Consider the following 72089-nt stretch of genomic DNA (forward strand, 5'->3'; position numbering starts at 1 on the left):
GTGCGCCAGTCGCCGATGAATTGAAGGGTTTTCTCTACTTCATCCTAAATCAGAACACGACAACGATATACGACGATGTGCCAGGTTATTTGGAACCCTCGGTGGCATCGCGATGCGGGTGTTACAGTGTTCAGTTGGGCGGTGACTGCGTTTCGTAATTGTGGCCCGTGTATTTTTCCTTCTCTGAGCCCCTGTCTGTTGTTGACGGCGCCGGAGTCGTCGTTTGCAACCATCTGTGAAGGTTGTCTGGTGGTTAAGTGCTCAGGTGGCCGCGATCCATAGGTAAGCCATCTTCTATCGGTTATGATTTGGAAGCCTTGGTGACAATTACCTTTTGTGTGTTGCCATCAGTTTGGTTGATAATATGTTTATGATGATATTAAATTTCATCACCAAACATGATTCGATTTGGTTATTAGGGTATATGATAACCCAGTTTTTGGTAATAGATTTGATACTGTGTATTGTAGGTGATTTGTACAGTTTATGCTATTGTGGGTTTCAGTTTCAAATTTCGTATATGCATATAGGACTTTAGTTTGGGGTTTTCTAGAACATGTACAACATTTGATTTGATGAATGTGATTTATTATATGTGTTTTTACAGCTGGATTTGAGGTAATTCATGTTTTGAAAATATGAATTGAAGGCTATGATGACTTAACATGAATTGAGTGAAGCTCCAAGATTCTCTGCAACTTGGCATGGCAATATTGAAGGATGGCAAATACAATATATGTCTTTACTTCTCCACTTGCAACCTATGTTGCAGCCATTGTGGTGTAATCCTCTTGCTCTAATAATAAACTGGTATGAGCCTAATTTAGTAAAAGTTTGTTTATTATTTATATTGGATTTTGACTGTTATGTTGCTTTGGGTTGCCTGACAGTTGAATGTTCCACCTCACCTAATAAATCAAAAGCGATAGGTACGTAATTCCAAATTATAAACGGTTAAAATAGGATGTTACACTCTTATGTTTACTTTGACAAACTTTTCTTTTACAGGTTTACCCATTAGAGATAAAAGATAACCCGAATCAGAAAAACTGTGCTATATTCATCTCTAACCGATCAAGATCGGCTATCGTTTGCATTCGGTTAATTTGCGGATTTGGTAATTTTATATGAAACTCCGAATAACTTTGCAGGGTCAGTGTACAAAGAACAAATCGGCATGTTAAAGATCATGGAGACCAACAGGTTTGTTGTTCAACAGTTATGTCATTATGTGTATTTGTGTTTTTTCATTTTTGGGTTGTCAAATCCTTTGTTGTAAGGGTACAAAACTTAGGAGTTTACACGTCCTTCAAATCTCATGTTGATATTTGAGTGACCAATAAGCTATGTTAACTTAAAGCGAAAATGGAGGAAAACATAACTCAACGTGTCTGCGATCACAAACCATTTATATAAATGCATCAAACGGATTGACGGGTAATAACCAAGTTGTTGAATTATAAAAAGAATTGAGTTAAAGGGTCATATACAGGTTAATGGGTCCACCTGTTTAACTTAACATGTAAATAAAACCATAACACAACGCGTTTAATTATAGTTATAACCATATTCATTATTTTAAATGTTTCAAAAGTTAACTTACACCAAGTATAGCTATAGTTCTATGATTTGTTGTTTCAACTTATGTGATCTTTTTTTGTTTACTGAAAGTATTTTTTTCTGATTTATGTTCTTTTTTTTATCTTTAATTGAAGTTTGTGACAATCTGTTTGAAATCCCACATCTAAACAATACCTAAATAAACAGCGCTTTTAGATTGGACTCATTAGAGTATGCATACTCGGCAGTGCAGTTCACACGCAAATCAGTTACCTCACAAGTAAGAACCAATTTTTATCTTTTTCGTATTATCCAACATTCCATTTTCTTAAAATTGCAAAAAATGTGTCTTTTAGTTAGCTAACATGTAATTTTAGCTTTGAAGTAGAAGACTGAGAGGATATGGACCATGATATTCTTCAAGCTTTGAAGGCCGTGGTTCAACTCTATGTGCAAATTTGTCGTTTTGTGGTCACATGTTATTTATTATTCTTGAACGTTGTATATTTTTGGTCGTGATTTATAAACACACCCGTTTGCTGCAACGCGCGGGTAAAATACCTTGTTTATTAAAATGAAGAATAGAAAGCAATACGCAGACAACACATAAAACATCGAGTTTTTCACACACCTCACATTCATTCCATCTTGATTGAGGATTTTCATTTGATCTGATATCGTTTATTTTTGAACATTTGTTCGGATTTGAAATCTTTTTTCCTATATATGTGTTGGTGCATAAATGTCAGTAGTTCATAGTCTAGTGTCTGTAATCGAGTCTGTAATGTTATTTATGTTTTTGTACAAGCGAAGTTGTCAATAAGTTCGCCTAGGCGAACTTGTTGAACAAGCGAAGTTATGGACAACTTCGCCTGAACATATCAGGCGAAGTTGTCGTGTATTTATATTGATAGGTTACGGCTTGAGTTGGTTAATCGTGAATCAGTTAGTTAGCAGTTTTGGTTATCGAGTTTGTTCGGTAACGTGTGCTTTGTAACAGTGATATTTACATCACGTGAGTTCGGTTATAACATATAACGTGTTTCGTGTATTCGTGTGTTTGTGTTCTATACTCGTAACGATCTACGCAGGGATTCCGCACCTGAGTAGACCGCGATATCTCGTGCGATCCGTTCAGGGAACCTACAATTGGTATCAGAGCCTTAGGCTCTTATGCTATGGTTCGAGATCGGCGTTTTGGTGTTTCTGGCACGAATCTGATGCGTTCTTGGCTGAACAGCGCCGCAGGCGAAGTTATGGGATTCAGGCGAAGTTGCCGTCACTGTTCGTAGGGTTTCGGCGATGTTATTGGCCAGGCGAAGTTAGCAGCCAAGCGAAGTTTTAGCCAGGCGAAGTTATAGCCAGGCGAAGTTATGGACAGGCGAAGTTGACTTTAGGCGAAGTTGACTTTTAGGCGAAGTTAACTTTAGGCGAAGTTAACGAGAAAAAAAAAAAAAAGTATTTTGGTGTTTTCGTCTGTATGGCCCGGTGTACACGATTATTGTGAGACCGAAGATGTTGTACCGTCAACGAGTGAACTTGTTATCTCTGGGTCTTACGTGTGAACAAATACGTGTCAACTCTGGATATGGAGTTAAGTTTGTGAATGGGATATTGATTGAAACTGGATATTGACACATATTTGGGTGTTTGTGGGCAATGAAATTGTTGTTGTTCGAGGTTGACCAACTGAAGAAAGTCAAATTGAACTGAAGGTTTTTGTCATTACTGGATTGCGGTCAGAGCATATTATTTATGTTATTTTCAAGGCGTTCGAGAATTGGATCCTGAAACGTGATGCTTATTTATTAGAGTGAAAATTCTGGAACAAGTTGGATTTAATCGGGAACTAAAGTGTTTATGTTCTTGATTGTTATCCCTGGTGATTGAAGATGCTTTGGATTAATTAATGGTCATGTGTTAGATTCTGTCAAGGTGGTTTTGTGATGAAATTGATCACTTGATGTTGAGTAGTTGAAGATTAAACCTTATCGTATGCCGACGAGTTGGTGAAGTTGTGGAGGAAGCCCAACTTCGCGTGTTGGTGAAGTCAGATGGACTCACGTGATTGGTTGAGATGATCTATTGGCACGAGAATGCATGCATTTCAAAGACCTCAATCGTTATAGTCGGAGAAGCTTACACTGAAGGGGAGATCTGATATGGAAGACGCTGGGTGATTGGTAGATTTGTGAAGCTACATGACAGTTTCAGACACGGCTGGTTGAAGAGCAAACAGAAGATCATCAGTTAAGAGGGAGTCTGTTGGTGCATGTTTTGTAACAGATGATCTTTCGTGTTTGTTAGAATTGAGAGCAACGGTCAAAGGGGAGACTGTTGGTGCATTTTGTGACCGTCGCTATGCAATTCAGACCAGCGGAGACGCCATAGGTGAAATTAGAACAACTTCGCCTTAGGCGAAGTTAGAACAACTTCGCCAACGGCGAAGTTAGGACAACTTCACCTTAGGCGAAGTTATCACAACTTCGCCATAGGCGAAGTTATGAACAACTTCGCCTACAGGCCCAAGCCCGTGAAGTTTATATATATATATGTGTGTCGTGTTTAGGGTTAAGTATCCAGTAATTCAGAGAGTTGTGTGTTACAGTTTGAGTGTCGAGAGAGAACAAACAGAGAGAGAGTGTCGTTAGGGACGACCCGAGGTAGAGCTCACCTCGGGTCGGACGTGTTTCTGTTTATGTTACGGTATGTAACGTGTTTGTTTAATTATTATTATAAAGAATCTGCAGATTTGATTATCCCGTTCTTGTATTTGTTCGTGTTTTTTTTCGTGTACGTGTTTGTGTTCTTCATCTTTACACCAATAAACGAGTCTAGGAGGATTCCGCACTCCTAGACCTCGTGCGGATCTCGTATCGATCGGCGACGCCCCCGGGGGAACTAACAAGTTATCCGTAACTTCGCCTGATGCTCAACTTCGCCTGAAACTTAAATTCGCCTGAGGCGATGTTGTGGTGAGGCGAATTTAAAGATGAAGCGAAGTTGTTCCCAACTTCGCCCCAACTTTAACTTCGCCTGGAACCTTTTTAACTTAATAATTTTTAGTCGAACTTAAAGCTGAAGCGAAGTTATTCCCAACTTCGCCCAAACTTTAACTTCGCCTATACAGTCTTTATCACAACTTCGCTCATGGTAATAAGCGAACTTGTGTTATGCTTTAATGTTTATCTAACTTGGTTCGTTTGTTGCAGAGATGGCTGCTGTTGCCGGTGCTGGAGGTGCTGGAGGAGATGACGGTGATAACCAGAGGCAATTCTTTCCGGGTCACAACATGTTCATCACCTTAGACCCGGAAATGAGCTGTGTTGAAGACTACCGTGAGATCATTTCTTTCCTCATACGCTCGAGGATATTTCACGCAATCACGACGACTCTGCCGATATCCTTACCCAATATCGAGGATTTCTGGCAGACGGTGGAGTATGATTGTCGTGTTGAGCCCCCGGTCATGAGAGCAACAGTCAACAACCAAGAAGTTCAGTTCTCATCTGAACAGATACGGGTGGCGTTACGATTTGGAGAGGAGACTCGGAACGACCCTACGGAGTTTGTGGCTCCGTTTCGTGATGGAGCATTTCTAAGAATGGGCTATTCTGGTCCATTGGGCGATACCCAGAGACGGAAGGGGTTCCTACTAGATCAGTGGCGCTTCCTCATGCACGTTATAATAGTATGCATGTCTGGGAGGAAGGCGGGCACTGACGGTATGGGTGCGACCATGCAGTCCGCAATGACTGCACTGACCTATAACAAACGTTATAGCTTCAGTCAAATGGTCTTTTACGAGATTGATAGACAGAGGAGGGCGATGGCTCGTGAGCGGTTCATAATGTATCCAAGATTCATCCAGATGATCTTGAACCATGTGGCTCTAGCTTTGCCTTAACGACGCCCGATAAGATACGTGGAGAATGTGAGCAAACGTATCTTTGCTCAATGCCGTACTTCGAGTGCGAGGAGCAAGCCTGAACGTCGTCCAAGGCATACTCCACTCTTTGGGTTCTTAATAAACCCGGGGTATGTTCCTGCTGCTGGGGACGAGTTCAGAGATCCTCAATCACGACAGGCGGGAGCACCTCAAGCTGTACCTGCTGCGCCTGTTGTGCCGGCTGAAGAGGATGTTGACCTTGATGCTGCATTTGGCGGCCAAGGTTTCTTCGACATGGATCGTTTTGATCCACAAGAAGATGTGCAGGTCTCTGCTGCACAGGTTAGGGAAGTGAGTGTAACTAGAGCAGCTACGACTGTGGCTGACTCAGATCTTGACGATGTGATGGATGAAGCGAGGAGGATGTTGGTGACACGTGAGAGGACGTTGGGGAAGAGGAAGAGGACGGTGGATGATAGTGAGTCAGAGGAAGAAGAGGAGGACATACACAAGTTGATCAGACGTTCGAGACGTGAAAGGACAGGTGCTGGTATGGGAGCTGGAGAGACTTCACGTGTTATACGTTTTGCTCCATCCGCACTGTCAGGTATGTCAATTGTTCCTACTTCTGTACAGGTTACAAGCGCTGCAGATGTTCCTGTGGTGGCTACATCAGCTGTTGGCATCCCATCCACTACACTACAGACGACGACTCCGGAGATTGTGTCGTTACCACCTCCAACGCTTACTCCTTCAGAGGTGGTGGCACAATTTGTAGAGTCGACGGTCGTCGCAACTGCAGGGTTGTCGGTCACGATACCACCTGCGGTTACGTCCACAACTGCTTCTGAAGTCCCGGTTGCGTTCGAAATCCCTGCTGAGTATACTCCAGATACGTCTAATTTGAGATTTGATTTCGATGCAACCATCTCAGACTCGGAGAGAATAGCTGCACTTGAGCGGGTCGTGGCAGAGCAATCAAGAATCAACTTTATCCAGACCCAGGCTATTCAACGCCTTGTAGCAGAAAATCAACTACAGTCGTCCCTCCTGGTTGAGCATGGGAGGATTATAGATGCTATGAAGGCGTTCTTGGCATCTCAGGGGGAGACAGGCTGTAGAGGCGACGAGTTAAGGACTAAGAAGAGAAACGACAGAGACGATGATCCCAATGCACCGAAAGGTGCAGGTGGTGAGTTGCCAAGAACTACTCAAACTCTTGGGACTTCCACAGCACAGGGGGAGTCTGCAGGTGCAGTTGGTGGTGATGAGGTGGTGATGGTTGATGATGAAGATGATGTGATTGATGCGTTGAGAGAGTTAGATGATGATATGCTAGATGATGATGTGTTTGATGATGATGTGCTGCCGTGTGAGGAGATTGAGAAGATTGGCGCACAGATTGTGATTGAAGATGGGATAGAAGAGGGGGAGATAGTAGAAGAAGACGTTGAACACGAGATCCCTGATGTTGAGAAAGCCGACATGGGTACTGAGATGGATGAGACTGAGTGGGAGGAGCAGCCTAGGTGGAAGGAAGGCTGTGCTCATTGGTTTATTAAGACCAAGAAGCCTGCTGTTCCAGCCATGTTCAAGAAGAGTTATAACATCAAAGGCTATGCTGAGTCGAAGAAGGGAATTATCTGTTGGATATATGATGAACAGATAAAGTTGTTTGTGGTGAAGCGTTATGATGGTATTCAATACTTCAAAAGAACCCTGAGATCTCTCAATACGTTGCCGGAATGTGAGGTGAAGGATTTGGCCAGGTTGGGCCTGATAAATAGAAGTGACGACAACATGGCAAGAGTGATTGGGAAGATCGTGTGGAAAGAAAGCATAAAAGAGAAGAAGTTTGAATTATTAAAGCCACAGAAGGGAAAGCTCGTGGAGGATACAGAAAGGGGAATGAGAGCAGATGGCAAGCCATGGATGGTGGTGATAAAGTACAAACCGATCCGATGCATCAAGGAGGTTCCTATGAAGACTATGCCTCAAGATGTGTTGAAGAATCTTAAATGGTGGTATGTTGATTGCCAGACTGCTGAAGCCGTGATGGAAGACGAAGACGAACAAGAAGTGCTGAGGGTGTATGATCCGATGCATCTTGTTAACTTATCGAAAGTTGATCTGCAAGTGTTGAATGAAATGAAGATATTCTATATTCCTGCTTGGAATGACGAAGCAAGGAAATATCAGCGAGTAGTCACGGTATGTGTTAGAGAAGGAGTGCATGCGTGAAGATACAGGATTACAAGACAAGAGCTTAAAGATCAAGATATGAAGCTACTGCCAAGGGGGAGTCTGTTGGTGCATAAATGTCAGTAGTTCATAGTATAGTGTCTGTAATCGAGTCTGTAATGTTATTTATGTTTTTGTACAAGCGAAGTTGTCAATAAGTTCGCCTAGGCGAACTTGTTGAACAAGCGAAGTTATGGACAACTTCGCCTGAACATATCAGGCGAAGTTGTCGTGTATTTATATTGATAGGTTACGGCTTGAGTTGGTTAATCGTGAATCAGTTAGTTAGCAGTTTTGGTTATTGAGTTTGTTCGGTAACGTGTGTTTTGTAACAGTGATATTTACATCACGTGAGTTCGGTTATAACGTATAACGTGTTTCGTGTATTCGTGTGTTTGTGTTCTATACTCGTAACGATCTACGCAGGGATTCCGCACCTGAGTAGACCGCGATATCTCGTGCGATCCGTCCAGGGAACCTACAATATGAAGACTGAACTGATCAGAATTCAAAATCCGGAAAAAAGTTTATCAAGCCGGCGCTTTCACAACGAGACGACCATGTTTACAATATAAATAGATCAATTGACTTGTAGAAAACACAATGATTATATTTAGGGATGCACATTTGGTACTTAGTACTGGTATTGTACCAATAGAGATTTGGTACAGTATTCGGTACCCACCTTCCAGAATTTCGGTATCGGTATTTCTGGTACAATACCAATACAATATAGGGATGACATATTGTAATGGACACGTACCGTGCTGATTGATTCGCTACGGCATTCAGTACCCACGTTTTAAGAAATTTGGTTTAGGCATTTTTCGTTCTTGGGCCGGTTGGGTACCAAATTATATTCCATAACAATGATGCAACCAAATTATTTATTTGAATTTCAGTTTATCTTAGAAGATTTCACAGCAAAATTATTGTATACTAAATGATACCGATTAAAAATAGGAGATAAGGAGATAAGCTAGAAGAATAAGTTTTGAATGCCAATATATCTAACTATCTATATAATTGTTTATTATAAAATCTTACGTGTCACTCTCATGTTGTTCCCCTATTCTCTAGAGCCACCAGATTGCTTGATTTCTAAATGGAGGTTTCTCATGCATTAGACCCGAATTGCGGGTATAGGTCTCACAAAACCCGGATAGTCTTTAAATGAGTTATAACATCTCATTTATTTGTGAAACTCTTTCATAATCAATCAATAATTTTCGCGGGTCATGAGTCTCACCAAACCCGGATAACCTTTAAACGGATGATAACATCTCATTTATTAGTGAAATAACCCCGTTAATCATCAAAAAATAATTTCCACAGGTTATGGGTCTTATCAAACCCTAATAGCTCTCAAATGGGTTATAAGATCTCATTTATTGGGGAACACTTTCATTATTTAAACTCTAATTAAATTTCTCTCTTTTACATGTTCTTCGTTGTTGATCTATCATCTCTATCGCCCGATACTACCCACCATCGTCAACTACATCAACGTCTCCTTTTTCATTAGACAAATATTTGTGTTCATGTTTGTTCATTTAAAAAAAATCAATATGCTCGTGTTCGTTTATGTTTGTTTATTAAAAATCTAAAAAACCTACACATCTCAATTGAAAAAACTCAAACGCTAAAAAATATAATAACAAACTAATATATATGTATTAAATTAAAACAAAACTACGTTAAACAAAAAAATAAAACACCATAAAATAAAAAACGATTAAAACAAAAACTTAAATAAACTTCCGTAACACGGGAGGATCAAACTAGTTGCATATAAAACCATACACAAATACAAAGTTCTATCGTCCATTCTCTGCCTGAATTCGACTATCGTATTCCCATGCATCAACATCATCTATTTGGAGGTATGTTTCTAACCAAAAATTAACTCAAGTGATGAAACAAGATCCACCCCTTCTCTTTTTTTTTCTACGTTCCCTCTTCACATAAAATATTTAGGTGTTTTTTGATGGTATAAGGATCGTTATATCGAAGACATGACATGTTATAGCGACGACATGTCGTTGTCATATGTTTGTCGGCAACACTTCGATGCTAAAGGTCAAAAGTTGTGTTGCCACAAGTTAATCACTATAAATTTTCCTGTTAGTCTCCCATAAGGCTCACTTGGTTTATGTAGTTAAGCTAGGGAAGATGGGTTTGATTCTCCCATTCAGTAATTTATTGTTTTGTATATTTGTATACACAAAATTAATTAAACTTTCTCTCGATTACCTTTTACTATTTTGATGGTATTTCCAGTCTAAGATATATTTTTTTACGTTTTTGCTATCATATGGTTTATCTTCTATACTCAAGAAAATGGGATCATATGTCTCTACGATGGTTTGTACGGTAGGCAAATGGGAGCGAGTTGATGGAGTTATTGAGTACATACCGTTAGGATTTATGAGACGTACCCTCGAGTTTCCAACTTTGACAAGTTATAATCAATTTAAATCTAACTTTGTGGGCAAATTAAATCTAAGAAGCGATTTTGAGATTACTTACCAGTTTCCTTTTCATTCTCAAAATCAAATTGAAACTGTGGTTGTTGAAATATCTGACGACCAAGACCTTATGGTATTTGTTAGAGAGGCACTTAAAGTCTAAAAATCGCATGGACTGGTTACATTGTATGTTGTCGTGTCACGCCCCAACCAAATGCAGCGGAACATGCCGATGTGTAACGATTGCCCATAAGCGCATGACACTATTTAAAGCGATAATATTTAAAACACTCGTTTAAATTTCATAACATCGAAATGTCACATAACATACTTGTTCATAAGATAACATAACAAAATATAGCGAATAAATATTGTTCATTTTTGCTAATATCCTAAAGGTCTTGATGACGTTTTCTCCAACTCCATTGTAGGTTCCCAGCCGGATCTACACAGGAGTATTTCGTAACACAAGGGTGCGGAATCCCCTACGTATATGATACGAGTGTTAATACGATGAACACGTAAATGACAAGCAAACACACGAGTATATAAGAGAATACTTGTTATATTGCCAAGGTAATAACCAATCAACCAAACACGTAACACAAGAGTGTCACTAAACAAGCCGTCCAAGTTACCCATCAAATGAGCCGAAGTTAGATATATATATTAGTGACAACTTCGCCTAACATACTAGGCGAAGTTGACCTAACTTCGCTCAACCCAAGTTCGCCAAAACATAAAAGCAAAATAAACAAGTTTAACACAAAAACGAACAATGTAAACGATTACAGACACAAATAAACACGAGATAATGAACTACTGGCATCATGCACCAACAGACTCCCCTTAGCAGTAGCTTCATATCTCTATCATGTTTCACGTGTCTTGTAACCCAAAAAGCATGCACCATCCGTCTTCAAGCATGAACTCCCTGTCTTACACAGACAGAGACCACCCTCTGGTACTTCTTTGCTTCGTCTTTCCACGCAGGAATATAGAAAATATTCTTATCATTAAGTACCTGCAAATCAGCTTGAGACAAGTTAACCAAGTGCATTGGATCATACAATCTCAGAATCTCCTGTTCATCTTCATCTTCCATAACGGCTTCAGCAGTCTGACAATCAACATACCACCACTTGAGATCCTTCAATGCATCCTTGGGCATCAGCTTCATAGGAACTTCTTTCAAACAACGAATCGGCTTGTACCTCATCACCATCCAGGGTTTACCATCAGCCCGCATACCACGTTCCTTATCTTCAACCAGCTTCCCCTTCTGAGGATTTTGTAACTCAAACTTTTTCTCTTTAATACTCTCATTCCACACAATCTTTCCAACCCATCTTGCAAAATCATCATCACTTCTATTTATTAATCTCAAAAAAGCCAAATCTTTTACCTCGCACTCAGGCAAGGTGTTGAGCGATCTCAATGCCTTTTTAAAATACTGAACCCCATTATATCGCTTTATCACAAACAACTTCAACTGTTCATCATATAACCAGCAAATGATACCTTTCTTCGATTCAGCATAACCTTTGATATTGTAGCTTTTCTTGAACATTGTGGGTACCACTGGCTTCTTTGTCTTGAAGAACCACTGAGCACAACCTTCTTTCCATCTTGGCTGTTCTTCCCATTCAGAATCACCTGACACATTTTCATCTTGAAATACCTTTTCTTGATCAACACCTAGAATATCATGCTCAACACTATCATCAACTATCTCTCCTTCCTCTAACCCACTATCAATCTCATACTATTCCCTGATTTTCTCAATCTCCCTAACCGTCAACTCATCATCACCCAACTCATCGTCTTCATCTACGACCACTGTCTCATCACCTGCACTGCCCGACGGACCAGCAGACTCCCCCTGAGATGTGGAAGTCCCAAGATTTTGTTCAGTTCTTGGCAACTCACTACCTGCATCTTTTGATGCATTGGGATCATCGTCTCTGTCTTGTCTTTTCTTTGTTCTCAGCTCATCACCTTTGCAACTAGTCTCCCCCCTGAGATGCTAAGAACTGCTTCAACTGATCAAACAGCTTACCATGCTCAACAAGCAGTGCAGTCTGAAGTTGATTCTCCGCCACCAGTCGATTAATAGCTTGTGTCTGAATAACGTTTACCCTCGACTGTTCAGTAACCACCCTTTCAAGAGCTGCAATCCTTTCAGAATCAGACAAAGTTGTATCAAAATCAAAGTTCATGTGAGAGGTATCCTGAGCATACGGTGGTGGAATTTCCAGGCTTACAGGAATAGCATATGTAGATTGAGTAGCAACTGGGGATGGCATAGAGACAGATAACCTAGCAGTCGCTCCCAGTGTGGACTCAACAAATCTAGCAACCACCTCTGATGGAGTAAGAGTAGGAGGTGGCAAAGAAACAATCTCCGGTGTTGATAACTGGACAATAGACGGAGCAATACCAGATGATGAAGATACAGGCACCAAAGGTACACTCGAGGTCACCGGCAATGGAACTGCCGAAGAAGCGGGTAACATAGACATACCAGATAACGATGGTGGAGAAAAATGAACAACCCTTGAACTTTCACCGACTTTTGCCTTCTTTGATCTTCGTACCAAACGATACAAGTCTTCCTCAAAATCTGATTCACTATCATCTGAGTCTTTCTTACGTTTGCCATGGATACGTTCTTGTCTAGCAAGAACTCGCTGTGCTTCAACAACATCATCAATGGAGGAATCAGACAAAGTCTCCTCGGAATCCCCCATAGAGGCAACAGACGGAACCACATTCACACCAGAAACTGCAACAATAGAAGCTTGAAGTTCAGCAGCAGGATCAACCCTTTCCATATCAAAGAAACCTTGTCCTCCAAAGGCATCCTCAAGATCAACCTGTTCTTCGGGAGCTGCCACAGGGTCAACAATAGGTGCTGGTTGTACCACGGGTGGTGGTTGAACCACAGGAGGTGGTTGAGGGATATCAGCCTGTTGCGGTACTGGATACATGATTGAGAATCATCTGTAAGAATCGAGGGTACATCAAAAACCATTCCCGTGCCACTGCGCGTCGCTAACGATCGATCTCATAAAATACCATCTGGCTGAAACTGTAAGGCTTGTTGTAAGTTAACGCAATCATAGCAGATTGCATCGTCGCACCCATACCGTCTGTACCAGCCTTGCGACCAGACAAGCACACAATCATCACGTGCATTAAGAACCGCCACTGATCCAATAAAAACCCCTTTCGTCTATGAGAATCCTAACGGACCCGAATACCACATACGAAGAAACACACCATTTCTGAACGTAGCCGGAAAGTCAGTAGGATTCTGAGTCGTCTCAGCCCCAAACTGTAATGCTTCCCTGATTTGATCTGCCGAGAACTGTACCTCTTGGTTGACAGTGGCACGCATAACTGGAGGTTCAACCCTACAGTCATATTCAACGGTTCTCCAAAAGTCTTCAATATTCGGTAGTGAAATTGGAAGAGTAGTAGTAACGGCATGAAAGATAAGTGAGCGAATGAGAAACGAAATGATCTCACGATAGTCATCAATTCCACGAGCATCCGGATCCAAGGTGATATATATGTTGTGACCCGGAAAAAATTATCTTTTATCATCTCCGCCTTCATCACCACCAGTGCCACCAGCACCTGCCACAACAGCCATATCTGCAAAACAAACAGTCTAAGTTAGATCTCTGAAGAAACAGTTCTTAACTTCGCGTTATACCGTTAGCGAAGTTAAGATGTAGCGAAGTTTGTAAGTTCGCTGGAAATAAAACTTCGCTTGATTAGAAGAGTTCAAACACAGAGTTACAAAACTTAAGCAAAGTTGCAAAACCAGGCGAAGTTTATACAATGGCGAAGTTAAAGATAACTTCGCCAAAACCCTAACTTCGCCGTCATAATCGGTGTATCACAATACCCAGTTTAGACGAAGAATGACTGATCAAAGAGTGATAAAATGAATATGGTAGTCCAATTAAGATTCCGAAAACATATTTTCATCAAAACAATCTTAAGACGGATTGACAAAAGAGGGTTAAGGGTTTATTAAAATCGAATTCAAACGGACATTGTGTAACACGTTGATACCCGAGTGACACCAATTATGTATCAAGAGAACATTAGAAACCTTATTAGCCGATGAAAAATGGATTTGGAAGATGATGATTCAAAGGTAAGTTCTCCGAGGGTTTGTTGATTGAAAAGTTTGACCAAGTTTGACCACCCCTTCACTTTATATAGTTTTTGAAAAATCCCAGGGGCGAAGTTAAAATAACTTCGCCATTTAGGCAACTTTGCCCCTTCAGTCAACTTCGCTTAAAGTCAACTTCGCCCATAGTCAAGTTAAATAAAATTTATAATAAACGATCAAAAACAAGTAACCAAGTGTTTATGAAGTCAAACCATAAGACAAAATACATAACAAAAGTTAAAAGGATGGGATCAAATTTCAGTCTTGTAGGAACCCAGCATGTTTTTAGAAAAGATCCGAATAGGAATCATACTGATTAAGAGGTTGTCACACAGATCCATGTTCAGCGGTATTATGACATAAAGAAATAGGTTGTAGGGAGGTATGAAACTTAGTATGGTTTTCATTGCTTCTGTGATACGGATTAGGTTCAATTAAGCTCAAAATTTAGATGGACATCACAAGAGAGATTGTGATGCCTTCTAACTATTCTCAAGGCGTATTTGGCTTTCCCCAGATCATCCCGAGTTGACTTCGACCCGTAGTGTCTGATTAATCAATATTCACATGTCGACTTTCCGATTCGTCTTCCCGAAGTCTCTTATAATTTGAATTATGCTTTCCTGCCTTTTTCTTGTTATTTGAAAGCAGAGAATCGTCATAAGGCTTTAACGAGTATAATCAATGATGATGTTTTTTTAATGAATAAAACTGCAAGTCCCGAATCTGGATCACTACAGACACATAACACTATCTTCGCGGGAATCAGGACACTCACGGGCTCGTGTATGACTGGGTAATCACTTTTCTGCCTATCATTCGGAGAGATATATGTGGAGACATGCACAGCTCAAAATGACTCTCCACAGTAAATCGAGTAGATTTAGTTTGTATCACTGTCACTTTTACGCACCATAGAAAGCTACCATAACATACAATGACTGTTCTAGTGTCTTTTAGGCCTAATTACTTCACCGGTTAGGCACACAAAATCAGTTTATCTATCACTTTCCAAGGTTGGATCAATTTTCATTTTTAACACCAATATTGAAACTTCTTGTGAAGTTATAGATTGAAATGTTATATCATTTCCCAAAAAAAATTTTAAATTCAGATGCCCCGATCAAGTCAAAGTCTTTAGGTAAACGGCTATCCTGAAGATCCAGTGGATCAGCCGGACCGACCATATACGAATATGTGTCCCTCCGACTAAGTATGAACGACTAATTTTAAGCGAAAGAATAAAAACCTATCATAAACCGCCCCGGTCGCTTTCAGTCATCTGGTTAATGACTATCCTTATAGTCTACATGTAGATGTAAGGACCAAACATATTCATGGAATATGTCCATCAAACTTAAGCAACCGACATAATTTTAAGTAATAGTGATGTGTTTTTTTTTTTTTTTTTGTTTAAGAAAAACATGGTTACTCAGGATTGATCATCCCGTTAAGCTCAACAAGTTTTTGAAAACAGGATCGGTCAAACGCTTTTGTAAAAAGATTGGCAAAATTATCCAGTGAATCAACCTTTTCAAGAATAATAAATTTCTTCTCAGCACAATCCCGTATGAAATGATGAAGAATGTCAATATGTTTAGTTTTACTGTGTTTAACGGGATTGTTAGTTACTGAGATTGCAGCAGTGTTATCAATGCAAATAGGAGTTTGAGTGAAATTCAGACCATAATCGCGCATTTGTTGTTGTATCCATAAAACCAGGGAGCAACAGTTAGATGCTGCCATGTATTCTGCTTCGTAGGTGGATATGGCTACAGAGGTCTGTTTCTTGCACTGCCACGACACCAATCTTCCTCTGAGAAATTGACATCCACCGGTTGTTGACTTCCTGTTCTGATTGCAACCTCCATAGTCAGAGTCGGTGTATGCTACCAAATTCAGTTCTCCTCCTTTCGAGTACCAGAGTCCCAACTTAGGCTTTCCTTTAAGATATTGCAAGATCCTCTTCACTCCCTTCATGTGCGATTCCTTCGGGTTGGCCTGAAAACAAGCACAAAGGCAAACTACAAATATAATGCCAGGTCTATATGCAGTTAGGTACATTAAAGAACCTATGATTGCCCGATACTGAGTGGGATCCACATCTTTATCACTGTCGGAATCAGCACCCAGTTTGTGGTTGACGCAGATTGGAGTGTCAAACGGGGTACTATCGTCCATCTTAAAGCGCTTAAGCACATCGTGAACATACTTAGTTTGATGAATGAACATGCCATCCTTCTTTTGATCTACCTGTAAACCCAAAAAGAAAGTTAATTCGCCCATAGCGCTCATCTCAAACCTTTTCTTCATGACTGCTTCAAACTCCTGACACATAGAGACTCGTGAAGCAGCAAAGATAATGTCGTCCACATAGACCTGGACGAGAAAAAAATCACCCCCTTTTCTTTTTACAAACAAAGTACTGTCGATCTTCGCTTTCTCAAACCCATTCTCTAGCAAGTAATCTGACAAAGTTGCATACCAGGCTCAAGGTGTCTGATGTAGGCCATATAATGCTTTGCTCAGTTTGTACACATGATCAGGAAAATCTGGGTCAGGGAAACCCGGAGGTTGTTCTACATATACCACCTCATCGACTTTTCCATTAAGAAACACACTTTTAACATCCAGCTGGAACACTTTCATCTCTTTATGTGCCGCAAATGCCAGGAACAGTCGAATTGCCTCCAATCTGGCCACAGGAGCAAACACTTCGTTGTAATCAATTCCTTCATGTTGATTAAACCCTTTGACTACCAACCTTGCCTTGTTGCGAATGATTACTCCCTTCTCATCTCTCTTACACTTAAATACACACTTTGTACCGATGGCATTTACATCTTGTGGTTTTTCAACTAATAACCATACTTTCATTTTTTCAAACTGTGCCAGTTCTTCCTGCATGGCTTCAACCCACGAGCTATCTTTCAGTGTCATTTGATAATTCTTTGGTTCTATATGACTGATGAAACATGCGTACAAGCATTCATTTATAATACCAATGTCTTTGATGCTTGCATACACGCATGTATTTTCATCCAAAATTCTTCTAGTACGCACACCGTCAGAAGGATTACTAATAACATTTTCCAAAGGATGATTCTTGTGAATTCTGGTAGTTTGTACAGGACCAACTTCCAAATCATTCTCAAGATTTGAAGAGAGTTCATCTGAGTGGTGCTGAGTGTGGAATGGATTGTAGAATTCATCTTCATTCGAGACGGCTGGAGTTTCAACCGCACTTGACGTGATAGGTTTATTTTCATTATATTGGGGACGTTGCACAATGGCCTCCTCTTCATCAAACAGCATCTGAGTTGCCATATTCTCATCTATTTCTGCAAAATCCAAGTAAGGCACATTAAAATATTTGAATAACTTATCATAGTCGAAAGCCTCTGCTGGTCCCATGCTAGGCCTTGGTGATTTGTAACTAGTAATGTCAGTGTTACAGACCATCTCAACCTTGTTGTTTGATAAATTAAAGACTCTTCTGTTGGGTGTCCCAACTACATAGCCAACTAAAATACCTTCGTCAGCTTTCTTACCAAATTTAGAGTTAGTCTTTAATATCGAACATGGGGACCCGAAAGGTTCAAGACCTTTCAGATTTGGCTTCCTACCATGCATAAGTTCAAAACAGGTTTTATTTAATATTTTAACAGTTAAAACATGATTAAGGATATAACAGGCCGTAGCAACAGCCTCAGCCCAGAACACCACGGGAAGTTTAGCATCTGCCAGCATGGTCCTGGCTCCTTCTATTAGAGTTTTGTTATTCCTTTCAGCTACTCCGTTTTGTTGCGGAGTATATGGTGCGCTATACTGATGTTCTATCCCTTTCTGCAAACAAAACATCTCCATTTGGTAGTTCTTGAACTCCGTTCCATTGTCACTTCTGATGAACTTTACTTTTCTCCCAACAATATTTTCCACTTTGGTAATCAAGTTAATTACCAACTGAACTGTTTCATCTTTTGCCTTCAGAAAATAAAACCATGAGTACCGAGAGTAATCGTCAGTTACTACCAAACAATACGATGTTCCTCCTAGACTCTTGACATTTACGGGACCAAAAAGATCCATGTGGAGCAAATCCAAAGTGCTGACATAGAGTTGACTTTCTTGGAGTGGTGTGGCTTCTTTTGCTGTTTTTCTTTCTTGCATGATAAACAATGGTCTTCAAAGTTGAAGTTCTTTAGAGGAACTCCAAGTACCAGCCAATTCCTGACAATGTAGTTCATCTTACGAAGATGAATATGACCCATTATTCGATGCCACAGCTCTGACTCAGACTCTGTAGCTTTTGACAGAAGACATGACTCTTCCGTCGCCATCTCGGTTGACCGCATGTCCATTACATATGTGTTCTTTTCTCTTGGAGCCTTCATCACAATCCAGGTTTCAGGAATCTTGAAACCAGGATAAAGCACGAGTGCCTCATCTTTTTTAAAATGCACGGTGTATTCTTTGTCACAAATCTGAGAGACACTCAAAAGATTGTGCTTTAGCTCTTCCACAAAATTTACTTTCTCCAACTTGATTCTTCCATTAGCAACAGTACCAATACAAGTAATTCTTCCTCCACTTTCTCCCGCAAAACTAACCCTTCCTCCTTGAACAGTCTTCCAATCATGTAACAATTTCTTGTTACCAGTCATGTGCCAGGAACAGCCACTGTCAACAACCCACATATTGTTTACAGCCCTGCTCGACTATTCCTGCACAATTAAAGAAATAGATTAAAAATGGGGGACCCAAGACCTTCTGGTCTTGGGTTGATTAAAACTGTTATCCGGCATCCAGTACCTTGGTTGCCCACGTTCTTTTGAGGAAAGTTCCAATTTGATCTGAAAGGAAAATTTCTAGATGACTGGCTATGAGGCCATCCAAACCTTCGTGAATTTCTAACATTAATGTGATTATAATTGTTGGTTCGGTGGTTCACTAGAAAAAAATGAGACAGGTTTCTTTGAAATCTTGGATTAGTCCAATGATTGAAGTTTGAGGGGTTAGCATTCTTACTAGCTGCATAATTAGTATTCGTTTTATTCTCAGTTTTAGTTGGCCTCATATTTCTAAATTTTCTCTGTTTCAGAGGACAGTCATTGACAAAGCGTCCTATCCTGTTACATCTAAAGCAAATTTTGTTCGAATTATTTGTGTTCTTTTGAACATTTGTGTCAAAAGTTGTTGATGTGCGAAAATATATATATAAATAAAACACAAGTCGCAACTAAGCTTTAAGAAACCAAACAATCTATCTTAGTTCACACAAACGGCAAGTGTACCGATCGCGTATAGCACATATGAGGAAAGTCCGGATATCGAACTTGAAGACACGTGAAAACGTTTATAATTACAAAACTCTAACCAAGACTCACCAATATATTTAATTGATTTATTTTAGAATTTATTTAACTACTTAACTTAACTGAATGAAAATTTTTGACAAAACTTTGAAAACTTTGGTTTAAATTCAATGAATAAAGACGTCTACCTAGGAATGAATCATGTTGATAGAAATAACAAGACAACGGATTGAAAATATTCACGACACCGGTTATAAAAGATGACACAACTAAAACTTGTTTAAGAAAGTCAAATTACCTCTCAGTCTCTCTAACAAACTCCAACTTATTTTAATTGATTTTAAAGAATAAACCGGAAAAACAATTATTAACGTGTTCAAATGACGACTCTCCTCTCGGTCTCATCGACACACTATCCTAATGGAGACAAATACTATGTCACCAAGGATAGAGGAACAATTTAACTTAACCCAAATTAAACCAACTAATTGCACATAAACACTCAAACTTGACAAGACAAAAACCCGCTCTCGCGCGGTCTTAATTCTAACAAGTAAAAGCAACGGGACAATATTACTTCTTATCACCTCTCGGTCTCAAAGGTGTATTTTAACTGATTTTAGATGATTTATATTACCCACTTATCCCTACGGTTGTACACCCCGCAATTAAACCCTAAACACCAAGTCAAGAGTCTAACAAGCAATTAGGGATGGCAAAAATCCCCGAATCCGACGGGGAAACCCGAAAACCGGCTTATTTCGGGTCGGGTCGGGTTTTGTTTTTTCGGTTTCGGGTCGGGTTTCGGAGATTGTTTCGGGTTCGGGTTCGGGTTCGGGTTCAGGTACCCCCGCCCCGACCCGCCCCGATATAATATATATAAATATAAATATAAATAATATATATATATATATTAAAAACCTACATCCAGTTTCAATTTCATATCTGCATATTGCCCCGCCGCCCCCGATTGTGTGATTCACACTTCTCTCCGGCCGACGCGGCCGTGAATCCAGCTCTCCGGCAATCCAGCTCTCCGGCCCACTTCTCTCCGGCCGACGCGGCCGTGAATCCAGCTCTCCGGCAATCCAGCTCTCCGGCCGACTTCTCTCCGGCATGATTTTTCGGCCATATAGACTTGGTTTTATTTCCTTTGTAACACATTGTTTCAGCTTTCATGTGTGTGATGCAGAAGTTTATTTCGATAAATGTTCAGTTATGTGATGAACCAATTTCGGGTCGGGTCGGATCGGTTTCGGGTTTTTGGGTTCGGGGACGGGGCGGGTCGGGGGGGTACAAAAAACCAAACGGGGAATCCCCGAATTAAACCCGACGGGTAATGGGGCGGGTACGGGGATGGTTTTTGGTTTCGGGTTCGGGTTCGGGTTAAGCAAAACCCGCCCCAAACCCGCCCCGTTGCCATTCCTACAAGCAATCTATTAATCAAAACCAATTCAATTAACTAATGCAAGAGGATTATAAGTAATAAAACATAAAACACAGCCATCACACACAATCTAATTTATGGTTTAGTTAAACTTTACATCAATAATTCAAATCTTGAACATTAACAATCCATTATACAAGTCTAAACTACTCAACAATCATCTATCCTAGGCAGAACAAGCAAGTTTAGCCTAACATTGATTTTGGACAGCCATGCATGCTTAAGAAAAACATCACAAACATCATCATAAACATAATCAAACTCATTCAAGATTCAAACACAATCAATCACAAGTCAAACTATCAATCAATTGTAAAACAATTCAAAGCAAAAGACCAATTCAACAAAGTTAGGGTTCTTGAACAATAACAAAAGTTTAAGATCAATTACTTAGGGTTTATGGCTGAGATTTATGATGTATAAGGTCCCTAGCAGCTGCACAAGATCACCCGGAGCCTCCTTCTTCTTCTCCAGCCGCTACAGCCACCAACAGCCGCTTTTTTTTCTCTTTTTTTCTTCCTGCTACAGTTGCTCCGATCGGACCTGTTGGCTGAAGTTAGGGTTTTGTATTTTCGGGATTAGGGCTGGCTTAATGGCTGAAAACTCTTTTAATTAACTTAATATAATATTATATAAGGCTTTTAAGATGTGGGCTTGGGTCGGGCCTTGACTTATAAGTTTGAAAGTTGAACAATTAAGCCCCTAAACTCTTCAATTTAACTCTTTTTCCACCAAACTTCATAACCTACAAGAAAACAATCATCTTTGTAATATTAAGCATAAACAAACCATAAAACTTAATAATTAAACTAAAAAGCAATTAAAACATGATAAAAATGATACAGAAAGTAAATGTGTATTACAACACATCAAACATCCCCACACTTAAACCTTTTTCGTCCCTAAAAAAGTCTAATGCAGTTGGATCAGAATCGGAAAATCAAAGTTAAATCAAACATATAGGTTATATTTTAACGCTCAGAAAAACGCAAAAACCGCGATCATCGATATTGTTGTCCACCTAAACCCATGCCTTAATCTTTACCGAGACAAATAAGATCCGACAATAATATTACTTAGTGGTTTACACAATTAAGACCCGCTTATTTTCTGCTTTTACCGGACCAGACCACCCCAACTTGACTTAAACCTCAAAATTAGCAGAATTAAAACTTTGTTGCTCAATATTTATGAATAGTTAAGACGATCAAGGGTATTGTTTATCCACCTAAGCTTAAGCATCAAAGTCTACCAAGCAGCCATTAGATATGATTAAGGTTCAATTATTTATAGCTAATGCTCCCCACAACATAACATACCCCCGTTATCAAGCAATACCCCAAATCCATAACCATAGGTGAGTATGCAAAATTTTATTTGTAGGCTTACATGTAGCGTGTCCCTTGTGGTCCGTTTCTTAATGGTAATGAGACGCGAGCAAGGGGACCCCACATGGCTAACAGCGTGGATGATCAAGTCTGTAGTGTATTTGTACTTTCGTACTTTTGTGATCATGTTTATAGACTTATAAGGGTTTGCTCTTTGGCTTTATTTTAAATATCCACAACCCCACTTAGGAATTGTGAATACCCAGCTAAATAGATTGCATACAGACCCATGGTCTCCGGACCCGAAGCATCCCATCAATACAGGATTTAAGGTTATAAAACATACGCCGATGAGGTGTAAAACACTAAACTAGCATTTTAAGATTATATCACAGGCTACAACGCATACTCTATACGTTAAACCTACCCAAGCATCATATGATAACGTATTCAGATTTTTAAAAACTCATGATATTTCCACTTTTTCATACCAAAATTTGAGGCTTGAGTATGGCTCGACCTTTCATTGCTTATTTTTCCACGGACAAAACGCTTTACCCACAAAAGATTTCCGTTTAACCGTTTTATCGAATTTGCCCTTTCATTTTCAAGGCTGAGCCTACCGACACATCCCAAGTTAAGTGCGTTTTCTTTTATCTCATATTATTAGTAGTTTGAAAAACTGATTTTCGATAAATATCATCATCTCCCACTTAATGCAAAAGAAACTAAAAACAAGGGACATTTTTTTATTTATTTATTTTTATTTTTTTTTCAACTTAGACATCGTACGAAAACGAAAAGCGAGTGAAAAATTTTTTATTATTATTTTTTTAATAATAATTTTTTTTTTTAAATTTTTTTCTACAACTAAGTAAAATAAATTCTCATCCCCACACTTAGAACGAAATCGTCCTCGATGAGAATAAGGAAAAGAAATAAAACAAAAATAAAACGTAAAGCATAAAATTAAAAACTTTAAAGAACAGAAATTAAAATATAGAACGGGTTACTCCCCTGGTTTAGATGCAAATTCTTTATCAGCTGTGTATGACTCAACGAACGACCGTATAGCATTTCATTTGCGGCCCGCAACCTCGGGTGAACCAGTTCCAAAACGCCATCAGAGCTACCATGCGCATAATAATACCTGTAACAACTCAAACTCGCTCGCATGTAGCGGCGTACAAAACAGAAAACAAAAACATAAGAAATAAACATATTTTTGTGTTTTTGAATTTTTTAAATTTTTTTTTAAATATTTATTTTTTTTGTATTTTTATATTTATAAAATAAAAACAAATAAAAACAGATAATAAAGATAATCATAATACAAACTCTACAACTCGGGCTGTCTCCCGAGTGATGCATCCATCACGACTATTCCTCGGAGAATGAGTCAAGGTAGAACACCTCGACTGTCTGATCAGTTATCGGCTCTCCTATGTAGTGCTTCAATCTATGGCCGTTCACCTTGAACTTCCCGCTTCGATCTTGTATCTCATTCGTGCCATACGGGACAACCTCAGTGACCGTGAACGGTCCTGACCATCGGGATGTCAACTTTCCCGGGAATAACCTCAATCGTGAGTTATACAGTAAAACCTTATCTCCACACTTGAACTGCTTATTACCCTTCAATTTCCTGTCATGCAGTTCCTTCGTATGCTTCTTATACCGAAATGATTGTGCATATGCGTGATCCCGGAGCTCCTCTAATTCATGTAATTGATGGAAATGATTACCCTCTGCGGCGGGTAAATCAAGATTAACCCTTTGAAGGGCCCATGAAGCGCGGTGTTCCAATTCAACAGGAAGATGACAGGCCTTCCCATAAATCATCCGAAATGGTGTGGAACCAGTCGGAGTCTTGTAGGCTATACGGAAGGCCCACAGAGCGTCATCTAATTTGTCGGACCAATCCCGACGATTTGAACCAACCGTTTTCTCGAGAATTACGTTTGATTTCCCCGATTACTCACTTCCACTTGCCACTAGTCTGTGGGTGGTAGGCGGTCGCAAGCCGATGGTGACCCCGTAACGCTTCAACGCCTTATCCATCTGCGAGTTGCAAAAGTGAGTACCTCGATCACTGATCAAGGCTTTCGGGACTCCAAAACGAGCAAATAGACTTTTCAGAAAACGGACTACCACTCGGGCATCATTGGTGGGTAGAGCTTTGGCCTCAACCCATTTAGACACGTAATCGACGGACACGAGTATGTATTTGTTTCCACGTGAAAGATGGAAACGGTCCCATGAAATAAATAGCCCAAATATCAAAAACCTCACAAACTTGAATGGCATTCTGGGGCATTTCGTTTCGTGAAGAAATGTTGCCCGACACGCTGGCAACGATCGCAACTCTTAACGAACAGGTGAGCATCCTTAAAGATAGACGGCTAGTAAAAACCAGAATCAAAGACTTTCTTTGCCGTAGAATTCACACCGTGGTGACCTCCAGTCGGTCCCACATGACAATGGCTCAAAATTTGCCATCCTTGCTTGACATCTACACACCTTCTAATAGCTGATCAGCACCAATGAGGAAAAGATATGGATCGTCCCAAAGGTAAAATTTGATGTCAGCAAAGAATTTCTTCTTTTGCTGGTAAGGCATCTTTGGGAGGTATCCGTCAGCGAGATAATTCGCGAAATCAGCAAACCATGGGAAAACCTTCCTCCTGTGTAGTAACGAACATCAGACTCTCCGTCGGAAAACGATCGTCGATCCTAACTCCCGAATCTCCTAAATCAACTCCCTCTAGTCGTGAAAGATGATCAGCAGCCACATTCTCGGCCCCCTTTTTATCACGGATCTCTATATCGAACTCTTGAAGCAAACAGGATCCATCGGATAAGACGAGGCTTAGCATCCTGCTTGCTGAAAAGATATCTAATAGCGGCATGAGACAGGACTTGTGACATCCTCATTTTAGTAACACAACCTCATCTTTTATCTCACCAGATTCAGAGGATTTGTCCGAATTTGATGAGACAGGACTTGTGACATCAGAACTTATCTGACTCGCTTCACTCGCATTAACTTTGGTATCTTTAGTAGAGACTCTGATTGGAACTGTCTGACTAATTTCAACATTAACAGATTGCTGATTACCAGGATTATAAGTATAGTTATTATTATATGGTGGTGGAACTTCCGTGAATCCAATTCCCCCTTTGTTGATCAGGGAACGTTGAACACTTAGAATATGGTCCAGCATCGCAGTAGAATTTCTAAATTGTCCAATTTTCCTGTTCAGTTCCACCACTTTCACCTAGTAATCAGCTATCTGTTTATCCTTTTCAGCTATTAGTTTGGTCTTTTCTTCTAACACTTCATAGCTAAGATCAATCACTTGTATTTTTTCAGCTAGGGTGGCTTTAAGGCTTCTGATGTCTTTTTCACTAGCTTTTATTTTTACCGAGTAGCTATTTTCTTTAGTTTTAGAATAGTGATGTTCCTCTTTTAATAATTTTAATTCTTTATCCAAACTAACATACTGATCGGTTAAGGCTTTTAATTGATCAGATAGTTCTTCACATTGTTCACAGTGAGGTTCAGAATATACCTCTGAGAGCTGATCATTTACTTCTGCCATGTATGCCTGGTTCTCCACTGGTTCTCGGTTGCCTCTTTCAGTCTCTATGTTCACTAGATTTGCCTGTTCAATCACCTTCTTAACTTGTATATTCCAATTGTATCCTTCTTTCTGTTGAGATACCATGGCCTTGATTTCATTCCACTTCCATTTTGTTGAGTAGGCCTGGTCTGACTTTGTTCGACTCTCTCATTTGTACATTCTCTAGTAAAGGGACCATTTTGTTGACAGTTTTAGCAGCGAACCTTTGACTTGTCGAAACCCGGTCTCTCTCCAATGAATTTTCTACCAGTCTTCTTCATAAACCTTTTCACCCTTCTCACAATCATTGCCATTTGCCACTGCAGATCTATTTCCTCCATGTCATCAGCATCTATCTGATCATAATCCTCATCCAACGTTGCAGGTTCGACAATCTTTCCCTTGATGTAATTCTCATATGAGGAGATGAAAGATGCATAAAGAGCAAACTGTTGTTCAGCTGATTTCACACTCATAGGCATCTGTGAGTAACTTTTGTTGGAGGCATTGGCTGAGGAGTTACCAGCTGAGGATTGAGTTTTTGACGAACTACTTCCACCCGCTACAAAGCATATGTCACCATCCATATTCATCACCACATGACCATCTTGTGTATAGTTTGGTTCACCTCCTGAGTAATACGCAGTTGATTATGATTTAGAGCTAGAGTTTGGAGACCCTTTCGCACCATACATTCCCGGATCTTGAACCTAATCAGTAGGCGTCTCCTTTCGAGACACGTTAAGTTCAAAATTACCTAACTTATTAACCACCTTCTCCAAGTCAAAGCTCTCAAAATCTTTATCTTCTCTCATCAGACCTGTGTACATCTCCCATTTTGGTGGGAGAGCACCGAGAAGCTTTTACACTATCTCTTCTTCCTTGTATTCAATGGAGTAGTTATTCAACTCGGCCATCAGGTGATAATATCGTGTTATGATGTCATCAAGTGATTCATTTTTCAGATACTTGAATACAGAGAATTGAGTTTTCAACAGTTTCGTCTTGGAAGTACGTATCCCAACGTTTCCTTCATATCGATTCTCAAGTGCTTCCCACAATTCTCGAGCAGTTTTGTACTTCTTGAAAGTATGGAGAATCTCTTGAGGAAGTGCCATTGTAATGGCTGCTTGTGCTTTACTCTTTGCTTCATACATTTTCTTTTCATTATCCTCCATCTTACTATAATTATTAATTTGCTCTCGACCTTCGAACTCAGTAGTCGGTGGAATGTATCCATCTTGAATGCAGACCCACATCTTTGCATCTTGATACTTCACATACTGTTCAAACCTATCTTTCCATGTAACGAAATCAGTACCTTTAAGCAGTTTTGGAGCTTTAGTTGCTGAACCAGCTTCAACCTCCATCTTTACCAGTTCTGTGATGTTTATCGAAGTCATACTTGAACTATACGAGACTTAGAATTCAACAACAAAATTCTGTGAACAGTGAGCAGCGAAGTTATTATAACTTTGCTAGCCACCAACTTCGCTAGCTACCAACTTCGCAGTCTATAACTTCGCAGATCTTAACTTCGTTGACCTTAACTTCGCTGACCTTAACTTCGCCAAAACCACCAACTACGCCAAAACCCTATATCTTCGCCAAAAACCCTAGATCGGATGACGGCAACTTCGCCTAATGAACGAAGTGTTTTGCAGGTTTTTAAACGATTGATTCTGTAGGTCGCGAGAGTGATGGGAAGGTGCAATTGATGAGTATTGAAGAGAAACTGACAAAGGAGAGGTATTTCAACGTAAAACAGTTCCGTGAATGATCTAACGGAACAATTTTAACACTCGTGTGATAATCCCGAACCACGCAATCACGAGCAAAATGCTCTGATACCAATTGTAGGTTCCTAGCCAGATCTACACAGGAGTATCTCGTAACACGAGGGTGCGAATCCCCTACGTATACGATACGAGTGTTAAGACAATGAACACGTAAATGACAAGCAAACACACGAGTATATAAGAGAATACTTGTTATATTGCCAAGGTAATAACCAATCAACCAAACACGTAACACAAGAGTGTCACTAAACAAGCCGTCCAAGTTACCCATCGAATGAGCCGAAGTTAGATATATATATATATATATATATATTAGTGACAACTTCTCCTAACATTCTAGGCAAAGTTGTCCTAACGTCGCTCAACCCAAGTTCGCCAAAACAAAAAACCAAACTAAACAAGTTTAACACAAAAACGAACAATGTAAACGATTACAGACACAAATAAACACGAGATAATGAACTACTGGCATCATGCACCAACAGAAATCAACCTAAATGCAAACCTGTAACATTTCATAAAATAAAGTTTATCAACACAAAATTTGGTGAGCAATTCATAGTTTTGAGCATATATGTATGTAATAAGAAAAGCCACAAACTTGTATACGAAATAACAAATAAATAGCAATAATTTGGATAATATGAGGTTGCTAATAAGAATACATTAGCGGCACCGTCTATAAGAGAATACCAAATAGATTCGGATTTCATGAGGTCGTTAATAAGAATACATTAACGACACCTTGCTATAAGAGAATACCAGATAGTTCACGGGTTTATGAATCAACCCTTTAAAAGCGATAAAACACATAAGCATATAAACATATAAGAATAGAACACCAAATCGAGCATTTATTTAAGTAAAGTATACAATAACGGTTGTGGTTTAAGATTCAAGTATAAAGAATTTAATTCGAATAAGTATGAAATGTCACCCCCAAAACGAAAGATGGAAAACAGGGTATGAAAGTACTCACATTCAAGCATTACACTTGGTTCGGAAAAAGTCAAGTAAACGGAAGGACGGAGTCTAACGAGCACGGCCTAAATAAAAATAAAATTCTTGTATTAGAAATGTTGTTTTATGAAAACTTTAAAATAAAAGACACGAAATGTAAACAATTAAAGTTTAAGGTTTATAAAGTAACAATTTTAGAAATTATAGAAATAATCCTATAAAAATGTAAGTTTGCTCTAAACCGGGTTAAAGTGTCTAATCTTAATATTTATTCAACCTATGTTAAGTAATAAGGTGGGTAAAAATGCAAGAATGCAAGTCCCTTTGGAATAAAGATACTAAAACGGGTTTTAACGAGTGTTCGGGTTATTGGTTCGGGTCTTGGTAATTGATCAAACCCAAAGTCAACTTTCCAAAATATTAAATGTTATGAGATAACTCATAAAAATATATTAACACTTAACCAAGTATGTAGTTCTATTGTTTTAGAACTAAACACGCACGTTAAGCGAGTGTTTGGTTTTGTCAGTCCAAACTGGAACTACATGACCAAACACTCGTTTATAAGATCAATTTGGATTCAACATTTCAAGTACTTTAATAAAATATTTAAAATAAGTTTGTAAAGTATTTTTAAATAAATATACAATTCTTGATAGCTAAAAACACACTTGTGTGTATTAAGCGAGTCAAAATTGGTTTAGTTCGGTTTGGTTTCCATCTCACAATAAGTTCATAGATAGTTTCCACATGCCCAAATATTACAGAACTTGTATAATAACTTATAAATGATGAAACTTAGGTTTTACAACCAAAAAGTTAGCAATAAAGTCTTTAAACGAAAGTTCGGTTTTCGGTTCGGATCTAGTTTCGGGTTAAGACCGAGTTTAAAATCTTCAAAACCATAACCATAGAAATTAAAATAATGATTTTAGAAACTTAAATCCAACATAAAGCATGTTTAAACAATTATTTAACAAACCTAGTAAACAAAGTTCGGTTTACGGTTTGGAGTTCTTTACGGTTAAACCGAGGCATAGAATCTTCAAAACCATAACCATGGAACTTGATAAATAAGCAAGATAAGTATAAGTTTGCATGGTTAGTAAGCAATAATAAAGTTAGATGGTTAGATGCGGAAAGTATATAACAAAGACCACGAAAGTCCTCCATGTGGCCTTGCCTTACGAGGCCTGAAACTTAACCAACCGGGGCCGGATAAGTAACTACCAAAGGTAAAAAGGGTTGTATTATATATATGTTGTGCCATATGATTCAAGTATTAAGTTAGACTACGTTAAGCAAACAAAAATGAAAAACTAGCATAGTTTGACTTTGGAAGTCAAACTTGACATAAACTTAAAAATAACCTTGAATGATTTTTGAATTTGAGTGAGGGAAGAGTTTATGAGCAGGGATTTATGTTAGGGAGAGCCTTGTATTTATAGGATGAGCTTAGAGGGGTTAAACAAGTGTTTCAATGGTTAAAACTCGGATTTAATGGACCAAAGAACCAACAAGGGAGACCAAAATGTTGGCTGCTGCAGGTTCAGCTCGCGCTACGCAACCAGGAGCAGGTCCCCCGTCGCGCGGCACGGCGGGTAGGGCTGGAACATTTTTTACAACTTTCAAAAAATGACATTTTGGCCCCCGAAGTTCGTTGTAAGTGTTTTTAACGCGATTTAAGGCCCGAAAAGGATGTTTTCACTTTTCAGGACACAACAAGTGTAAAACAATATTGTAACATAAAAACCATCATTTTTATTATATCATAAGTTTCGATTTACTAAACGGGTCGGGTTACATGATAAACGGATCATAAACGAATATAAACGAGTACAAACGGGGCACGGGACCCGACTTTGACGAGTGTCACATGTCGAGCCAGGTCCGAATGGTAAACATGCTATTTAAAGCTTAATCCTGGTAGACTTTTCATCGTTTTTTATGTTTTGCATTGATAAGTTAATTTTCAGTGACCCATGCATTGCATCATTTGTTAGTAAACTATGTTTTGAGAATTTATCTTTAGTTTTTAAATTTAATTGATTGTGTTGTTTATCAAGTGATCAAAAACTAAATAATTTATATTTTGAAAATACGCATGTTAGTTGTTATGAACTATATAAACTCGACACCTAAACTATGATACTATGATATAAAACTTAGTGAACTAAAACGAAATTATGAGCACGTACAATGAACATTTGGGCCAGAGACCACAAGGTCCCGAATTCGAATAATATCCTAACCATATACGGTGTTGTAGTTGGGATTGGTAACATACCTGATTACCCGACCAGATAACATTTACCTATATAATAGCAATTTGTTCTTTAAACAAGCAATGATCAAGAACAAATTCTCCTTCCTCTATATCATATGCATTAACTTAACTCTAAATAATCCCTGCCTCATCAACAAACATCATGGTTTTGACCTTATGAGTCTCAACAGGCAAAGAACCAACATATTTTTCATGAACAACCACTTGTTGACCCGAATACCCCCCCCCCCCCCCCCAAAGTAGATGTACCAGATGATGTAAAAGGTTGCTTATCACCACTAGTATTTCCCGCTTCTAGATCATCGTCTTTTTTTATATTAAAACAAATATTAACCGTGTATCAAGAAATTATACCACTAAATTTGGCAAGTATTTAGATTTAAATAACATTAACACTTATATGATTTGTCAAGTCTATCAGACACATCAATCATTTGAACTTATAACTTTTGAGTCTAATTTGTCCATATGCTAGGCACATTAAGTTAATGTACTGTCATTTCCCATTTTGTTTTTTTTTTTTGAACGGCCAACAAGCATAAAATGTCTAGGTACTCTGTACGGGATGACCCAATGGCTAAAAGCCACCGCCAGCTGGCCCAACCCAGCCGTATGGAGCCCTTAAGCACTCCAATTTATCTACAGTTCTGGAGAAAACGCACCCGCCTGAATGCCCACTGGTGGTAAAACCTGATGCTCTCAGGATCGAATTTGAATCACATAGATCTCAATCTTCCTTCATTGAGCCACTCATGTCCCCCATAAAATGTTGTAAGTGAGAATTGAACTTGGGTCTTCATTAAGAAACTCAAGTTCTATACCACTACACCACATTGGAAGTCTAGGATTTGGTTGGATCAAATTTCTCAAATTTTTAATTTTAAATATTTTTCATAATACTGAAAACACACTCTTTTGTAGTAGTCTATAATCCCCCTCCCCCGTAAATATATAAAAAAAAATATCAAACTGCACAAACATAAAAATGATCAACCGAGAGATTGAATTTCCAAATCCCACCGGAATTTTTTCTTTGTTCAAATCTGGTGAATATTTACCGTCGTTCACTTGGTTATTTTCCACTGAAATTGTGCCGTGGAATTCGGGAGAACTCTTTATGCCCTTAGAGCATTCCCAACATGTCACACATCCCCATCTCTATAATTACACTAAAAACATCATATTTCTGTCATGTTTAATTAAATAATGTTTTTTTATAAAAAATTATCATTACAATTTCTACCTTCTCTACTCACAACCAATTTCAACAAATATTAAAAAATTAGGCTATTGACCCATGGGTGCCAAGGGTAAAAATATAAATCGTCCAATAAACACAAAATTTCAAACAACATATTTTTGAAGTTGTTATTTGGGCCGTAATGTGACATTTAATTGCAATTCATAATCCTACGGGAAAATAAATATTAAAAAAACATTAAGTTACAAAAGAAAAAGAAACAAAGTATAATGTTCTGAAACATAATTTAAAACTTGAATATATGAAATTCATAAACTACTAAATATGTCCTTGTAAACCATGTTTGTTGTCTTGTTTGTAACCTTACGTTGGTAATAAAAAATAAGCATTTTAACACCGTATTTGCTCTTCACATTTGATAAAGCCACATATAATTGACCATGTGTAAAAACATGGTCTCTCAAATATATTTCGACTCTTGCCAAAGACTGTCCTTGACGTTTGTTAATGATTATTGCAAAACAAACTAAACTGAAACTGAAAACTGACTTCTCTTGAATTTAAATAGAAGGTTCTTGTCTGAAGGTGTTAGGCCATGAAATACATGTTTTATAAAAGTATGTTTGTAGTAGGTTTGTGTGTTAAAAAAAGTTTTTGTGTGGTAAACTAAGTTGTTAAACATCAAGTTAGTGATATATGTTTATAATATAAAAAAAAACATATGATAAACTTAGAATGCCATAAACTATAAACGAATTACAAAAAGTCAATATAAACCATAAATTCATACGATTTATCAATATCCAACAACATAATCAAACTAATATATATGAATAAAATGTAGCAAAATAGAACACACTTGAACACAAACTTAAAAAAGAAGTCTTCAAACATATTGTTAATTGAATTGAATAATAATTATTTGTATGACGTTAAGAGAGAACATAAAATAAGAAACATCTTAAGAATTATTAAGAATGAAAAAAAAAAGCCATAAACTAACCAAATTTAAGAAAACAAAACAAAGACTAAGATGTCTTAAGATCCGGTTGACAGAATGTTATCCCACAAAACATAGTAAACAATAGCTTAATATTCATAACAATAAGTATTATAATGAAAAGAAGTAATAATTCATAAGAAACTGTTAAATACACCATTAGGTTATTGTCCCGTACATGATACGGGCGGGAATATAGAAATAATCAAGTAAACACATATATAATTTAAGCGACAAGGTATTTTTTAATATATTTTTTTAGACGGCAACATGATTTTTAATTGCAATTCATATTCATACGCAAACAAAGTATTGAAATACATAAACTTACAAAGAATGGCTTTACATAGTAGACAGAATTACAAATTTTGTCCTTTAAAAAAAAACAAATTACGGTTCGTGTCCTTTTTTTAGTTTTCTTGCAGGCGGTGTACTTTAAACTTTTTTTTTCTACACGTTATGTCCTTTACGCTAACTGGGTTAGAAAAACTCAGTTAAGTATGACATGTGCCAGGCATGTGATGGGCATAATTGTAATTTTTCCGCATTAACTACTTAGATCAAAACCAGACACGTGTTTCAAATCCATTGGCTAAAATCACTTTCTCAATCAAACCCGTCATCTATGACATATTTTAAGAAAAACTCGTCGTTATTGAAATCCATGGAAGACCAAGTTTGCACTTAGGGATGGCAACATACCGGGTATTGGTAATTCCATGTCGTTTGTAAAACAGTGTCACATAGTCGGCCCATTACCTTCGGGTATTTATCGGTTAATTACTCGTCTGATATCGGGTATACCAATGGAATTTTCAAATACATTTTTTTATCATTATAATTATTTTATACATTTTATTCATACAACATTTGTACAAATAAAAATACATTACACTCCATATATATATATATATAAGTGTTAGTAAATAATATCATTATAATGTTCATATTTTGTATATATACTTCACAATATACAAATACAAAAAATTTTCGTGTATGTGATTTGGGTATAAGATTCGGGTAAACAGGTATGCATTTTCTGGTAATCGGACCGGGTATCATCTAATTCCATACACGCAAAAAAATTAAATTCTAATTTCATACCCGCCCCATACCCATCGGGTTTCGGTATACCCAACCCATTTATTTATTTCGGGTTTTGGGTATACCCATCAGACTCGGGGGTTTTTTCCATCCCTATTTGCACCCAAATACTTTGAGTCCCACCAACTTTGCACCAAATCTGTCTTATGAAAAGTGGTCGCCAGAGAAGGTTTTTAAGTTGCTTTTGTCTCCGTCGACACCCACCAACTTCCCACCATTCCTCCTCAAGCTCTTCCGGTGACCCCATTTTTTCTGACCACATGCAACTTCCGCATAACACCATAAAACCAACACAACTTCCACACCAACGCTACATCACCATCATGAATCCAAGACCACCATGTTCAACTAGATCTCCCTTTTAAATGAAAAGAGTAGGGTGGGTGGATAATCACCGCCTAAGAAGAAAGCGAGACTCACCGGATTTGTTGGAGGTGATGAAGAGTGGTCCTCAAGGTTGGTGGATTGTTATAGATGAAGAAGATGGTGAGCGATGGTTGCCATAGTAGGGGTGGCCGACGGTATCGAGATGGTTATTGGAGTAAGGATGGGTGCCGGAGTGGGTGGTGAAGAATATGGGGTTATTGAAGAAAATGGGTTGTTTTACTTGTGGCTCATACTTGATTTTTCAAAAATTATTGATGTATCCCCAAAAATGGACGGAGCCAATGAGCTTGCTTCAAATTTTGCTGGGGATGACGGGTTTTGGACACATGGCATACTTTTAGTGGTTGTTGAATCTCGTTGGCGCGATTATAAATGTGTCGCTGCCGATGAATCTGGAAAGACTTTTATGAAATCTTAAAAAAAGGTCAACTTAAATTCTCTCTCCTAAATTAGACTGCTTTGGTAATTTGTATAAGCCTCTTATGATGTGTTATTTTCACAACACTATAAACTAATATTTTCATCATTGATTCAACTTTTTTTATAAGTCTATTAGATAACTGTTTTACCACGGGTGGCAAAACAAACCAAATGGGTTGTTTTGGATTAGTATGGATAATTTTTAAATTTGAAATGGGTCAAGATGGATCAAAATAATTTTTCAAGGAGGTCAAGATGGGTTGAGAAAATGAACCCAACCCCTAAACGTCTTCTTGCCCTATTGTTTTCCGTTCAACTCATTTCAAAATCTAAGATTGTTAGACCATGTGTAGTAGGCTGAGTTTTGGCCACCAAAGTTTCCTACAAAACGCCACATGATTTATCCTCCGACCAATCAGGTTTTTTCCCGTAAACTCCAACCAATCAAATATTTATGTTATCTATGTATAATTTAATTTATAATAATTGAGTAATTATTGCAAGGGCTTTTTACCATTACACCACTTTTTGCAAAACGACCAATTCCTAACTTAGACGCCACGTGTCAAAACGCCCATATGTGAAGATTTATGACAACACATGATCTTATAAAAATGGATCTTACCTCAATCTCTTATTCGAATTGTTTGTTTAGATGTAAGATGTTTAGATAGTATCAAATAAACCAAGCTAGTGGTTGTGATTAGTGATTTATTTATCTTAAAAGTGATGTTTCGATTATAAATCTTTTATCATTAAGTTATATATTTTTATAATGAATATTTTGAGTCCTGAAGAGTGAAGACTCTTAGGTGCTGCTTGTTTTTTCAGATGTAAAATGTGTGTAGTTTGTAGACCATATATGTAGGCATTTGTAGAATAAGATGTGGACTAAACCTATGTAGTCTGCAAGAAAAAGACTGTTTGTTTTTTAACGTCTGTAGATTGCTAAAATAATTAGTGGTGGTGTATGAACTGTGGAAGTGGGTGGTGGTGGTGGATGGTGATAGTGGTAGTGGATGGTGGTGGTGGACATAGATGATGGTGGTAAGTGGTGAACGGCGGCGGTGGTGGTGATTGACGGCGGTGGTAGATGGTGGTGGTGGGTGATGGATAATGGTGGTGACGGGTGGTGGGTGGTGGCAGTGGACGGTGATGGTGGCCGACGGTGGGTGGTGGTGGTGATGGACGGTGGTGGCGAAAGGTGGGTGGTGTTAGTGGATGGTGATGGTGGCCGACGGTTGCTGGTGGTGGTGATAAACGGTGGTGGTGGTGGTGGCGAACGGTGGGTGGTGGTTGTGGTGCACGGTGGGTGGTGGTGATGTTGGATTGTAAGTCTTGGTAGGATGTGAAGAAGTGCAAAGAAGTTGGATATTTTTTAGAAGGGATTACTCTATAAAATAGTAACCAAGTTTTCAAGTTGTTCTAATCAGGTCACTCATAAAATCTTTTGTTCCAATCAGGTAACTAAAGTTTTTTTTTTGTTCTAATCTTAGATATTTTACCTGGATAGCAGGTTTTGTAGGTTTTTTTTTAGTTTTAAATAATTTGATATTGCAATATATTTTTGTAAAAAAATTGAGAAAAATAACTTTTAATTTACGAAAAATTGCAAAAAAATATCTGAAAAATTGGGAAAAAAAAAAAACTGAAAAATTGAAACACAAAAAATGATCTTAATTTTTTGTGTGTTGCATTTTTTCAGTTTCTTTTTTCAAATTTTCGCAATTTTAAAATTTTTTCCTCAATTTTTATTAGTTTTGTCAATTTTTAAAAAAATATTTTGCAATGTCAAATCATTTAAAATTAAAAAAAACTACAAAACATACTATCCAGGTTAAATATCTAGGATTGAAATAAAAAAGAAACTTTAGTTACCTAATTAGAACAAAAAGTTTTATGAGTAACCTAATTGGAACAAATTCAAAACTTGATTATTATTTTATAGATTAATCTCTTTTAGGTTTTTTTTTTTTTTTTTTTTTTTTTTTTAACTGTGTCTTAAGGGAAAGGGAAAAAAAATCTATTAAACAAAAACAAACATATCCTTAAAACAATCTTATCTATCCCGGTTTATTTAAACCAAAGTATATAAGCAAGATAACCAACCAAATCCGGCAGTTGAGGCGATATTTTAACTTTCCATCAGGCTTCTGGATCTGTCCGCCAGGACAGAAGGAAGCTATCTATCGATGGCCTCAATTCCTCAGCTTCTACGCCCTATAACCCTTTCCAAACCGTCATCCGCCATCGTGTTCAACCACCAGCTGGCGTGTCTAACCTCATCTTCTCGTATCTCCACACCACCGTCCTCTTGCCACTTCCCGGTTTCTACTTCCAGAACCACTCTCATCGTTGCCGCCGCCGCCGCAGCTGCAGAAGCTACCTTGACCAATAATTCCCTGCCGGTCGGTACTGCCTGTTAATATGACACACGTTTTAGACCTGTTTATTTTCGTGTCTAAACTAAACTATTGGACTATGTTATTGTTGTTATTGGTGACTCCACACTAATAATAATATAGTCCAATATAAACTACTGTTAAATTATTAGAAAATAAAAATAAAATATGATTTGATTTGATTTTAGAGTGCTAAGGATTTTTTTTTCAAATATGTTAATGATTATGAATTAATACTTTTATGAACTTTTGGGCTTAACAACTTTTGTGTCGTGAACAGGTCGACACGTTTAAGACCTGTTTGATTTCGTGTCTAAAGAGCTGTTTGAACCCGTTTATATTATTATTATTTTTAAAAAAAGAAAACAAAATATTTGATGTTATGATTTGATTTTAGACTAATATGATTTATGCATTTTTGTTTCGAATTATGTTAAGGGTTACGTGTTAATTAAGATTTCATGTCCTTAAACAGGTCGTGTCAAGTAACCTGTTTCTAAATAGGTTCGTGCTTGGCAAAAAAAAAATATTGACACGTTAGTTATTGTTTTAGTGTTCGTGTCTAGCACTATAAGCAATTGTGTTTTATCGTGCCATGTATGACCAACTATTATGTCAGCCCTTTAGCATGTTTATATAGTGTCGAATTGTGACAAAAAAACAGTAAGGATGAAATGTTTTCATAGGGGATTTTCATCGAACGCCTTGTAGGCAATTAGGTAAATGGGGTTAGAAGCTAGGTGGCTTTTAAAGCTACAATCACAGCCGTTTAAAACAGTATATCAGCTACATGAAACTTAAATTTCGGAAGTTTATATTTCGTTTTATCTATGACAAGTGTTATTGTTGTTTTCAGCCAAGAAATGGAGCTCTGATTGTGGGTGATTTTATGACTAGAAAAAATGATTTACACGTGGTAAAGCCCACAACTACAGTAGATGAAGGTATTGCTTTACCAAGAACAAGTTCATTGATCACTTCAAAATTTACTTTTTTAAAATTATTTCCATCCTACAGCTCTGGAAGCTCTTGTACAACACAGAATAACTGGCTTTCCTGTAATTGATGATGACTGGAAATTGGTAACTCAATGTATTATATAGAAGATTAGATGCTTGAATGCATCATATGCTTTTAATGAAACAGTCGCTCCATATGATGAGCATAAATACTTGTAATGTTTGTGATGAAGTAATCATTCTTTGTGCAGGTTGGGTTGGTTTCGGATTACGACTTACTAGCACTTGATTCTGTATCAGGTAAGCCATAAGTTGAAATATCAAATTTTTATTGTTTTAGTAAATTATTTGCACAAACTTATCTTGATTTCAGTTCTGAGATGGTTAATATTCATTTCAAATGTACATTTTATTTTGAATATCAACGATCCCTTTTCAGTTTTCCTACTTAAAACCTCTTTTACATGACTGGATTGTTACTATTCACAAAATAACTACACCACACCGCTGTTTATAAATATGAAATTAGCATGTTTATGATGAATGATGAAGTAGTACCTTTTTGCCAAAGAAATGGCAAGTAGATGGTGTTTTAATGGATAATACTAAATAGTTAGTCTTTAAGCCCTGCTTGCGGTGCGCACATATGATGTATATATGTGTGAACCCTCGGGTGGGCAAAAGTGAAATTGCACTAATTTTGACGTTATTTTACTAATCTCGTGAAAATAACGTTAAAAGTGACGGACGGTTAATCAGGCATCATGTAGTGGCGTTGATAGCCGAAAGACAAGGGTACATGCACCGATCAGCCGGTGTCCCGATGATTGAGTGCTATGTGCCTTATGTCCAAGGCTTGATGCAAAACTACTATCGAGCCGGGGGTCTCACCGGAAGCAGCCTCTCTATCCTTATGGGGTAGAGGTAAGGCTGTCTACATCTTACCCTCCTCAGACCCTACCATAGCTTTGCTATTGGTGGGATATACTGAGTACGATGATGATGATGATGATGATGATGACTAAATAGTTAGTCTTTAATGTCAGTAATGCTTCTTTCTTCATTAGCAATCCCGAGACTAAACCATTTTAACTTTCGATTAGGCGCTGTGCGATCTGATACGGACATGTTCCCTGAAGTTGATAGCACTTGGAAGGTAAATTATCTGCCATCTATCCTAATGATGTTTTGTTGGCAACTATATTAGGTTCCTTATCCGAGATAATCTCATATATCCTTCAAAATTTGGTATAGTATGATTAGTATCATATTCTTCTAAAAAACAAAAATTTCATATATCAAATATACCCGTTTCAAATTTATGTCTTTTAAACATCTCCCCTAAAACTTGTGTTCGAATATGAGATTTTTAGGTACTAGGAGAAAGGGAAGGGTATAATGGTCGCATCTAAAACTGAATTATAAAATGGGTTAATATGAAATTTGTAAGTAAATCGAATGGGTATATTTAATATGTATTTTTTTGGTTGTGTAAATATGATATTATGTAAGTTTCAAGGGTATATACGAAAATCTCCTTTTGTTATATTTGGGGAGCAATATTAATTTTCTATGCATACACATATATTATCTTGTATTGCACATGCGCTTTTAATGCGTTCAATAGACGTGTGTTACGTGACATGCCTTTGCATCTTTTGTGTTCCTTGCACCTTTGACTCCTTGTAACCATATACATATGTTAACATAATGTATCCAGTGTGTTTTATTATACCACATCTATGGCACCCCATTTTCTATCTAAACTAAAACAATGATTGTAGACATTCAACGAGGTACAAAAACTGCTCAATAAGACCGACGGGAAAGTAGTTGGTGATTTAATGACACCCGCACCATTAGTGGTTCGTGAAAACACGAATCTTGAAGACGCTGCCAGGTTTATCCTATCTTCCTTCCATTTTTTATATTCTATATGTCAAAATCTTATAAAAGAATCCTGTGATGTCAGATTGTTACTTGAAACCAAATATCGCCGCCTTCCGGTTGTAGATGGTGAAGGAAAGCTGGTAAGATCCTTAGTCTTTCAATGATCATGTTTTTTGTTAACTACGTAATTTATCAGAAGTTAATTACCGTTACTTGTGCTTACAAGGTCGGAATTATTACACGAGGAAACGTTGTAAGAGCTGCCCTACAAATAAAAAAGGCGAGCGAGTCCAAAACATAACATTTGGAGGAAATGGTATACATTTATTCTAGTCAAGTTTAACTTGTATGTGTTTGTTATAAATCTGATTCGCCTTGTATAATTGTTTTAACTTTAAAACGTTTCTTTTGTTGTAATATAGTCTTGTAAACCGTGTTTTTTAATATTTGCTAGTTTGGGCAAGGCATAGTTAGTGGTTTTTCTTTAGTATCAAATTCTGTATACATAAATGGAAATCCACCTACTGTGGCTAAGGCTTCAACTTTGTGTTCATATCCTGGGTTTCATATTTAAGGATAGCCACACCACATAGAATAACTATAGCCGTATTTGTTTAGAGTAAACTATTGAAAGTGTTGATGCCATTTGGTTGAATTAGCGCTCAGAATTTTGATTATAAATTTATAACACTATCTTGTAAGCATTAGTTTTGTGGTAGAAGTTGGTTCTGAGCTCAAATTGAGTTAAAATCGAAGTTTGGTATATCGTGAAAGGAAACCAATCGATTTTGGTTTTATGTATCAGTTTGGTTATGAGTTGGTTTCTGTTTTACATTTGAGCTTAAAATGGGTCCCGAATAATTGGCCTTAGCAACACTTTTGGTAATTCACCAAAATAACCAACTCAAATTCACGAGCACACCAATATAACTATCATAAAATTCTTAAAAGTTACTGAAATCAAGCTATAACGTTTGTGGAGTCAAGTCTCTCCTCCACCTCATCATGTCTCCTCTCTTCTATATTCGTCGTACTCGCACTCTCTACTCCATCCCATGCTCTCCGTGCTTCAAAAACGCCCCGAGATACCCTGGTAACAACACCATCTTCCTTATTATTCTTACATAGAATTATTATAATCAGTAATCACTAATGAATTGTGTTTTGACAATGAAGTGGAAAATGCAGCTGATTATGGAAATGAATGATTATGCTTGAAATTAACCAATTTTGTCAATTGATGATTTTATTGAACAAATTGGTTGACCACTGATATCGCTATTGACATTCGTTTTCCTCTTCTTCTATTATATACGAAAAATATGCTATAAATATCATAATACATATTAGGAGAACAAAAATATTATAAACATAACTTTAAGAGTTTAACTTATAAAACACATGTACGTAACATATTGTTAACTTTTAAACCACATTCTCGGTTAGGGTGGCTCTTGCTTTTAAGGCGCACCATTCTAGACGAATATTTTTGGTATGCTCATTGCTTTTCAATAAACATCAAATATTTCACCAAGCACAATGCATTTAAATCGTCACACTCTAACTGACACAAACGAGTACTCTTCAAACGTATATAACTGAACCGGTTGGTTGCATATAGAGTTTTCAATCCAACTAGTTATACCGGTCTATCTTCAAGAGCATTAATCACGAGCAGGAGGTTTTATCATAGTGAGCTTTCGAGTGGCGGGCCAGGTATTGTTGGTCGTTAAAAAAAATGAAAAAAAATAGTAAGGAGCTCTTTTGGACATAAGTAGAAAAATGGAGGAGTTGTAACGCAAACTAACATCAACAAGTTCCCGCTTTCCGTCTAACAAAATGAGAGAGACAAAACCCATATATAATATTATTCCAACGACGAACAAACGGTTTCTTTCGTCCCGCAATAATGATAATAATAATAATAATAATTATTGTTCAATTGAATCTCCATTAAACCCTCAATAATTCTCCATCATTTCAATCATATTGTTGACCTAGATAGATCTGTAAGCTCATCTTCGTTTCTCGTTACCTAATTTCATTATTATTTTATTTAGGTTATCCAATTTTCATCTTTCAAATTAGTTTTCCTCCTCACATTTTCAATGTTGATCAATTTCTGATGCTATAGGGTTAGCAATTGAGCAGTGGTGGAATGTTTGTTATTTAATTGTGCTTTTAGAATATTTATTATTCTAACTTACCCCTACCATCTTTTACTCTTCTAGGCTAGGGTTGGTTTGTTTGTTTGTTTAATCTCTATGTGCTTTTTGTAACCATCATTGGTGGTGACTCTACTTTACAAGCTTCATTAGGTTTTTCTTATTAATTATGTCATTGTTGCGTTACAGTTTTCTCTTAGCTGATGAATATGATCGTAATTTGATCTCCATCATTGCTTATTATGAACATTTTTCATGCTCGAGGGTTGCGAACAAGGTAAAATGTTTTATAATTTTGCTTTTAGAATATGATCTTCCGTTTTAAGGATAAAAATTGGGAGATTTTTTGGAATCTAACTTAGCCCTAGCATAGTGTTCTAGAGTTTGTTTGTTTAATTGTTTAATATGTATGTGGTTTTTTAAACCACCATTGCTGCTTTGATGGTGACTGTGCTTTAAAAGTTTCGTTTTTTTTTTTCTATATTTTGGTATTTTGATATGTTCTTTGTAACTCCGCCTATGTTGTCGAAAGCCCTTCGGTTGCACGCCTAGGTTTTTGGACGAGGCGAGGCCCAGCGAAAGAGCCTTGCTGCCATCCAGCAACTTTTAGGCAAGATTCCGGCCAAATGCTGATAATTCTGGCAAAGATCTAAAAATTCCAGGCATATTGGTATAAACATCCAAATAATGGCATGGAACCATCCTAAACTATCTCTAAACAAGCCTTTAACATCCCTAAAACCCCCAAAAATCGTATGTTTATGCTATGCACCTTTTTTTATCTCAGGTCCTCGCTTAAGTGTCTTGCGCTTTGAGTGCGCCTTTGACAACTATGAATTTAGCTTTAAGTTACAGTGAATCTGACAATCAATTTGGAGGTCATGAGCAGTAATGTATTAGTTTGTGACTTTGTTCAGTATCATATCTGAAACTTGGTTTATATGAGCGTTAGTTTCAAGATCTGTAATCTTGTTTAATGACACTGAATATATGGATGATTTCATTAGGAGAAGAATGCAGGTGTCTAATTAACCAGGGCAATGTTTCGTTTGTCAGTACATTACAATAGTAATTGTTATATCTTATTTTCTTTTATCACCATGTAGTCTGCACTTAATACTTTAGTTGGTGTTTGGATGTGCATTTGAGGCTTGAAGAACCTGAATCAAATAATTAGAAAGTTGCTTAAAATTGGGATGGTTACACTTACATTATCTAAATAATAGTATTCTTGCATGTTCTTAGCTGCTAGTAATCAAAGATTTGGAATCATAATTAGTTTTTTACTGACAGATTGTTGTGACAACAATCACTTTAAACACATATCCAGTATACTGACTGTTTTATATTACCATTCAAGAATGGAAGATAAAACATAGCTGATGTAACATCTGATATATTGATGACACTAACTTGGCTTAATATGCACAAATTTGATGTTCTTGGTTTTCTTATTCGTTTTTTGGCAACAGGTTAAGTGAATTCACAACTGTCATAGTAACCGCTGAGTGGTTATGCATTAGTTTTTGAGGGTTTGGTTGCAAGGTTTCTGAACATTATGGAGAAGGAAAACTCAACTGACGAAGAACCAGTTGGTTTTCCAGCTCCTAAGAATGTGAACAAGGTAGATCATGAGATTAATGTTCCTACTAAGAATGATTTATCAGATGATGTAATGGTGGGAACTGCTGCTGATGTTCATGAAGATGATCAAGGTATAAAGCCTTCAACAACAACAACAAATCATTTGCCAGATCATGAACACGATGTGGAAGTAGCATCTTCAAATGATATGGAGATAAGAAGTCAGAAAGATAAGTTTTCTGATGATAGTGCATCTTCTTCAGTTGGAATCTCAAATTCTGAGAACTCAGTCAGTACTCATGCTGGTGAACCCGATAGTCAAAAACAAGACCAGGAGAAGGGTAATTCGGTAAATGGTACTACACTCAATTCTACTGCAACTGATATCAAGGTAAGTTGTCAGAAAGATGACAGTTCTACCGATAGTAGTTTAGACCATAAACATGATGAGGAAATGGTATCCTCTAGTAAGACGCATTTGGCGGATGCTGAAATGGAGGATACCTCAAATGATATGGAGATAAGAAGTCAGGAAGATGATAAGTGTAGTGAAAAAACCATATCATCTTCTTCAGTTGGGCTCTCAGATTCTAGGAACTCAGTCAGTACTCATGCTGGTGAACCAGACACTCAAAAAGAAGACCAGAAGGGTAATTCGGTAAATAATGTTACACTCAATTCTACTGCAACTGGTAATGAGATAAGTTGTCGGGAAGATGATAATTGTAATGATGATAGTTCATCGCCTTCAACATCAGCAGCAAAACATGTGTTAAACCATGAACGTCAGGAAGCATTATCTTCTAGTAAGAGGCATTTGGTGGATGCTGAAACCAAGGATACAACAAATGATATAAAAATAAGAAGTCATGAAGATGATAATTGTTCTCAGAACTCAGTCAATACTTGTGCTGTTGAACCAAATATTCAAAAAGATGACAAGGATAATTCTGTAAATGATACTACACTCGATTGTACTGCAGATGGTAATGAGATAAGTGATCAGGATGATGATAACCCTACTGATAACAGCTCATCATCCTCTGATTCTCCATCGCAGCCATCAAGTTCTGAGAACTCGATCAATGCTCCCGCCAGTGAACCAGATATTCAAAAGGAAAACCATGAAAAGGGTATTATTGTAAATGATAGCTTTTCTGAAAAGGAATGTGAAAGTTCATCCTTTAAAGAAACAGGGGATATAAAAACCGACCCATCTGACAATACGTCTGGTAAAATGGAAGAAAGTCTCGTAGTATATGGAACTCAAGAACCAAAAGTGGAAGCTAAATCTTCAGTTCTCACAAAGTTTGTAAATTTATGTGCAGCCTCCAACATTTTCCGTAAAGTTTCTAAACAAACCGTTGAAGATAATAATACAAATGAAAAGAACAACAATAACAACAACGATTCTAGCAAAGAAAGTAGTCAAGTAGTGAGTCATAAAACAACACCTGAGAAACCTAAATGGAGTCTCGCGAGTCTAAGCTTAATTAGAATCTCACGCAACAAAAGCCAAGTAAACAAACCCGATCCAAACGAGGAGAATCTTGAGTCTCCAGATTTATTAGCTACTAAAGGAAGAATATTATTATACACAAAGTTATGGTGCCCAAAATGTAAAGAAGCAAGAAAGATTCTACGTAAGAGGAGGCTTAGATATTCTGAAATAAACATAGATATGTACCCGAGTAGAAAACTGGAGCTAGAAGACATGACAGGTTCATCGGATGTCCCAAAAGTATTTTTTAATCAGGTTCTTGTTGGGGGGTTGAAGAAGTTAAAGCGGTTAGATGAGTCGGGTCAACTTATGAAGAAAATAGAGTACGTAACTAGTGAAGGGCCATCACCTAAAGCTCCTCTACCACCATTTTCAGGGGAAGATGATGTGGCAAGTAAGGGTGGTATAGATGAACTAGCGGTTATTGTTCGGAAGATGAAGGGGTCGATTGTTGTTAGGGACCGGTTTTATAAGTTTCGCAGGGTGACAAATTGTTTTCTGGGTTCGGATGCTGTCGATTTCTTGTCTGAAGATCAGTTATTGGAACGGGAAGGGGTACTCTACTTTTTCTTTTCTTAATTTGCATTGGATGAAATAATTCATATCTCTTCCTTTACTTCCAATTATAACTTGATTTTATTTATGCTGAAAAACATAAACATGCTTGATTTTTCTGTAATCTTGAGCAAACTCATGCCTATTTTCTTGGAACACAATAGAATGCATCTTCATATATTAGCTACATAATTTTCATTTACATTAGTTGTACAAGATCATTAGAGGTGTGGTTGAGCTCGACTGCTCCTTTAACTTATGCGACATCAAGTTCGGCTCGTTTCGAGCTATATATGTAAAGCTCGAGACTGGCTCATGAGTAGTTTTAAAGCTCGAGCTCGACTCGCTTATTATTTGTTAATTAATTTATATACATTTATAGTTATTATATGTATATTCTAACTATAGTTGTTAAATGCAGCGTAATATATACAATTTAGTTTTTTTTATCATAGTTTTATCATATAATATATATTTAATATATCAAAAGTTATTATATAAATAATAGTATGGGTGTAAACGAGCCTGCTCGGCTCATTAGCTACTTGAGATTGGATCGTTAAAAGCTTGAACCGAGCCTAGCTAAAACAACCTTGAGCTCTAGCCTTAAAATAAGCTTGTTTAATTAACTTGCCCGGGGTTCACTTATCAAGCTCAAGTTGGTTCGCAAGCCTAAAAGCTTCATAGGATCTTTTTGTTCGAGTGCATGTAGTCCGCATCTTCACAGACGAGCCTGTTATTTATATAATTTGTATTATATATAAAGTTATTGTAAAATTAACTAAATAATATGTTTTACGTTATATATATAAATTACAATTCAAAAATATATACAAAGAATCAACAATATATATATATATATACATTAATTATTATTTATTATTAATAAATAATAAACGAGCCAAGTCTGTGCCGAGCTTGAAAAATCAGCCGAGGCGAGCTTTAGAAAAAGAGATAGAAACGAGCCAAGCTCGAGCTTTCGTAAGTCAAAACGAGCGCTCGGCTCGGCTTGCTTACATCCGTAAACAATAAGGCTCATTTGTGCTCGCGAGCTAGCTCAAACTCGGGTTCGTTAGGCTTGAGCCCTCATTTATTCTTCTCTCAATTAGAGCTAATAGGAGCCCAAATCGAGTAGTTCACGAGCAACTTGGCTCGTTTACACCCATAAAGATAACTAAAAAAAGCATTAGTTGTACAAATTGGCATGCGTTTGTACTAGATCAATGGGAGCAGCCTCTTCATCCCTTGGGATGGAGGAAAGGTTTGCCCTCATCCCACTCTCCCCAGACCCTATCTTCTGAGTGGTATTTTACCATGTATGTTTGTTTTTGTTTTGTGTGTTATCTAAATATTTCTTTGTTTCCAAATAGGCTATTGAGTTTGCTCGCAAGCTTTCTAAGGAGCTTTTCTTTCGGCATGTTCTTGAGTAATTACTATTTCCTTGTTGCCTCTAAATACTAACTATTTAGCTTCTTGTTTCATATTGGAAACTAATAATTCAATAACATCATTGTGTATGTAAACTAGGGAGAATACTTTTGAAGACGGAAATCACCTTTACCGATTTTTAGATCAAGATCCCATAATAATTCAATGTCAAAACATCCCCAGGGGTATCATCCAACTGAAGCGACAAACTCTTGGGGAACTTTCACATCGGCTAAGATTCTTGTTATATGCCATCCTTGACGCGTACACGTCAGAAGACGGAAGGCACATTGCTTATAGAAGTATTCATGGGAGTGAGGAGTTTGCAAGGTTAGTTAATGCTCTTAAGTTCTAAGGAAAATCTTATTGGATGATGTGATTTGTTTGGATGGGCGTTCAAACAAATTATTTCAAGTATTAGTCCCCATTATAAGTTTTTCAGTGTTCGGGTAAAAGTGATTATGTTTTACTAGAGATGGAAGTTTCAACTTTCAACCGGCTATCTTATAAATGGTTTGATTCAGGTTATGTTTTTTAGCTAGCATGCCGATTTACAAATAAATAAATAACTGGAAGGAATTGGAACAAAAGTTGGCAAAACTCAAAAGTGCATATATTTAATGCATGAAACCCCATTAATCATGTTATTGTAAAATGAGTATTATTGACATAATAAAGAATTAATCGTTTGTATGGATGTGAAATTCTTACATGTCACGAACAGGACGTGAATTTCATGGGTTTGGGTTTAGTATAAACGGGTTACGGTCAGTTACGGGACCCTCTAGTTAATTGGGTCGTCTTCGTGTCAAGTCGGCGGGTTGGCCCGTTTAATCCGTTTATTTTTTATTTTACTTTTTGAAATGTGTTTTATGTCATAAGTTAAATTGGTTGGGTATTTTAGGCCAATATATTAAACCTAAAAGAGAAATTGACATAAGATTTTTTAATTAAAACGTAACTTTTGTATAAATTGTACTTTTTGTTGTAAAATTCAATTCTAAAACATTAATTTTCTACAAAAATAAAAACAAAAACATTTGGGTTAAACAGGTCGTGTTAGTGTCAACCTTTGAATATTCTTGTCGTGTATGGGTTCATATGTGATAGTTTATAGGTTGGTGTCGGGTTGGACCAGCCAACCCGCGAACAAAACCTTGTTATCACCCCTAATCAATTTGAGACACTAACCATTCATACAAAATTATATTTTTTTTGGCAAAATTTGTTCTTGGTTAACCCTATCAGACCCGTACCAGAAATTTCAAGTTTGACCTGTTAGTCAAACCCGCTTGACCCACCCGAGTTTGCCACCACTATGATTTTCTGATTATTTATAGTCAAATGATCAGATTTGGTGAAATAGCTAAATGTTGCTCTAAAAAGCTTACTATTTTGACAAATTTATTATTACCTACTTATCCACCTAGCTTTAGTCAAAGTTGTCAAACTGCTTATTTTACTAGCTGATTCTGATCCTCGAACACCCAATAATCCATTAAAAACGTAACACCCCCCCCCCCCAATAAATAAATAAATAAAAAATACGCATACACATACACAATCGGCATTGAATTATATTATCCATTATAGGTACTTAAGGATTGCAGAACAACTTCAAAGACTTGACCTGAATAAAACAGCCAAAGAAGAACGACTCTCCTTTTTTGTTAATCTGTACAATTTGATGACAATTCATGCAATACTTATGTGGGGCCATCCAGAAGGAGCATTAGATAGAAGAAAAATGTTTAATGAGTTCAAATACGTTATTGGCGGGTGCGCTTATTCGCTTTCAGATATTTACAATGGCATTTTAAGAGCCAATCAGAGACCGCCATATTCTCTCATCAAGCCTTTTAAAATATCCGACAAACGCTTTAAGGTGACACATCAGTTGAATTATTGTGTTTAGGCTTGTAAACAGACCCAACATGTAGTGAACCATTCGAGGAAAGTTCATTTATTTAATAAACGAATTAACATAAACGCATGTCTCGTTCGCACATGAATGCTCGTTTATGTTATTCGTTTACGTTCGTTAATATACTCATTTAAAGTTTTTAGGGTCATTACAGTTTAATCTAGTTTTAATAAATTTTTAAGTCCAACTCATTGTTCACATTTACTTTCAATTGGTTTTAGGCTTTTAGCTCAGTTATGATCGTTCATCTATGTTCAGTTATGTTCGTTCGTTACGTCCGTGAGCTGTTTGTTTATACTGTTAACGAACGGATATAAATGAGCACTAACACATTTATTTTCTTTTCTTAAACAAACGAACATGAACAAGAAAACCTTGTTCGTGTAATTGTTCGTGTTCGATCCTTTGTTCAGTTAAAGTTGAATGAACGAACACGAACATGATCTGCTCTGTTCATGTTTGTTCGGTTCGTTTACAGGCCTTTTGTGTTCAGATTATTTGATTATCGCAATTATATTAATGTGAGATTTAAAATTATGTTAACGTTTCAGGTGGCTCTTCCTTATTCTGAGCCTCTGGTTCACTTTGCATTGGTTTCTGGGAACCGGTCAGCTCCTGCTCTTCGATGTTATTCGCCTAAGAATATTGATAGGGAATTGATGGAGGCTGCGCGTGAGTTTTTGCAAAGTGGGGCGTTTGTGCTTGATCTGGACTCAATGACCATTTCGGTTACTAAAATACTCAGTTGGTAAGTTGTGTAACAACTGTTTTTTATTTTAGTGTATATTTATGTTGAGGAAAGTGTTTATTTAGTTACAAATAATAGTCTTTATGCACTTCTGAAGGTTGATACAATGATCTGTGACATGATGAAACGTCGAAACTTTCATGGCAACACACACACACACACATAGGGACACATTCTTTTCAGAACTAGTTTTATGTTGAGAACTGCGAGAACAACATAATGCACTTGTACGTAATGCATTAGAAGTAACAAATGTAGTAGGAGAGAAAGTATTATGGTTACGTAACCATCTTATCTATCACAAATTCACAATCAAAGCACCAAGTACAAGTGTATTATGCGGTTCTTGCATTTCTCGGCTGTTTTTTTTGTTCTGATTTGTACGTCTCCCTATATGTGTGTATGTGTATGTGTGTGTTTATTTATACATGTATGTATATTTGAGTGAGCTCAAATTATAACCACTAAATATTTAGTGAAATCATTAATTCGTAATTTCAGTCAGTGGGTAACGAATAAAATGGTTTCTAAATGTTTAGTGGTTCTCTTTTGAATTCATGCTATCTGTATGTATGTGTGTGTGGGTGTGTGTGTCGATAAATAGATGTATTGGGAAGATTGCAATCCAAATTACCAAATTACTCATTGGTAATCATATCAAGATATTTTGTGACTAGTTGTTATACACATCTTTTCTCAAGTTTCTTACTAAGGGGCATTTTAGGTATCTTTTGATAGTTGACTTTTATGTGTCAAGTGAAATGTTTGAATAAATTATAGAGAAAGTACTTCTGTTGGGCCTTGTGTTCTCTGTATTTGTTAAATGCGTTGTGTTGTTCTCATAGTTCTCAACATAATATTGGTATTGAAATGAAGCCGCTATACACACAAAGCATGAAGAGTATTTAATCCAATCTATCATATATATCCAATCTATGTTTCGTTTATGAAAAAGCCAACTTTTTTGCTCGTAACTTCTCAGGTATAGCGTGGATTTTGGAAAGACCGAAGTGGAGATACTGAAACATGCTGCAAATTACTTGGAAGTTGAAAAGACTCAGACTATATTGGAATTGCTTGATAGTACTCAATTAAAAGTGGTTTATCAGCCTTATGATTGGAGATTAAACAGCTAACAATCAGAAATGTAAACAATGCGCAGGTTAAGTCAGTCCATCCTTGTTACCGAAAAAAATGCATGCACGCACGCACATAGAAAACTTTATAACAAGTTATCATAGCCCTTCATTCTAGCATCTATGCATATGCTTTCCTTGATGCTAGTCATAAGGGCTCTTTTGTAAATTCCATATATATATATATATATGTATGCGAATTGAGTGGGGGGTGGGGTAGGTTAGGGTACGGTAGGGAAGGGAGTGGTTTTTATATGTGCACCAGTGATTAATTATGAGGTTCTCAAAAGATGGAAGTATGAAACAATGGATAGATACATGTTCTACTTAATGGTATATATATTCTTCATTTTGAGTTATAAAAACTTGGTTAACCATTTGCGGTGTTCATAAACCATTGAAAATCCTGGAGTGCTATCAAAGCAAATTTGCATGTTCAACTGGTTTGAGATTCATATGGTTGGTTTACGGTTTGTATGACTGAGTATCAAAGTTCTGTTCATGGTTTCGAACTTGGAATTAGGGCAAACCGTTGTACATTTTTGATATTTAATATATTTCTACTTTTAAAGTAAGCAGTTATATGTAGAGTATTCGTCATCAACCGTGTATATTGTATGCAAGTAATTAATACTAACTAATAATATGATTTTCTGAAAGGGTTCAAACTGAACCGTATTAGCCGTTTCTCTCAACTATCAATATAGTTGGTTTGTTGTTTTTCGAGAAACTTAATTAGTCGGTCTAAGAAGATTTTCTTAAGATTAATTTGTTGGTTGTAATATTTGAATTAAATTACTACCAGCACCTGCTTACTGAATAACAAGCATTATGTAGGTTATCAAGAAAAACATTTAAAATGACATTGACATCTAATTCATCAACAAGATGGGTGTATTAGAAGATATCCATAGTTTAACTATAGCACGTCTTAGAAAATTGAAAGGTTAATACTTAATGAGGTCATTCATAAATTGATATTTTTCTACTCCCTACAAATTACAATAATTAGCAAGCAGTCAACAAACCCAACAGAAAACTACCCCCCACCCAAAACACAATTTAAAGTTCAAAACTCCGCTACTATAAGCAACCAATTGGGTTTTCTAACCATGCATGTTTCCCATTTGATGCAACTCATTTTCGATCTATGCTTCACCCAGTTAATAGTAAAAAAACTTAACCTCTTCAAGAGACCTCTCGCCCGTCTTTTGAAACCTCTTAAACACCAGTTCTCTTAAACACCCATACGTTTCCAGACTTTCAAATGGACCAACACATTGTGTATGCAATGTTGGGGAATTTTGGGATTTGTTACTCATATTGCACTTTTAGAGTGAAACTATTTGGTGGTTCTCTAAATTAATCTATTTGATAAAACTTAGATGAGATAAGAACGAGCATGTGGTATGATAGTGAATTCGTGAACCAAAGAGGAAAAATGATACGACCCAATGAGCGGGGTAATGCAGATTAGGGTTTGGTAGTTTCGAATTTTCAATATTAATTATTCATTAAAATCCGCTATATTTAGACTCACGAATTATGTTTGAAATAATTTGAAAATTCATTTTTTTAATGAATTTTCAACATAGTAATATATAGTAGTCAACCTCAAAGGCGCTGCCCCCCCTTGGAACCCTCGTTTGTTAGGGGTTTTGCCCCTAACATCATAATAAACAAAAACAAGTGTGTGCACCTTGCACCTTCTAACTTGTTTAATGCATATTATGATTTACATTGGTCGACAAATCAATCCAATTACATTGAAGTATCCAACACGCAATCGTTACCCATTAGCCGAGTGTTCCTAGTAGTCTTCAAACACTTTGACATTTGATATGTAATTAATCCTGCATAGCCTCAGTCATGATGCACGAACTACAATTGACCGGTAGCAAACCAATCCCTCCAGCCAATGGATCTCCTTGTTTTACCCACCATCACGGCACCACCACCTTAAGTCAACCTCCCTGCTTGGAACCCGTTTATTATTATTACAATAGCCCAACCCTAGTTCAAGCACCTCACCATCCAAATCAAAATTCTAGACATCTAAATTTCATTGATAACATGTTTAGTAGATAATATGAACGAAATTGGAGTTGAAACAAAATGAATTTCACACCGCTACCTCAAACGCGTTGTTGCCACCAACATCGACATGATGGTGGAGGTGACGACAAAAGCAAAAGGATGGTGGTACTGACAACCTATAGGTGGCGGTGGTATATTCGAATTCATTAGAAAATGTCACGTTAGCAAGGACAATGCCATGCCAACAAAGTGACAGAAATAAATAAATAAATAAAGTGATACTTGGGGGTGGTGGGTAACATTTCTTTGGGAGTGGTCCCGACCAAATATTAAAAGTTGAAAGTATTTAAATTCATTGACTCTTAACAAAACAATTTAAAAACTAAAACAAAGCTTAACTTCTATAATAAAGTTTTAAACTTGAAATAGATCCCCTTTTTAGTTCTACGAAACCTTAGACTACCTGAGGAACGAGACATACATCTAAAACTCTCAACACTTGAATACATGCAATTTAAATGCTTTATGAAGCTAAATTCTTGATGTAATCACTATATTTAAATAGTAAACAACCAAGCTATATGTACACGTAGGACGATACCGATCTTTACACATGAAACGTAAGTGTCGACCAGCAGGTGTTCAGTTGTAGGCACATGTGAAAATTACCAAAACTATAACCTGCAAGCCGATTGAATGCTTAAACTACCAAAACTATATTATCAATGTAGTTTGTTAGCGTATTGAGTCCCCCCGGACGAACTCGTCCAGTTAGCTTCGCCACTAATTGCATTCACCAGCTTTTTGCTAGCGTATTCTTTTAAGCATGTCTTTCAAGTGAGTGTTGGAATGAGTTGGACCCAAAACTTAATCCTTAAGGAATTTTATGGTCAAGACTCAAGATGTTTAAATTAGAACGGCTAGATAGCTAGAAACAAGTCTTTTGATTATGCGTAGCATAAATCACTTCAAAACTATATTATCAAATACTTACCCAATACGTTCCTTAATATATATATATATATATATATATATATATTAATTAATTTATGAAAAATACCATTATGTAGCTAGGCTGGGCCTACTCCCATCTTATGGGGGCGACCGCCTAGCCTAAATATTTTTTCTTAGTATTAAACGTATGTGAAAATCTGACCCTATAAAATTATACGTTCACCCCTTTGTTATTTTGACACCAACCCATATGAAATTTAGAAACTGATCATAAGTAAAACCAAATTAGATGCTTATAAATTTTTAAATATAAACACTAATTATGAATATAACTTAATTATATCATTATCGATATATCTAATGTTAACACTTTTACGTAGGCCAAATGACCATAAAAAGCTTAGCCCGTCCATCCCATAATTTAAAAGGTTAAACTTTATTAAAAAAAAACAGAGCGACAAAAGAACCGGTGATCATTCCACTTGGCAAACGCCATTCATGATGCAATGGTCAAGCCTTTGCCGATTATCCTTTCGTTGGCCGCTGGCCTTTCAACCAAATTCTGACCTGATTACTTCGTTAGGTAATGTTTCCTTAGTTAATTACTTGGTTTCAGTGTTTTAAGTTATTTGCTTAGGAAATAGACTAGGACACATTACAAGTTATAAACTTCATATTTAAAACATTGTTTGTGCTACCCAGCCCGATATAACCCAAAGCGTTTAATAATAATAATAATAATAATTCTCTAAGCAATAATGATAATGAGTATAGAATTATTCGTATTTCTTGTCTTATCATATGACTACCTTTAATTTAGAATTTGTCATTGCGTTAAAAAAACATATTTATACATATGTTTGATAACGTTGCTTGGTGTTTTAACCCTTTGGAATAATTGTCAGTAGCAACGACGTCATATACATTGTCTCGGACATGATACATGTCCAATAAAACATACAATAGCCTAAACGGGATCAATAATTGAAATATTGACATAAAAAGGATCTTTATAGTTATAAAAGTACAAAAGGGATACAAAATATATGTTAGTTATGAAACACGGCACTCCTTCTTATGAAGGAAAGTTTCTCTCTCTAGGTTTATTACCTTCCTTAGAAAATTATAATACAATCTAGACTTAAGTTTTCCGTATTATATTGTGTTTCATTTAAGGGAAAAACACGTTAATGGAACATGTTTAGTATACGTCAAGTTTCATAAAGGTTATAGTGATGGTTCGAAGAATTATATTTTTATGGGACCATTTAGTGATAGAAGCGGACCACATGTTTGCATTATTGTTGCAAACATTACTCATTTTAGCTTCAAGATAAAAAGATGTGGACTTTAAGTCGGTTTATTTTTATTCAAATACTACATTTTAATGTGTGGGTATGATGATTTGTGTGGTATAATCAAAATTATTGAGTTTCTTTGTGGGAAATAATTGAGGATTAATAAAGGTTCAATTTACACCGTGACCTTACGTTTATAGTAAAAACACGATGTTATATGTTAATACTAAATCTATGTTCGGTCTAGGTTAACGTGAGCCATATATCTGGTAAAGATCGGTTATTGTTATAGGCTATGGGTTTATAGGTTTTTCCATAAAGTGATTGTGTTACATGAAAAGGAAATGATAACATATTAGTATACTTAACTGTTTAATTTCCAAGTGTAAAAGGTTAACACAATTTCATAACATTTTAATTTTCTGGCAAAATATAAACCCAGGTATAAAGGCACCATATGCAAAACTCATGTGTGACTGTTTTCATTTTTGTCAACAATAACTTTCGACTTAAAGTTGTGTTTCCTTCAATTTAATGCTATACAAGTCTTGTAATTTTTTTAATTGTACGGAAAAAAAAAAGAAAAGTAAAAGGCTAGCTATCTCCATGCATTGGTTTTTAATCATAAGTTCTAAAAAAACAACATGCTTAGAACCAGACATTAAGCGGTTAAAAACATTAACACTACTAACGAACATCTATTGGCTATGGGATTCTGTTACGGAAAAAATCGGCAAGTTAAAGTTCTATGGAAGCATCAGAAGGAATCTTAGGTATGTTTTGTTTAGAAAGTATATGAATGTGCATACTTATGATGCCATGTTATGGTCATGGTCACATAGGTTGTTATGTCATAACTTAATAGATGTGTTATGATAGTTATAGTTATGCTTATTAGTACATTTTAAACTATAACTTAGTGCAACAGACTTTTAGTATACATATCAGGTTGATTGCATGTTATGGATATGAGCTTGGAGTGCATTAGCAGACTATCCACGTGGCGATTGGCATTTGTTTATGAATTTATGTTAGCTCACGATTTACTTTATTGATTATGTTATGACAATGTAATGTTTGAATGTGACTAAGTACTCTCCGCTACTATGACGCATTTCTATTTGACAGTCGTGTCTTATGAGTAAATCCAATCATTATAGGGTACCGGGATTGGAGGCCTTACACCAGGAATGCAAATTAATCAAAGTTGTATAAAGCAGTGTAAGAATCAATAAACCACATACTAGTATTTATTTATTGATGTTTAAAACAACTGGAATTTTTAATGGCTATTTTCTTTTCAGACCTTTTTAGAACAGTCTTTGGTGTAGTTTGGTGTAGCGATATTGAAGAGTTATTAAGTTTTTTCTTTTCAAGAGGTATGGGTTTGAGTTCATATTGTAAAAGACATGTATATTCTATATGTAGAGTTTGAGAGCGTAGTTGTTTAGAAAAACGGAAAATTTTGTTTTGAGATGAACAAAGGGCGAAGTTGAGAGCACAACCAGCACGCCCTGGTAAGAGAAAGTGGGGGAAGAAGAAAGAAGACTATTTGGATGCCTCGTACTCTTGGATTGCTCGTTTATGGAAACTTCTCCTTTTATTCTTTTTCCAAACTTTCATTTTTCATTATTATTATTACTAGAATAGTACCCGTGTTACACACGGGTTGAAAATAGATAAATACCAAATCAATATAGACAACTATAAATTTTCATAAATAGATAACCATATATTAACATTAAGATGGCCTAAACAAAATATTAGAGAGTAACATTGTTTACATAAAAAGTTAACAGCTATGCAAACTTGTCTATATTAGCAAAGTCATGAAAAAATTTAAATTGTATTATCCTAGTATAAACTTCAAATTTTTCTGTCCAATCGAGTCCCCGATTAGTTTTTAAACTGTATTATCTAATTTCAACCAGTGTTTAACATACCAACCTGATTAAGTATTAAACTAAAATGTTAATGTATGTCATAATGAGTTTACGTTAAGATTAATATCTAGAAGATTATGTAAAACTAAAATCAAAATATGTGAATGTAATTATTACCATAAAAATATAGACAATCATAAAATTTCACAAGAAAACATTTAGAAAATCATAAAATTTAACATGACTTTATAATCGCAATCATAAGAATTCAGATGTTTTTTTAAAAAAATGCAACAAACTGGTCATCAAAATCATAATATTTTTTCACTATCATATTAAAAAACACACATAATAAACATAACTTAGAAATCAAACTATTGATTATTCAGATTGTCTTAATACAAGCTTAATACTAAAACAAACTAAATATACACATAAAAAGGAGAGACCAAAAGAAGATCTAAACATGTCGGAGTCAAATTTACCAACCATTAACATCTTCAAAATTTCACAAAAAAAAAGCAAATTACCTTCACAACCTGACAAACAAAATAAACGATTATGGAAGTTTATTGTATGTTTTTGAAAGTTTCTAGTTATGAACTAAACTAATAACTTAAACAGAAAACACAAAGTAAACAATGAAAGTAAAAAATTTAGAGCAATCAACTACATAACTAAGTTATTGAATAAGTGTTACATTAAATTTAATTTTCAGATTCCAAAGAGTTTAGAAGATCATCAAAATTTGACTCATAGTTCTCACACTCTAAGTGATTGTCGATTATTTTTAATTAACCCGCTTATAAACTTGATATAATTAGAGATATTCAATTATTTTAAATTCTGTTAATGACATAATGGTGTGTGAAGTAATCTAACTAATCTATTAAAGTAACTGATGTGTGTTTTGCGTTGCGATTAAATATTAATAGATGGAATGATTTGCTTTTGCACAAGATCATGTTTTAAATTTATAAAAGTGATTTCTACAAAGAGTAAACACACACAAAATAGGCAAGTGTACCTATCATATATGTATAATAGTATTGGTAAGAACCAAGTATCGATCCGTGGACACAAATGTTTCTAATGATAAATCGTAGTTTTACTTTAATCGGAGGTTTTAATCATTTTGGGGTTAATTTTTTCGAACTTTTTATAAAATATAAATACTTATATATATAATATAGGTGACCAAGACAAGAGATTCTAAACGAGTATTTCCATTACGTGAAGGTTACCATCTAAGATCAAGAATCCACTCCATTTTAGCATTGATAATTAATATTCAAACATGTGATAAACTTGCCGTAACAATATATGATAGATAGCTCCTTAAGCCTTAAGTGAGCATCTTTGGCACTATGGAGGTATCATGCGCATTTTAAAGTCGACCCTTTCCTAATGTCATGCCACCTCCAAAATGTCAATTTAAGTTGGCAAATAGTTTCGTAAAGTAGAAAGATTAGGATTGAATTCGATTTCTTAAATACCAATTCTAACAACTTCGGGTGGTTGTAGTTTACTCACACAACCTCCCCTTGGTTGATTTATGTAGGTTATAATTACACATTCCGTTAACATATGATTTCTTTAACTAGCATGATATCCTAAACAAAGCCATTTTCGGATTACCAAGACTTAGAGAAATACATCATAACTTATATCTCATCATTTCTAAGTACAATATAAGGATCCATGTTTCGATAATGTATCAAAGTATTTCTATCTTTCAAGAACATGAATCGATCATGAACGATTGCCAATTTGGAATTGGCAATCACCAACTTTGAATTAGTATTTTAAGATGGTGAAACATTTCTCATCAAAATATAATTGTAAGATAACCATGTACTTTACTAGACTACACCACATGTTTTAAATAATCATCACCTTCTTCAAAGATTTTAGATGGTAAATGGAGTTTAGCTCATAATGAGCATGGTGATTAACATTAGGATTGATGATAACAATAAACACATGATCAAACTAGAGCAATCTAACCAAATATAGATGAATCTTCCTTCTTAATGATGATGATGATGGTTGATGGTGATGACCTCCAAGCCTTCAAACTCTTCACTAGATCTTCAATGAGAGTGTTAGTGTGTATTTTTATAAGTGAAAACTGAATATGACTGTAAGGCCCCGTTACCGGTAGCCCTACTTTCGTGTTGGATTTACTCATAAACGCAGTTCTAAATATCAGAGTTAATTAAAACATTCGCGGAATATAAAAACTTTCATAAAACATTTCATAACAAAACACCTCTTGTCTTAAAACAACATCTTGTCTTTCAAAATAAACAAAACATTAAACTTAAACGTCTTGAGTCTTCCGATGCCAGCCCCTTATTCAGTGCCACGTGTCTCCTCAAGCGAGCCACCTCATCCTACTCACCTGCGTGCATACTAAAAGTCAGCTACGCTGAGTGAGTTATAGTTAATCACATAATCATACAATACCTTCTTACATTTCATACTTAACCTCTTAACTTTCTTACATACACACGTAAGTGCATATACTTTCATTCTTACCTTCATACTTCCTTTACATACATAATCATACGTTTTAAAGAGCCTTTCGCCCTATAACCTCACAAATATTATAAGGGTCTGGTCCCTAACATCACAGATATTATTAGGGTCTGGTCCCTAACATCACAGATATTATTAGGGTCTGGTCCCTAACATCACAGATATTATTAGGGTCTGGTCCTAACATCACAGATATTATTAGGGTCTGGTCCCTAACATCACAGATATTATAAGGGTCTGGTCCCTTTGTTTCGTGAAACTGTACCGTACCTGTCCATACATACTTTCCTTGACAATACGTGCAATCTCCGAAGAGCGTTCACGTACCATCATCATAAAATACATACATTATGCATACATCATATATTCATACATACATCATATCTTTCATCATACTTATCAATCATATCTTAACTACCACCTGACGGTACATGCAATATCCGAAGATCGTTCACGCACCGTCAAACAATCATCATACATAAATCATACAAGGCATACACTTACCACTTAAGATAAGTGTATTAAATATCACATCGAGTATGCACACAGCCCCGAAAACATAACAAGGAAGTGGGGCTAGAAACTCACCTCAATGCGGTTGCGTTCACCGTTTACGGTTATTCCCTTCTTGAGCTGTGCACGACTAACTGTATAATAATTATACGTTTCAGTAAACTATCACTACACCTATCGCCTTTCTAGTTTAATCATTACCCTCAACGAACGGGGGTCCGGGGGCAGCGCCCCTAGCAGCGGGGTTCTAGGGGCGGCAGCCCCTAGCGGGGTCCAAGGGGCAGAGCCCCTGGCTGGGGTTAAGCTGCCAGGTCAGCTTGGAAAAATTTTATTTTCATTAACTGTCTTATCACATTTTCTATTAGCATTTTGAATCATTGAATAATATGCTACTTAAAAGTTCAAGGGTTTATTTGTAATTAAATCATTCTTTCTAAGTCCAGGAACTGTTATGTCATTCTTTCAAAGTTCTAATTCGTCACTCAGTTCTTAACGAATGGGAATTCATAACGAATTAGCCATTATAGCGAATCTGCCTTTGTAACGAATCAAGCATCTTAACGAACTGGTCCTTATAGCGAATTGGACCTTAACGAACTGATCTGGTCAACGAATGAACCCTATAACGAAGGGGGTTCATTCGTCCCTCTCTTAGCGAATGGCCTTAGTGAATGGCCTAGTTCGCCCTTATTTCCATAACGAATGACATGCTAGTTCGCTAATCTTTCATTAACGAATTAGTACACGAATCAAAGCTAGTTCGTTATATTCCCTTAGACGAATCAGCTAGCGAATCGCTTCTAATTCGTCAATTACTCCCTAGCGAACTAGGGTTAGGTCAGGGGATGTCAGAACATTCCCTGACACCCATAACCTCATATTAACTTTTCCGGCGCCGCCATTGCCGGAAAGCCGCCGGAAAAACGCGAACTCACCGGAAAAACGAGTTTTAACTCGTTTTTTGCCGTTTTTCGCCCCGTTCGATCCAGATCTGATCTAGGGTGATCCCTAAGCTCATCATAGGTTCGGTTTATACCCGATTCCACCCGGATCTCGTGATTTAAACGGTTAAACGGTGTCGGCTCATCGTTTCGCAACTATATCTAACGGGTTAAGCTCATACAATATAATACTATCATTACCTCGGGTCGGTTCTTGGTTTCCTTCTTGATATGGTTTTAGAGAGAGAGAACTAGAGAGAGAATCTTAAATGTGTGTTTTGGATGGTGTAAGGGATATGTGTAAATGAATTAAATGGAGGATTAAGGGTATATATATTTTTGATCATGGGCTTAAGCCCATGGTCTTTCCTTTATTCCTCCATAACCCAAGTCCATAACCCATATCCATTTACCCAACACAAGTCCATCTCGTATTCTATTCAACTAAACCGATAACGACCCGCTATAAAATAAACGAACTTTATTTTATTAATATAACCGAAAGTAGGATGTTACAATGACTCTTTTCAAGGCACACTTCTCAAATGACACAAGAGCCACTATTTATAGGCTGTCTGGAGATAAAAGCACGGCCCCGTGCTTTATTAAGCACGGCCTCGTGTCTACGTGTCCCAGTTGCATGTTGTCAGATCGTACATGATGACTCACCACGACCCCGTGTTAATTTGTATGACATGTGCCAATTTCATTTTTGTCTTTTCTTGTAGACGACCACGGCCCCGTGGTTGAGAAGCACGGTCCCGTGCTTTTGTTCCCAGTTTTTGTCTTTTCTTGTAGATTTTTGTCTTTTCTGGTGTTCAGAAGCATGGGGGCGTGTTTCTTGAGGCATGAGGGGCGTGTTTCTTGTTTTTCTTGTGTTTTCTTTCTTTTTTCTTCGTCTTTTCTCTTGTTTCTTCGTTTGGGGCTTAGTTTCACCTGAAATTACATTTTATTATGATAAGTAGCCTTTTGTGCTATGTTATTTAATAGAAATTGCAGTTTTTAGAGATTATTTGATGCTAAAAAGATGTATATTTTTATGTACATCAAACATCCTCATACTTGAACATTGTTTGTCCTTAAGCAATCCACTTATAAATATTTCTAGAAACAGCAAGTTAGGACCATAGCTTAAACATCCCCTAATAGAGCCCCAAGAAGATGGAAACAAAATAACCAACTTTAAATCATATGAATATATGTAGTGACAAATAAAAAGGAAATTTTTTTTTATGAGCTTCTATTTATGTAGAACGTCACGTTCTCACAATGTTCACTCACACTTGGTTTTATATCTGTTCATACATGTGATGTATGTATGTGAACACTCTTAGCCAAAGTGTGACATGTGACAAATATGCTTGTAACAAATTCAAATCTCTACCTTTGTGAAGGGTTGCATAGATCAGAAGGTAATAATGGTTGGTTTTGGGTAAGAAGGGATTTTGGTATTGGTGGTCCGAGGGTTTGAGTTAATGATGGTGAGGATGGTAAATACAACTTTTGCTGACTGTCGGGGATCCTGAGATATCTTCGATGGTTAGCTCTTTCTCCCGATTTTTTTAGAGACCTAGTGACTCTTTTAAGCTCAGATCGTCAAGACCAGTTTTATCGAGGATGTGGATTAGTTCTTCCTCAATCCTGTTCTGAACATAAATCCCAACTCTAGTGGATCGTTCGGCTTTGAGCCTAATAGCCTCCACCCTCATTAGTTTGGTATATTCATGCTGAGACTGAGTTAGACTCTTTCTACATCTTCCTTCGCGGGACCAGTTTTCGCAGCCTAAACATCGTTCATATCTTTTTACTCTTCTTTTAGTCGCGCTTTTGGAAATTCCATAAAATGGTGGCCTTTGTTCGTCTTGGTGCCACTTTTTCCTCACCTCATTGCTAAAGAGAAAGATTCTCTCCCTAAGATCTGGAGGCAACCTAGGTTTTGCGAAATGTATGTAGCAAAGGAAATTGAAATCGAAAGAATGCATTTCCAGTTCTTTAGGGTCTGCCAGTAAAAGACCAGTGTTGTATTTTACCGGTGAGAGGGATAAAGTGATATGGTAAGGTTTTGTAGGGGTTTGTGATTTGAAGAATGGTTTGATGGGATTGTGACAATATTACCTTCTACCTTATACAACGCTTCGTGTGGTCTTGAAATAAATAATTGCGACAAGTTCTAAATCACATGAAACATGTGACTCACTCAAAGCTTCCGAAAAAATATTTATATGGCATGAGGTTTATCTCACAGTAACAGAGGGATTGGGTATAAACGCCATATTCTGCATAAATTTCTTCTCAGTATTACAAAACTTCTTTTTATTTTTTCACTTTTCAGTTATAGTAGGTTAATAATTAGTTATTTGCAAAAACTTTTCTTGGATTTTTCAAAGGTTTTGTTGTAAAAATAGTCTTTGTTTGCTACAAAAATTTAGTTGATTAGAGAATTTTTATAATTATTTGAACAAGCAATTGGTCAAGTAATTTTCCCTCACCACACTTGAATCTCACATTGTCCTTAATGTGAAAAGATTCATGTAAAGATAAAAATTCTAATTAAGTATGGTGGGTTAAAATGGAGAGGTACTTCCCTATGGGCTAACAAAATTTTGATAGAGTGTCCCCTGTTTATCGTCCGTTTTCCTGTTTTGTACCTGCAGAATATAAAACTGCAAACAACGGCAAACAATCAAGAAAAATTTGCTGAAAATTGGGTATGGAATCATCCATCCCTTGCCCCATCGGGATAAATTAGTACATACCATAATGTATTGGCACCTACGGCCATAAAAATATGCAACCAAGCAAACAAATAAACAAGTACGACAGAATGTAAATTGTTTATACAGACATAATAATAATAGAAGTGTCATGAAAGTGCTGCTAACCCATGCATTCTCATACCCAACCTACCAGTACCGCCACTCATCAGTTACCCATGTCCGGGTCAAATGGTCCTCGCTGCCTGTCCATACGATAGCTCAACCGATCAATTTCTCGCCTCGTCTCTGCGTATTCGGCTGCTCGTTGTGCACCTGAGGCGGCCATCTGTTATGTGATCCTGTCAAATGAGGCGGTAGTGTTAGCTGAGAATTGATCAATGAGTCCATACAGACCCTCATAAGAGTATCGGCTGTCGTATGATGAGCTGGGGCCGGCCCCTGATGAAGATGGGCCTCCTCGCTGATGGTAGGTGCAGCGTTGGTATTGTCTGGGCGGTGATCCTCGTCTCTCAGGTACATCCTGAAGCATCATCTCTACAGGGTCTTCGGGGTCCCAAACCTGATTATATTTATCACAGAACCTCCACACATCCGGGTTTTGATCTATTTGCTGAACCATCTGCATGCATTGGTAATAATCAAGGCTGAGAGCTACCGGATCTGGGCTTCGGGTCCCTTCTCTGTCCACATTATAGGCCCCATAAAGGTTGTAGATCCAAGGTCCACCAAAAATAGGGGTGTTTCCTTTGGCAGTTGCATTTGTCACGAAAAGCTTGTAGAATAACATTGTGATGTTGCAATATATGTCATTCTTCATGCAGTATAGTGCCCAAAGATCCCTCAGGTTAACAACCCCCTCACTTTGACATCGAGCCGTGGCATTGTGACTGAGTAGACAGTGAATGTAACTCATGAGCGGGTTATGTAGTGCTGTGCTCTTTGAGACGCTTGCATTGTATTCCTCAGTACCATAACTCAGTTGTTCCCAAGCCTCAAAACGTGTATTTCCTGCTTCAGCTTCCTCATCAGCATCTTCATCTGCAAATGTTGTTTTAGCATTAGACCAGATTTCTGAGTCAGTTTCCTCGGTTGTGTAGATTCCAAGATCAATTCCCAGTTGGGTGACAGAAGTTGTGTGCCATTCACCCCCCACATCTAAATTCGATTGCATCTTCATCCCACATGTCCAATCTCTTCTTCTTAATGTTGAAAGAGGCCAAGAACTACTTTGTCAGTTCTGTTACTGCCTCTCCTGTCTGACCAAAAACCCTTCTCCACGGCCCTTTCACAAATGTCTTGTATCTGTCCCATTGATTAACTTGGTGCAATGTGTTTTGGCAAGCGTAGAAGTTTGGTTCTGGAAATCGTCTGTTTAGGTAGGTTAGTCTTGCGTTAGCTTGTCTGTTCCTTGCACTGCTTCTGTGAAAGACTAAAAATGCATGATCATCGTCTTTATACTCGGCCATCTGCAATTCATACCCAAATTAGTCAAAATTCGACAAAAAATTTCAATGTGCTGGAACAGAGAGCAAAACACGACGACTTGCTTTCAGAAGCACGGTACCGTGCTGTTGCTGCTGTTCAGGTCCTATTGATTTTTGACTTTTGGTTGACCACGATTTGTGTTGTTTAAGGCACGCTCGTGTTTTTAATACCGACTTCCACTCTATTCAGACTCGAACCTTCGTTTCTAATTGGTTATAACAATTGGGTTTATTAGTTTGTTGGAATTCAAAAACCCGAATTGTTCCTTTCAGTTAAATTTTAAAAAGCAATTATTCAACAATCTATTCATCCTATACTAATTGAATAACCTATATCATTTTCAGTTTAGACCTGATTTGGTCGATTTGAGAGATTTTAGGGTTAAACTATTTTGGACAAAAATCACTCAAGGATAATGTATCCAAATTCGTAATTGTGAGGTCTATTGCTATGATGATAATAATGAATATGAAAATGAAATAATGATGATCACAAAGATTTGTTACGAGGAAAAGCCCTTGATCTTGGTCGGATCGCCGACACAAAAACCCCGGGAGATGACAAATCGTCAATCACCACTTTATTAATATGAAAAATGAGGATACAAGGTTTGGAGATTATGATCAGTGTTTACAATAATTCTAAGTGTGTGTGTGTATTGCTCTCTCCCTCTACGAATGTGGCTGGTGTGCTATATATAGGATGTGTGCCTTAACTGATAATAACTCAATGGAGTTATTAATAATAAATACAATTAACTAATATCCCTAAAAATCCGCCATTGTCTTCAATATAAACGTAACAGCCACTTTGACCACGTGTTTGACAAGTCCAATAGCGAGATATCCGGTGGAATAAGTCTTGGAGCCGTTGCACTTGATGAATATCAACCTTCATATAAGAAACAACCGTTAACAACACCAAATACCGAGGATCCATGATCATGACATAGCTCTGGAACTCTTCAGAAGGATAATTGATCCAGACACGTCAATATCTTCTTGACTGCAAGTTAGTGGATAGACTGAGTCTTCTAACTGTTATACCTGCTAAATATAAGACTACTGAGAACAACCGTTAATTAGTAATAAGTAATGGGGATCCCTGATCCTGATACTATCTGGAATAAATGCTAAGGATAACTAATCCAGACATATGTCAGGATAACGTATCCACAGTGTCAAATTTTCGTGCCCTAACAACTGCCCCCAAAATGGCGGTTGTGATAAGATCACAGCTGTCATTTTTCCTTTGAATTCAAACTTCCTGCATAAACAGATGATATTTGACAAGCTAGATATAATTATCGTATATCTATAGAGTTTCCTTGGGAACTTCCCTTTCGGCTATATATCCAACTCCTCTTATTCTCCATGCACATCATGAACAGCTAGTAACACATGTTTAACCCGGATGGATGGTCCATATTTTGAATGGTGAAGTCTGGGTTAAGGAATTTGGGTAAGTCCAGGTGACTTATGATTAATAATATAATGCTTTTGACTATTTCCTTGTTATTGTGAAAGTTTATTTGATATAAATTTAGTCTTGTTGAAGAATTTAAAAACATCTTTGAAAATGATTTTTATGATAAAATACCCTTGCAAAAAATAGTTTAAAGATTTCAAATCCTGAAGAAAAAAGGATTATAATGATTTCAATCAAATAAATGTAAATCAATAGGAGAAAATCATACCACAAGGTCTGACTAGACCTAGGTTATCATAAATAGTGATTCTTCCGTGATCCTTGTAGGAGCAAGTTAAGGATTTTGAATCCGCAAGTCTCGACATAGAAGAACCTTTGAACATCTGTTACAAATAAATTATAAGATTATTTGGGCATAGACCCATTAAGCTGGAGACAAGCCCATAAATTAACTGGGGACAAGCTCGTGAACTGGGGACAAGCCCAAAACTAGGGACAAGCCCAAAACCGGTGTTAAACTGGGGACAAGCCCAAATACTGGGGACAAGCTCAAACTGGGGACTGGCCCAAGGATACGGATGTCAACTGGGGACTCGCCCAAACCGGGATTTAGCTCAAACGTGAGTGACGTGAAAACGCCAAAACCTTAGCTAACATGAAAATGTTAGAAACCTTTGTCTTGAGATAACGTGAAAACGTTATAAACTGGTGGTATGGTACGTCTACCATAAATCTAGGATCCTCCATATAGCCGAAGACAACGAAATTGTCAGCCACCAAGCATGTACTGGTCCCGCTGCCCCGGGCTATACTTTGGATAGCGTGCGCTCCAGGCGAGAGTGTAGAAACTCTAATTTATAATAATGTGAAAACCTTTAAACCTTAGGGGATATGACCATCGGGGGTCATACCCAATCGTGGGCTAGGCCAAGGGAAATAGCTTAGTACGTTAAATATAAAGGAGAGGTGGCCAACCTAATATCTCATTAATATCTTGCATCGTTACTTAAAACTTAGAAAAAACAAATGTTAAGAATATGTTATCCTTAAATAAGCAAAAATTAAAATGAATAAATGATTAGATAGATATTACCGATTTTAGGATCTTTGATCCTTTAAGGATACTTGATCCTTAGAGGATACTTGATCCTGATCAGAAAAAGTATTTCTTGAGGTGGATAGCATTCCACGCTCTTGGTAACCTGTTGCCTTCCATAGTGAGCAAATGATATGCCGCCTTTCCTGCTTCCGACTCGATCAGATAAGGACCTTCCCATTTGGGTGCTAACTTCCCATCAGCCAGATTGGTTGTGTTTTGGAAGGCTTTTCTCAAGACTAAATCTCCTTCTTGAAATCTTCTGATTATGATATTCTTGTTGTATGCCCCATCTACCCTTTATTGATATGCCGCCATTCTGATTTTGGCTAGGTCTCTGAGTTCTTCAACATTATCTAAGTCTTCAAGAAGGATTTCTTGATTGGCCTCAGGATCACGGATGCTTGTTCTGGCTGTAGGGACCACCATCTCTGTATGGATTACAGCTTCTGACCCAAACACTAACGAGAAGGGTGTTTGGCCTGTTGTATTCTTGGGTGTTGTCCTTTCAGCCCAAAGAACATAAGGTAGCTCTTCAGCCCATTTTCCTTTCTTGGATCCTAGCTTTTTTTTTAGGTTGTTGATGATGATATTGTTGCTTGAATCTGCTTGGCCATTAGCTTGAGGATGTACCGGGGTAGATGTAATCATCTTTATGCCCCAACTGGCGCAAATGTTAGTGGTTCTTTTCCCGATAAACTGGGAACCATTGTCACAAATAATTTCAGAAGGAATGCCAAATTTAGTAATAATATTTCTTTTAATGAAGGATATCACTTCTTTTTCGCGTACTTGAACAAAAGCTTCAGCTTCTATCCACTTCGAGAAGTAATCAGCCATTGCAAGCATGAATACTTTTCCTCCTGGCACTTTTGGTAGCTTACCCACGATATCCATGCCCCACTTCATGAAAGGCCATGATGAGGAAATAGGATACATAGGTTCCGCTTGTTGGTGTAGGATGTTTCCATGCCTTTGGCAAGCATCACACTTCTTTGAGTACTCCATTGCATCCTTCTTCATTGTTGGCCATAAGTATCTAGTCCAAAGTATCCTGGAGAATAATGCTCTTTCATCTGTGTGGTTGCCGCAATCGCCTTCATGGAAGTCTTGAAGTACCTCTTGTATTTCAGGATCCTCGATGCATCTCAAATAGGGACCTGCAAGAGATTTTCTATACACAACATCTGGTAAAATTATGAATTGTGATACCTTTAATCTGAAAGCTCTAGGATTTTCCCCTATAGGTATCTCTTCATCTTGGAGGATTTTTTTGATTGGAAGGATCCAAGATCCTACTTTTGAAGAGGATGGAGGATCCTTAGGTTCTCCTGTGCAATCCACTGCCATCTTCACGTCTTATTGTTCTCCAATTGCCGGAGACAATACATGAATGATGGGTATCTTTACATCATTTGGAATCTTCAACGATGATGCCAGTTTTGCTAAGGCATCTGCCCCAGCGTTTTCTACTCTAGGTACTTGCATGATACTAAACAACTCGAAGGATTTCGCTAATTCCTTCACAATTTCTAAATATTTGACCACATTCTCACCTTTTACGGTATAAGAGCCGTTATAGTGGTTAGTTATAAGTAAAGTGTCTATATAAACTTGAAGATACCTGATCCTCATCTGTTTAGCTAAAAGCAAACCTGCGATAAGTGCTTCGTATTCTGCCTCGTTGTTGGTGGCTTGGAATGCACATGCAATGGACTGGGGTATTATGTCCCCCTTTGGCGATTTTAGTAGTATGCCCAAACCTGTTCCTCTTACATTAGATGCTCCATCTGTGAAGAGGATCCAAGGATCCTTGGTTTCTTCAAGTTGTTGGACCTCTAAATCAACTTCATTTTGCAGGTCACTACTGAAATCAGCCACAAAGTCTGCAAGCGCTTGTGATTTAATGGCTGTTCTAGGCTCATACTGAATATCATATGCACTCAACTTCACAGCCCACTTGGCCATCCTACCTGACATTTCTGGTTTTCTAAGCACATTCTTAACAGGATAGTTAGTCCTTAAAATAATAGTATGTGTTTCAAAATAGTGTCTCAACTTGGTTGAGGCCATAATCAAAGCAAGAATTAATTTTCCAAGGTGAGAATACCTGACCTCTGCATCTAAGAGGCTTTTACTTACATAATATACCGGATGTTGTTCACCTTCATGATCCTTCACAAGGACAACACTTACAACATTTCCTGATGCAACTAGGTACAGGTATAAGGATTCTCCATCCACAGGCTTCATTAGAGCTGGAGCTGAGGATAAGTAATCCTTCAAGGCTTTGAGTGCAGCCTCATGCTTCTCGGTCCATTCGAACTTCTTATTTTTCTTAAGGATGTCGTAGAAATCTTCGCACTTCTCCGAGGATCTGGAGATGAATCTGTTGAGAGCAGCTATTCTTCCCGTCAGCCTCTGGACATCCTTAGCATTCACAGGGGATTTTAGATTGATGATGGCTTCTATCTGCTCAGGGCTTGCTTCTATTCCTCTTTTAGTCACCATGTATCCTAGAAACTTTCCAGCCTTAACACCAAAATGGCATTTTGACGGGTTCAGTTTCTTGTTATATTGGTCAAGGATATTGAATGCTTCTTCAAGATCTCTGAGGTGATCCTCGGCCCTCTTCGACTTCACTACCATGTCATCTATGTTGACTTCCATGGTTTTGCCTAACTGATCCTTGAACATCATGTTGACCAATATTTGATATGTTGCCCCTGCATTTCTTAGTCTGAACGGCGTAGCAATATAACATTTTATGCCGGTAGGAGTCATGAATGTTGTATCCTCTTGATCGTATGGTTCCATCTGAATTTGTTGAAATCCAGACGAAGCATCCATAAAGGTAAGCATCTCATGTCCTGCCGTTGCATCCACCATGGAGTCTATATGTGGTAATGGGAAATGATCCTTGGGGCATGCCTTGTTTAAATCTATGAAATCGACACACACCCTCCACTTTCCATTATTTTTTGAAACAACAACCACATTAGCCAACCATCGAGGATACTTAACCTCTCTTATCATACCGGCCTTAAGATTTTTTCAACTTCTTCTTGTATGATCACGCTCCTTTCAGGAGCGAATTTCCTTCGCTTCTGATGGACGGGTTTAATAGAATGATCAAGGCCCAATTTATGAGTAATTACCTCCTTCGAAATACCTATCATGTCTGAATGTTTGAAGGCAAACGTGGACTTTCTTCGCTTTAGGAAGGATATTATGTCCTCCTCGATCTCACTGAGGATACTGGATCCTAGGAAAATTTTCACGTCTGGATCCTCGGGATCCAAGGATACTTCTTTTAGGTCCTGCTCTCGAGCTTCCAGTACATTCCTAGGATTTTGCTGTAATTGCTATGCTATCGTCTGTTTAACTGTCGGCTTCATGGATGAAGAATAGTAGTTCTTGGCTTCCACTTGGTCACAATCTATCCTTACTACTCCCCAAGGAGTTGGGAGTTTAATGCATTGGTGGTAATTAGAGGCCACCGCCTTCATCCCATATAACCAAGGCCTGCCTAAAATAACACTGCAACAAGAAAGGTTATCAATAACACAAAATCATTGGTAAGAATTTATCCCTTCGATATATATTGGGAGGTTAATGTCCCCCAATGTCTTCTTGGTTTCTCCACTGAAATCAACTAGCACTGATGTCCTTGGGATGATCTCCAA

The 72089-nt window shown here is 37.2% G+C and overlaps 2 protein-coding genes across 2 annotated transcripts; both read left to right on the top strand.

Annotated features, from left to right (window-relative positions):
* Positions 1-37309: 37309 nt before the first annotated feature.
* LOC143534024 (CBS domain-containing protein CBSX1, chloroplastic-like) lies at positions 37310-40912 on the top strand. Its single transcript, XM_077028629.1, has 8 exons — positions 37310-37626; positions 38477-38564; positions 38638-38702; positions 38831-38879; positions 39683-39735; positions 40364-40479; positions 40552-40609; positions 40696-40912. The coding sequence occupies exons 1-8, from the start codon at positions 37411-37413 to the stop codon at positions 40768-40770; spliced, it is 720 nt and encodes a 239-aa protein (XP_076884744.1). The 5' UTR covers positions 37310-37410; the 3' UTR covers positions 40771-40912.
* A 3280-nt stretch (positions 40913-44192) lies between these two features.
* Positions 44193-51679, top strand: LOC143534034 (uncharacterized). Its single transcript, XM_077028638.1, has 6 exons — positions 44193-46274; positions 47645-47700; positions 47802-48032; positions 49296-49587; positions 50178-50374; positions 51357-51679. The coding sequence occupies exons 1-6, from the start codon at positions 44193-44195 to the stop codon at positions 51508-51510; spliced, it is 3012 nt and encodes a 1003-aa protein (XP_076884753.1). The 3' UTR covers positions 51511-51679.
* The last annotated feature ends 20410 nt before the right edge of the window (positions 51680-72089 follow it).

Source organism: Bidens hawaiensis, unplaced genomic scaffold (genome assembly GCF_021521415.1).
Source record: "Bidens hawaiensis isolate Kalapana, Puna unplaced genomic scaffold, B.hawaiensis_p1.1 tig00009985_1, whole genome shotgun sequence".
Lineage (NCBI taxonomy): Eukaryota > Viridiplantae > Streptophyta > Magnoliopsida > Asterales > Asteraceae > Bidens > Bidens hawaiensis.

Bases quoted from the DNA above. Each gene is read 5' to 3' on its own strand.
- LOC143534024 (XM_077028629.1), top strand. From the start codon at position 37,411: ATGGCCTCAATTCCTCAGCTTCTACGCCCTATAACCCTTTCCAAACCG. The intron at 40,480-40,551 runs GTTTATCCTATC...CTGTGATGTCAG, and splicing joins AATCTTGAAGACGCTGCCAG to ATTGTTACTTGAAACCAAAT. The intron at 40,610-40,695 runs GTAAGATCCTTA...TGTGCTTACAAG, and splicing joins TAGATGGTGAAGGAAAGCTG to GTCGGAATTATTACACGAGG.
- LOC143534034 (XM_077028638.1), top strand. From the start codon at position 44,193: ATGGAGAAGGAAAACTCAACTGACGAAGAACCAGTTGGTTTTCCAGCT. The intron at 47,701-47,801 runs GTAATTACTATT...TATGTAAACTAG, and splicing joins TTCTTTCGGCATGTTCTTGA to GGAGAATACTTTTGAAGACG. The intron at 50,375-51,356 runs GTAAGTTGTGTA...GTAACTTCTCAG, and splicing joins GTTACTAAAATACTCAGTTG to GTATAGCGTGGATTTTGGAA.